At 47.8% G+C, this 72089-nt stretch overlaps 1 protein-coding gene across 1 annotated transcript; it reads left to right on the top strand.

Annotated features, from left to right (window-relative positions):
- Positions 1-51916: 51916 nt before the first annotated feature.
- MAF (MAF bZIP transcription factor) lies at positions 51917-58660 on the top strand. The gene is given in 3 exon segments (XM_067719422.1): positions 51917-54234; positions 58440-58494; positions 58497-58660. Coding segments are annotated over 3 exon segments (1227 nt in total). The 5' UTR covers positions 51917-53101; the 3' UTR covers positions 58536-58660.
- Positions 58661-72089: the final 13429 nt, after the last annotated feature.

The following is a 72089-nucleotide window of genomic DNA, read 5'->3' as shown; positions in this document are numbered from 1 at the left end:
CTGTTTACGCAGTGTGCTAATTGCAGTTATAGGACCCACCCCTAGCCGTTGCTCAGCTTCTGTCCAGTTTTCCCTCAGGAGCTTCCTTGGTAGCAGCCCTATTTGTGGATTTTCCTCTCAGCCCCCAACAATGAGCGTAAATGGGAAATATGGTGCAGCCGACGCTGAGTGGCTGTGGCTTCTGGACAGCAGGGATGCTGTCCACACGGAGTGGGTCTGTCCGGAGTCAGAATGACCTTCTTTCGGGACAGGGTCTGAGGCTCAGCATCACCAGAGTTTTCCCTACAGAGCTTCTGGGAGCCTTGGTTTGGGGTCACCTTCACGTTGTCATGGGGAGTGGCTACATTAGTCACCGGTGGGTCTCACGTTTATTCTAAAATTAGCAGCAGGAATGATATAGCTTCCCTTAAGTAGCTGTTCATAGCTTGATGAAATGCTCCCGTCACTGCATAGAAGTCAGGGTCGGCCAGACACTTGCTGTGCGTGGGCTGTGACCATCGCCTTGAGGGTATATACAGTTGGAACTTGCTCCCTGGCTCTTCTCATTCAACCTTCTCCGCCCTTTATCACGCCTTTAGCCCCTCAAGCTCCCAGGCAGATCCCGTTTTATCCATTTCCGGTGACTGCCCTAACAATTGCCTCAAACTCAGTGGCTCAAAACAACACACACTCATTCTCTTACAGTTCCGGGAGTCAGAATTCCAGCAAGGGTCTCACTAGGCTACAGACACGGTGCCGGCAGGGCTGCGTTCCTCGGAAGCTCTAGGGGAGAATCTATGTCTTGGCCTTTCCAGCTTCTAGAAGCTGCCCACCTGCTTGATTCCTGGCCCCTTCCTCCGTCTTCACCTCTCCGTCTTCAAAGCCAGCAGTGGCAAGTCTAGCCCTTCTTACATCACATCACCTCTTTTGCTTTCCCTTGCACTTTTAAGAACACCCTTCTAATCCGGGACACTCTCCCTATCTTAAAATCAGCTAATTAGCAGCCTTAATTCCACCTGCAACTTTAATTACCCTTTGCTGTGTAATCTCACATATTCACAGATTCTGGGGAGTAGGACATCTTCGGGGGCCATTATCTACCTACCACACTTTGCGTTCTGACGGTCTGTATCTCATCGCCTCCAATTGGCGGTTACACAACTAGCCTTGCAGGTAGCATCCTGTGTGATCATCTTGGATTTGGGGACTTACCTGCTCACAGATAGAACACACTCATGACACATGCACACACCCCATCCATCCCAGCCTCCTGGGATGGACCAGAACTAGAATTCAGGCTCTGTGAGGACGATCTGAGGCTGTATTCTGAGCGCTTAGTGCATTGGCGTATCAGAAACACTCAAATAATTCTTGAACAAAATCAGTCGGAAGAGTAAGTCCCGACCCAGGAAAGGTGTAACAATAACGCCTGGGCCCTGGGGTCAGATACAGGGCTCACTTCTTGCCTAGGTACTTAAGAGTCTGTGACTCTCTCAGGGAACCTCAGTGACCCCATCTCTAAAGTGAGGACACAGTCCCCCGTCTAACCAGGCTGCTGCAAGGATGTGAGTGTATTTAGTAGATGGCCTGGACTGTAAAAACTCTCAAAGAGCGGAGGCCAACGCTGTCTTCCTCACCCCAGCAGTTACCGTCTCGGACAGGAACACGGTCACGGAGGTGAACAAGCGCCTCCAACGTTAGAGGTGCCATGGGGGAAAGATGCTCGCACTCCTAGTTGGGAGACAGAGTAGGAAATGGTCAGTTTCCACGGCCACATCAAGGAGGCTTCGCAGACGTGCTAACACTTGAGCTGAATCAGAACCCATGAGGAGGTGTCAGAAAGGTGGGAGCGGGGAGAGGTATTCCAGGAGAGGGCACAGCACGTGCAGAGGTCCAGAGGCCTGGAGCAACCTGGCCTGTTCAGAGAGCTGCAGGTGGTTTCACAGGATTAGAGTCAGGGGAGCAATGGGGGGCGGGGAGGGCACCAGCACGGCAGGCAGTGGGGCTGGAACAGAGGGTAGGAGAGCTTGCGAGCAGGCAGGCTCTGTGTGCTGTGTTAGGTTCTGACGTCTTGAGCTGGCCGTGGATAGGCTGGCACTCATACACTCCCTGTCTGCAGTCTGTGCTTTCTCTCTCACTCATTCACACGAAGGGACACGTACATCAGACACACATAAAGTGGGTACGCCAAAAATACACACATGTGGGCCACGCATACCCACTGGCTGCACGCACAGTACACACACTGGGATGACAGGTACATTCGAGGCCAACACCTTGTGGACCTACAGACTCGTAGCCCACGCACACACAGAGGACACGAACCCCCAAAATGCATCACTGACCATGTGGCCCAACGCACACACACTCGTGTATAGCCACACATACACACTGGCCACACACACCCAGGGCCCTCAACACACCGGCACACGAAGAAAGCGTGCACTTCCTGCCCGTGTGTCCACGCAGAACACGGGCCTTGCATAGCCTCCCACACACTTATTAAATATGTCTACTCTCAAAATAAACACATACTGAACGCAGACCCACACTGTTTCAACACACACACACGCATCTTGACCACGCACACACAGACCCTCATTTCTTTCTGGAATGCGTCTGGGTTCCAAGGCAGGCACTTGTCTGGCCTGAGGGAGGCTCTGATTATTCTCCTAGCCCCGGCAGGCAGAGCGACTCCAAGACGTCTTTCAGATTTACACGGTTTATACGCACCTCTCTCCCCCGGAGTGATGGGCGGGGCAGAAAACGAGCACTCGCGGGACCCCAGCACCCAGCTCCCATCTCAGCACCGGCCCCAGCCCCCTGAACACTCCGCAGCTTGTGACAGCAGGGCAGCACCCAAAAGCATTGCTGGGTCTTTTGCAAGAGTTCCCCATGTGCGACTCACCGCCTGGCCCTCCCCTCCAAGCTCAGCTGGTAGCAGGCTAGGGAGCGGGGACAGAGCCCAGCAGCTCCCAGCACTGCGGGTACCCTCATCAGCCGTCTCCCTGGGGACCCGTTTGGGTGATGAGCCCAGCCCACTCTCGAGCTCTGCAGTGCGGAGTCCCAACTCAACATCTGCCGGGTCTGTCGGGAGCCAGTCAGGCCCAGCTCCCTCCTCTGCCTGCGCGCCTCTGCGAGTCGGGTTCCAATGAGCTGGAACCTCGTGCTTTCGCCTGATGTTCTGACAAGTTATTTCCTGGTGGTGGCCAAGATGGAGCTGTGACCTCCATCCGGGTTAATGTGCGGAAGACACACCACGTGCCTGCCACCCTGTCTCAGTTCACTTGCCCTCCTCCGAGGAGCTAACAAACAAGGTCACGCCTCGCCTTGGGTGCACGGCCTCCTCCTTGGAGACCATTCCGCGCCCTCAGTCAGAGCGGGCCTCAGCAGATGGAGCCCGAGCCTCTGCTCTTTGTTAGAGAAGGAAAGCAATGGCGACGTCAGTGCAGGCTCGCGGAGGGATGTCAGTGATGGAAGGCAGATGTTATCCGTGGCCCCCGCCCGCCTAGGAAGTTTAGTGTGAATTAGTCCCAAATCCGAGCTCCACGGATTGTCAAGAATCCAGGGTTGTGCTCACATCTGCTGTGAATTCCGCCGACAGTCATGTCCTCATATTTCTCCCGATTCCTGAGCTCACAAGCACCTGCACGTGGCTTCCGATTCCTCCCTCATGGAGCTGAACAAGACGCCCGCGTTTTAAAGGGATTTCCCGAATAAATGCACTCATCGGAAGCCTTTTGAGCCTAGTGGCTTTACCAAAAGGGCAGTGATCACAGGAAGGGGGACATCCGGGCAGCATGTGTCCCACTCCTACTTCCTCATCGTCCTCTTCCATCCCTCTCTGCAGTAACACACAAGTCCAGCCCTGTCTCCATCCGTGTGCTCGTGTTCAGGCCCAGAAAGATCAGTTCCCATCGTCACCTATCCCCAAAGAGACCTTTTCAAATATTCTTCTCTCCTGAGAGTGGGTGTCTGCCCATAAGAAATTCTCACGACAGCTGTCAAGGAGATCCAGTGTCCCCACAGCACTGCATGATGAAGCTGTGTGTTCAGAAGAGAAATTCCTCAGCAAAGGTGAATAAACGGCACAAAAGTGAGCCCGCACAGTGAGGGCACTTTCAGTATTAGAGAGAAGCCTGACGGCTCCCCAGCCGGAAAGAGTGAGATTACTGGAGTTTGGGTGTCCAGTCTGACTCTCGTTTCCCCAAGCAATGGTGAGACAGCTAAAATCTGAGTCAGAAGCCAGCATCCCTGATGGGGCCCCAAGAAAGATCTCTCCAGCCAGGGTCGAGGTCTTTGTTCCAGGCTGACAACAAAGGCCTGAACTCCAAATACCCACCCACCCCCCAGCCCCCAAGTCACTGTGGTTTCTCCAGGCCCAGGGGGAAGAGGGGGCCGGAGCAGGTTACAGTCCTCCTCCAAAGAGTTGACTCGGGGCCATTCAGACACAGGAGGGTTTCCTTTCAACAAAGTCTGTTTGTTTCCCCCAAGAGCCCTGGGGACTCTGTGCCAAGACAGAATGACTCACTGGCTCACAGGCCTTGCCTCGCTCTGGGAGACGCTCAGCCGGGGCACTTCTCCCCGCAGACCAGGCTCCAGGTCCCCCTGGGCTCTACGGCGTTAGCTTGGGTAGAAACGCTGCCAAAGGAGGGTTCCACGCACGAGCCTTCAGGCCTCACCCTAGCGTGGGATGCCCCTGTCCAGGTGTGCCGGCTCCCTCCAGGAGTTCAGACAGTACCACTTCACACAGGAGTCTGATCTCCCTCCAGGAGCCCCTCCACTGGAAATCTCTGAAAGTGATGTCTGAGCTTACGCGCCAAAGCATGGAGCCTCACGCCACATGGTTTGAAGAACGTCCTTTTCAGTATGTTAGGAGCTTCCAGAAAAGTTTTGTTGATGAGAGAAATCTCCTTCTTTGGATCAGTCAGGGTCAGTCACAGACACTAGTAAGATCTCTTCATGGGCGCAAAGCTGGATACAGTTTCACCTAGTTGGCCTGATTGAGATTCGGTTGAAGCCATCCTCTATTAAATGAAGACTTGCTACCGGACCCACATGATCGTTGTAAGAACTGAAAGAGGAAAGAGTAACTCCTGTGGCAGGATGGCTACTCCAGGCCAAGCAAGGCAATGGACTGAGTCCATTACAAACACCATCTGACCTCATCGCCATCGTCCATCACAGGGCTCCCGGAAGTGCCGGCGTCTTCATACCCATTTTGAGGAAACTGATGCCTGGAGAGATTAAGTAGCCCAAGTTCACACAGTTAATAAACATCAGATTACTCACCAAATGAGTAGGGCAATAGTAGATGCAAAAGGAGAGTGCTCAGCCACCTTAGAGACCCAAAAATGTCTTAGTGGTTTGTAGGTACTTTAGAAGCTCGTGTATTAATTAGCAGTGGGTATACTAATTATAAAGCTAGCTTATTCGTTAAACACGGTTTCCATAGGTCCCCGACCATATTATTCCCCAGGCAAGTTCTTTCCTAAAACAAAAAGTTATAAACCTACAGGTGATCTTGATTGGTTTTTCTCATGCTTCCTCCCAGTAAGGGAGATGTCACTTATTCATTCAACAAATACTTATCTCCTTTGGGCCATGCATTCTCTTGGGGCTAGAAATAAAATTGGTGACCAAAAGGGACATGAATTTGCAGTCTGGGGCAGGTTTATTGACCTCAGCACTGCTGACGGTTGGAACCAAGTCATTCTTTGTTGGGGGAGTCCACCCTGTGCCTTTGAAAGACGTTTAACAGCATCCTTGACGTTGACCCACTAGATGTCATAGCAACCCCCAGCTGTGGCAACTAAAAATGTGTCTAGACATCACCAAATGTTCTCCAGGAGCCTAATCTCCCCGCTCAAGAACCAGTGTTCCACAGAGGAACGGAGTCATTCATCAAACTAATAGCTATCAGCCCGGGGGTTCAGGTGATCAGCCCTAAACCCGATTTTCTGGGTACAGATAACCTGTGAGTAGAGGTGCAGGTCCTGGTGGAGCTAGCCAGGAAAAGCAATTGTAGGGCAAGGGAGACAGGCTTTGGAAACATCTCAGAGGCAGAGGCAACAACACGACCCAAGGCATGAGGGGAAATGGGGTCCCGATTTGGAGTCTGCGTTGTTCAACGATCAGATCAGAATTGTGGATGAAGACGAAAGCAGCACGATTCCGTGTGCAGTTGACACAATGCAGGGAGAAGCGACAGACTCTGTATTCCAGAAGGCTTAGACAAGCTAGAACCTTGTGCCAAAATTAGGATGCGCTAATAGGAACACAAGGCAAACTCCTGCATAATGGTTCAAAAATGCCAGCCATTCAAACAGGGGAAACCTGGCTGAAAGGCAGAGATATGAGAAGGCTTTGGAGATGAGCCGTTTTCACGCTCAGTCGTGCCTCAGAATACCCTGGCAGGCTTATTAAAGCACTGCTTGCTGGGTCCCACCCCCAGTGTCTGTGATTCAGGAGGTCTTGGGTGAAGCCAGAGAATTCGCATTTCAAACTAGTTTCCCAAGTGGTGCTGCCTCTGCTGGGCCAAGGATTAACCTTTGAGAATTACTGGTGGAGCCTCGGTTCCCAAAGATGTTAATAACGTTGGGGTCAAATTAATAGAAACCTGGTGTCTCGTTGTAAGAGCAGGTGAGAGCTTCGGTGCTCAGACTACAGCTGGTGAGCCAGAAAGAACACCGAGCCCCTTATTTGAAGGGGAACTGGAAGGTTCCAAAGAAAAGCGAGGAAACTAGGTTATATGAAAAATGGGTGAAGGACGTGGGGTGTTTGGCGCAGAAAAGAGAAGTTATGGGAAGAATCTAGGAGCTGCTTCAAATAGCTGAGGGGCAGTGCTGTGAATATGGTTAGGATTCATTTTGTATCCCCCAGGGTCAAGCACATTAGTTCAAGATAAGGAAAACCAGGGTGGGAGTGTCAGGTTCAATGTAAAGCAGAACCTTGGAACAGTTATAGCTCTCGTGCAACACTATCCCGTGGAAATAGAATGTGAGCCATATATGTACTTTAAAACTGTCCAGCAGCCATAATGTAACAAGTAAAAAAGTTAAAAAAAAAAACAGGTGAAATTAATTTTAATAATACTTTTAATTTAACCTACTATTTCCCAAATAGTTTCACTTTGACATGTCATCAGTATAAACATTATTAATGAGATACGTTGCGTTCTTTGGTTTGCAGTGCGTTTTCTGAATCTAGGCTGTGCCTTACACTTGAAGCACATTGGACCAGCCAGACGTCCAGCCAGAAATGTGGCACATGTGGCTTAGGGCTCCCGTACTGGACAGTCAAGCTCTAGTGACTCATGAATCCGTCACCACCAAGTGAATGATTCCTAATTTTAATCAGTTGCTCTGCCCCATTACTGTCTTTTGGCTTTAATGACATTCATATCCCATGTGTAAATTCCTATTTTAAATTCAAATGAACTCATTATAAAGTTTTTAAATGTGTTTTGAGAATTTCATAGCATGCTTTAAGTTATCTGGAAGCAGCCTGGGGCACCCTAAATAGAGATGGTATCAGGACTCTTGCTTATAAGTGACAGGAGACTCAATTCAACCCAGCTTAAGAACATACCAAAATGATTTCTCAGCTCACATTTTGAGAAGTCCAGTGGTGACACTGGCTTCTGGCATGGCTAGATCCAGATACAGCAATCGTGTCACCAGCAACTTGATTTTATGGCCCCAAATTCACTTACTTCTGTGTTGCCTTCATTCTTTGCCTGGATCCCCTGGAGGTAGAAATACGGCCTGAGAAATTCCAGTCTTAAATCATCCTTACAGCGAGCATTCCCTGTGGAATAAGCTTCTCTTTTCAAATAGCTCTAAAAAGCCCTAGATTTGAGGCTTATTGACTTGGATTGGAAGTGTACCACTTATCCCAGAATCCAGCATTGTGGATTTGGTCAGGGCTGTCGCCTCCAGAGCCAGGACCCTAGGGAATCAGCCCCATGTAAACCGCAAGAATGGGCACGGGGGATGGGATCCCCAGAGGAAAGGGAAGGGTTCGACAAACACAAATATCAGATGTCCACATGAGGGGGGCCTTAATGATAGAGGCCGATGGATCACTTTGTCCTGGGTTGTGAAAATTGCCTTTGGAGAAGGTCCACTTTCTCTTTACTATAAGGCACTGCTTGGAATTTCATAGGTGAGGAGCTCAATTGAAGACACGAATCTTGAGTGCTTGGGCCCAGGCATCATGAGTCTTGCTTTGCTTTTTTTTTTTTTTTTTTTTTTTTGCGGTACGCGGGCCTCTCACTGTTGTGGCCTCTCCCGTTGCGGAGCACAGGCTCAGGACGCGCAGGCTCAGCGGCCATGGCTCACGGGCCCAGCCGCTCGGCGGCATGTGGGATCCTCCCGGACCGGGTCACGAACCCGCGTCCCCTGCATCGGCAGGCGGACTCTCACCCACTGCGCCACCAGGGAAGCCCTTGCTTTGCTTTTGACCAGTCTACTTTAAGAAGTCTTGTCCCATGCGGCTGAATTTAGGTGACAGACTAAGACTGGAATGAGGCGTAGAAAGTTTAAAGAATAAATCTAAATGTATGCGCTGCTGGGAAATTTAGAAGAGTGGAACCTGACTCAACTAGGTGATAGTCTGTTCTCCTTCCCTCCCCCAGTGACTTTTCAACCAAATGGCGACTGATCTCTGGGGTCAAAGATGTGAAGATCTTACAAAACTCAAAGTCTAACCTCTTCAGATCCCCAGACATCCGGATCCCAAACAGGGTGTGCGTTTCGTCTGAATACCTGCAGCGCTCGCTCACAGGCATTCTTTATTGGTGCCACTAATTTCCTCCCATTGGAGTTGTTTCCCCAAAGCCATGTACTTCCTCTGCTCCTGTGTACCTAGTTCCCAAATCCAGCCAGCAACTTAGACAGGTCCATGGCTGATTCCTGAAATCTTTCCATATGCGAGTTTCAGAAACAACAGAGAATTTCAAAAATGTATCAAGCCAAAGGACTTTTAGAGACAGAGTATCTTTTGTTATATAAAATAGAATTCTTTATCTCAAACTAAGGTTTATTTAGAAGTAGCAATGGCCAGAAAATATTAGTAACAATGTGGCGATTTCCACCCCCCCCAAATACCAAAACTTTCCTTGTCCAATTTGTGGGTAGGCGTATTCATCCTTCCAGGGTCTCCAAAACACTGTGGACTCTTCTCTGAAGAATTCTCCATGCACTGCTTCGTTCTACCACTTCACCTGAGTCACTGCACTGACGAGAGGCTCTGAGGCAATGTGGCTTAAGGGACTTAGACTGTCCTGGATTCAAATCTCAGCTCTGTTGTTTCTTAACCGTGTATCCAGAAAGTTCTTAAATTTGTCTGGGTCTCAGTTTCTTCATCTACTAAAAAACCCCGAAAATCTTGTCTTGCTGAGTTGCTTTTAAACAAACATGAACTAATGTATGTAAATTGCTCGGTGCCTAGGCCGTCAATGAAGAGTAACATTACAATTATTATTACTGCACTGTGGTTACTTGTTTATAAGTCAGTCTTTCCCATTAGACAGTGGCATCCTCTAGGGCAGGGACTGTGTCTTATTAAACTTTATGTCTCAATCCAGAATATATAACATGTTTGTTAAAATAATAACACGGGTAAAAAACGGCGGCATACAGATGAAGAAAGAAAAGTCAGTGTACAGTCAGTCTCTAGGGGACCATGGCCCTAGAACAATAATATTATACCATACCAAACCCTTTCCTTTTCAGTTGAATGTTTAGACCCTCTTAGACCGAACCACATGTTTCTGAAGAAACAGTGCCCGTGGTCACGTGGGCAATATCATATGATTCAGACTGATTAAGAGCTAAGAGCCTTGAGTTAAATTTCAGTGTCTTTCAAATGTCACCATACGATTAATTGTATTAAACATCTTCCTCATCTACCTCTTTCGAACCACAGTGACCAGCAGGGACTTAAAATCAAAATAACAGTGTTTGTAAATTGAAAATGCCTGCTTGCAAATCAGGTTGTAAGTATCCCAGACCTTGAAACCCCAAAGTTTGATTTCGGAATTCAGCCACCAACTCCTTTAGAACTAGAAAGGCTGCCTGTGTTTTTTCAACTTAAAAACAGACACATGTTCGTCCCGTTAGAGTCAACTGCGTAACATCATTCCAGGTATCTTTAAACCTAAAAATCCAAGTCAGGGAGTCATGAAAGGCAGTGGGCACCAAAATCATTTCTCAGCCCAATTGACTCAGAAGCAGTGTGGCTGGGCAAACTCCCTTCTAGAAAGTGTCCCTTATTTGGATTTGAAAATCCCTTCAGTTCATGCTGTTAATCTCGTCCTAACCGTATTTTATAAATACAAAAACCTGGTTCAATGGTCCCACTGAGACCACATTTCCCAATAATGAGGGAAATGGCATTTACAGGAAGGTCTGAAACTTTCCTCAGTAGCCTGCAATTTCGTAAGTCCCGTATGAAGCCTCCATGTGGGCGTGACTAATGGATCCACCTAATTAAATTTTTACAGCATTCCAGGGCTGGAGTGTCAAATGTTTGCTTCCAGCTTGTCTCCTTGTAACACTGTCAAATAAGCCTCCCATCCCATCCCCCTCCCACACACACCTTTTTTTAGGGTCTGTAGGCTGCATTCCAATGTCATGCGAAATCAGAATTTGGTTGGTGAGGATGAAGAGATGGTTTGCCAAATAGATTTTGCAAGCCAACCTACCTTCACCTATTCAGAGAGGTTAGAAGGATAAAAGGGGGGGAAAAGAAGAACCAAAAAAACGCCCAGCTGAGGTAGGATTCTATATGGGAAGTTGAGAAAGTCACTTTCAGTGGGTAAGAAGACCATGACTGTTGTGATAAATCCTCACTCCGAAAGACTGCACCGTGCGTTTAGCAAGATGGAATTTTAACTTTGAAAATGTACTTAAATTCAGTCGATTCTATGGACTTCAGGACAGAGGGGTTTGTTGTGTCTAATCTGCAGCACATGGTTTCTTGTTCTTGTTGTGTAATTGGTCTGAAAGAAAAGCATGCGATTAGACCATTTGCTTATCTCCTAACTGGAGGGTGAGGGCTCATCACAAGGTGGGTAGATAATTTGAGGACGTATCTGGAGATGCTCAGCCAGAAGCAGAAGTAGAATCTGATTTCGGTGCCGAACGCATGTCAGACTCATGATAGGATGCTGTGGGTTCGAGACAGTGTGCTTCCCCAGAGGAATCACAGAGCCTGTTGGAGGCACCTTCCTGGAGATAGATGCTTAGGATGGACACATGTCAGTCGATCCCTGAGAGCTCTCCAAACCAGAGAGTCCCCAAGTATGGTCCATGTCATCTACATCGGAACCAACTACGGAGCTTGTTAAAATGCAAGTTCTCGAACCCCAACCCAAACCTTCTGAGTCAGGATCTGGAAGTGGAGACAGGGACTCTGCATGCCAAAGAGCTCCCGGGGAAGCCCCACCAGCCGAAAGTTGGAGATCTTTGCTCTGGAGCTGTGGGGAAGATTGTAACTCACACCAAGAGGGGCTGGAGGTCACACGTGATAAACAAGGCATGGATTAACTGAGGCCAGTGGAGACCCTTCCCAGGGAACCAGGTCATCAGCACCAGGAAAGGGTTGTTTGCATCCAGCCAGAAGATCCCTGTGGACACACGGAGGCTCACCTTACCCCGCAAAGAACCCAAGGTGATTCTTCCAGCCCAAGGTCTTCAGGAATCAGTCCTAGTGGGGAACCTCCATCTGAAGTCTTCTACTCTGTCTTCCCCAAGTCGCCCACCCCCTACACGTGTACTCAGAAATACGCTTGCATAGACACTCAGATGAGTTCACCTTGACGTACGCATACAGACCCACGTTTGCAAACAGACGTGTGTGTGCATATGAATTGTGCCCATACAGCTGCACACACATGCCTGAGCATGGACATACATGTCCATCTCCATAGCTGCTGGCCCACATGTCCTAACAGAGAGATGCTACAGCTCAGCTCTTGCTGAGGCAAACTAACCTCCCTTCAAAATCGTTTCCTTTCTAATTCATCTTAGGAAAATCACTAACCACAAGCAATTCCGAAAACCATCTCTCTCCAAGAGCTCCATCCTAACGTGGAAACCAGCCACTAACTCCATGGCAAATGGTTGGCGGGAGTGAGAGTAAGTTGAGGTTGTCAGAAGTTTATGATGCAACCGAGCAGGACTCCTTGGCGGCCGTTCCTCCTGGCCCCTCATCCTGGGATGAACTCAGCGCCATATTGGCCAAGTAACTAGAACAGTAGGGTAGACTCGATAGGGCTTTGGAATCAAGTGGCCGCACAAAAGTGGCTTTGGCTAACGTCAGCTGTGTCAGCCTGGGCAAGCCTTGAGCTCCTGTTCTATAAGCTAGAAGTTTATGAAGGTTAAATGCGGCCATGTGTGAAAGCCCCTAGCCCAGGGGCCAGGGACACCCAGTAATAGGAGGTGATTGATCAGGGATTGGCCTGGCAGAGTGCCTACATTCCGTAGACTTCAGATTCTAAAAACTCTCACTTTGAGTCTTGGCTCTTCCACCTATTGGTTGGAGATTCTGTGCAAGTGTCTTAACCTCTCTGAATGTCAGCTTCCTTGTCAGGATGGAAACAACACCTCCAAACAACACAGAAACAACACCAAACTCACAGAGCCATTGGAAGAATCCTGTCAATGGGTCCTAAGAGCTTAGCCCGTGCTCGGAAGGGTGACTGCTTAGAAAGAGATGGTTATTGCTGCGCTTTTTTCTTCTTCTTCTTCTATAAAAAGAATAGCCCATGAGAAGGAAGGATAGAGGTAGCTATTTCCCCCTTAGGGGAAAACTCTAGACAGGAAACTGGACTGGGGCAAGGAACGTGCAGCTGTTGGAGAAGAATGCATTGCCTGTAACACGGGTCACTGAATGATCTTGCAGAACAAGCTCACCGTGGCTTCCTGCGTCCCCTGGGCTGAAGGAAGCCTCCCCTTGCCTGTGTTCAGTGTTTGGATCAAACTCCCCCCAAAAGGGAAGGGATTCTCCACTTGAGCTGAGGGCAGTTCTTTCTGAAGGGTTTTGCTTTTTTAGGCAGGGAACCAACAGCCTTTTGAATCTGGTGAAATAGTTTCCATAGCCTTTAGACGTGATAAGGCTCGTTACTTCTTAACCGTGTATCCTTGAGTAAGTGGATTCATCTCTCTGAATCTATTTCTTCATTTAAAAAAAATCGGTAGGGCTTCCCTGGTGGCGCAGTGGTTGAGAATCTGCCTGCCAATGCAGGGGACACAGGTTCGAGCCCTGGTCTGGGAGGATCCCACATGCCGCGGAGCAGCTAAGCCCGTGAGCCACAACTACTGAGCCTGCGCGTCTGGAGCCTGTGCTCCGCGACAAGAGAGGCCGTGATAGTGAGAGGCCCACGCACCGTGATGAAGAGTGGCCCCTCCTTGCCACAACTAGAGAAAGCCCTTGCACAGAAACGAAGACCCAACACAGCAAAAATTAATTAATTAATTAATAAACTCCTACCCCCAATATCCAAAAAAAAAAAAAAAACCTTAAAAAAAAAATCGGTAAAGTAATGCCTCTCCGCAGGGTTTTCATGTAAACGAACACTCAGTGCCATATCGAGTGCACAGTTAACTATTGTGATGATGGAGAAAAGAGGGCCTCCAAGGGAGGTGGTCTTTGCCTCTCTTCATCCTTCTCATCCCTGGGCAGAGCCAGGAGGTGACCTCAAGTTTAACTCTGGGCTCCTCGTGGGTGGAGGACATATTAGCCGATTGGATACTAAGGGTGGTTGGGAAATGAGGGCCTTAAAGAATTTCTGATGCCTCAAAAAGTTAAACACAGAATTACCATATGACCCGGCAATTCTATTTCCAGATATACAGCCCAAAGAACTGAAAACAGGTCTTCTAATAAATACTTGCACATGAATATTCATAGAGCACTATTTACGACAGCCAGAAGGTGGAAGACACCCAAAGTCCATCGATGGATGAATAAATAAAATGTGACAAATGTGGTCTATCCATAAAATGGAATAGCATGCAGCCATGAAAAGGAATGAAGTGCTGACACAGGCTATAGCATGGGTGCACCTCAAAAACTTTTCACTTAAGTGAAAGAGGCCAGACACAGAAGGTCACATATCGTAGGATTCCATTTATATGAAATCTTTAGAATGAGTGAATCCATGAAGTCAGGAAGCACATCAGTGCTTTGCAGGGACTTAGGAGAGAGTCAGATGAGGAGTGGCCGCTTGATGGGCGCAGGGTTTCTTCGGGGGGACGGAAATGTTCTGGAACTAGATAGAGTTGACGGCCACACAGCCTCGTGAAGGTTCAAACTGCCACCGAACGGTACCTTGATAAATGGTTACTTTTAGGTTATATCAATTTTACCTCAATAAAATAAAAAAAAATCTCCCTCTACCAGTGTGTGGGTGTCTTGATGCCAGACTGGAGAAAACAGACGAAAAAGGAGGGGGCGATGGCTGAAGCACTGATTAAAAGTGTGCACTTTGAGGGCAGAGCAGTCTCCTAAATCTCTTTAACGGAGAGAAGGAAGGCAAGAGCTACGTATGTGGGAAACAGCAGTTCAACAGATAAACAGCGACGCAAGAGACGCCAGCCATTGGCTTCTCAGGAAGGGTCGGCAGCTCGGGTTTTTTTTTTTTAAGTCAGTCGACACGTGAAGTGTGCAAACACCGCTGTGGATTCTTTTGTTCCCGCCGCCCCCCGCCCCCGACCCCCTCCATCAGCTTGCTCCGCTTGGCACGCGGCCTATTTTCCGAACAGCAGCTGCGTACAGTTGAATAGTAAATCAAACACCCTAAAAACCCGTTGTTTTAAAACAATGTCTCAGATTTCCCAGATATTTCATTTCTCTTTTCCTTCCCCCAAACCCTTGCCTCAGACAGCAGTGGGAATCAGCTCATTCAGGTACGAGCCTCTCTCCTGTTTGCCGGGGACTCACGAGTTGCTTCCCACTGCGAAGTGTTTTCGGGGCAGAATTTACAGGCAGAGTATATTTCAGGCTGATCCTGTATGCTGTTAGGAAATCTGTTGTCAACAAATGCTCTTGCGCGGGAAGGGACTGGGTGGCTAAGGTTTTCTGGGGACACATATCCCCAGGATGAGCCCCAAGATTTTAAGGATTTCGGCACCATGAGGTCCCCCAGCCCCTCGGTTCTTGGGAGCCATCCTACAGAAAGCCCATCCTGGCAGCCCCCAGCGAAGGCTATGCCGGTTCCCAACTCACTGTCTGGGGTGGGGAGAAGTCTCCTAGGGAAAGCGTCATGTGGCTGTGGGGAGGGCTTTTCCCCAGGGGGCAGTGCCGGGCTTCCTGGCAGACCCCACCGCCATGCCCCGCGTACGCACACACTCACAAGCCCTGGCCCCGCGGGTGCTGGCTCAGCCTCCAGCTTCACTTAAGTCAGGGTTTCTCAGCCTCAACACTGTTGGCACCTGGGTCAGATCATTCTTTGTCGGGGGAGTTGTTGAAGCTCAGAAAGGTCAGACGGCTCATCAAAGTCAGATGGCTGTTAAGTCACAGAGTTGATCAGGTATTCACTCAGCAAACATTTTATACCACCTATCGTGTAGTGAGCTTTATTACAGGCACTGCCGGCCAGCAAATATTTATTGAACATCTATAAGATGTCAATATTATAGATACACGAAAGAGCAAGGCATGCCTTCTCATTGTGGAGGAGACAGAAAATAAACATGTGTACGATGTTCAGCATCATCGTTGGCCTCTACTAGATTCTAGTAGCATCCCCTGTCGGGACGACCAGAAATTGCTCCAGACGTTGTCACTTGTCGCCCGGGGAAGGGGGAGGGCAAGATCGTCCCCTGCTGAAAACCACTGACATAGAGGGAATTTAAGAAAACAACCTTAAAGTGAGGTGGAGCGATCTAAGTTAAAGTAGAAATCTGTCTGTCCAGAGAGAAACAAATGTATTCCAGAGATGACCTCCCTTGGGAAGGAATATTCAGAGATGAGAGCTACCCCGGGGCTGTGACAGAGCCAGCCCTGCTGAGAAGGACGGCAGCATTTCCGTCAGTGATTGGACCAGCCGGTTTCTCTGCAATTTGCCGTATTGAACCACTGGTTTATTGTCAGTGTCCCCCATTAAACAGTAACATCTGTGAGACCAGGGACTTTGTCCCGCTAGGTAAGTGTACGATCCCCAGAACCTAGAACCGTGCCAGACACCAATGCCAGGGGGCCAACGACAGAATGAAGAAATCCAGATGATCTGCTTGTGAGACTTCGGTGACTTCTCCTCCTCTCTTTCTGACCCTCTCTCATTCCTCCCCGCTCTGTCTTCTGGCCTTTTTTCTCCCCCTCGGTACCAAAACGTACACGTGCACACGTGCTCAAGGTCAAAAGCAGATACACTCATCCTCCCACAAACAGACGCACATACCCACCAACACACCAGCAGGAAGTTAGAAGGAAAGACCAGAACACATCCTTGACTCAGTGTTCTGAGGAAATCAACCAGCCCAGACCCAACAGCAGATTATACTGGAAATCAGCTGGCCTGTGAGCCTCTTGGCAGTTGTCGATCTGTCACAACTGGAGGGCTCGATGCCCTCACCACGAGGTCACCAGAAGTTCTGTGTTCAGGTCGAGAAACTGTGTGACCCTTTGTGTTCGGAGTAACACACTTTACCGTCACACTTACGGTGAAAAATAACGTGAAAAGGCCGCCCCCCACCCGTGCCACCAAAATAAATAAATCAATAAATCACACACACACACACACACCAGCTCTGTGGTTATGAAGCCCATATAAAGTGGTTCCAGTCTCTTGGCAAGACTGCTAAAGGCTGGCAGGGCCGGCAGAGAGGCAGTTCAGAAAACATAATCTTCTATTTACCCAGATAAATATGATACTGGCTACATGAATATGAAGGCACTCTGTTAAACACTTTATATGCTGTACTGCACCCAAAAGGCCATAACTGCCTTTCGATTAAGGACAGTGATTGGGAAAGAGCAAACCAGGCAAATAAATAAATTATATGTATTTATTTATTTTTAACATGCTTTGCCAGACAGGCCACAAGGCCTCTCTCAGGTAACACACACCTGGCAACCTAAACTAAAAAGGGACCTCTTGATAGGAAAGAACTGAGCTCCCCTTCCCTCTCCTCCTGGGCTGTGGCTGAACATCTGTCCGTCTGCCGTGCTGGGTGACACAGAGGAAGTTTAGATCCAGTGGCCGCTGTGCTGGATCAAAGCATCCACCTCCTTTTCCAAAATCTGTGCAGAAGGACTGTTACAAATTAGGAAGCAGTCTTGTAGATGCATAGATTCAAACCCCAAACTGTATTTGAGTTAAGAACCAGGATATTCATGGAATACAGAGCGTGAGTCTGAGAAATGAGTTTAGAATCCTTCCCAAATGCCAGCAGATCTCCTGTGACCAGGAGTATTAAGGTGTCCCCTGGACTGGCACAGGCTCTGAGGGAACCCCTCTTAATTTTTACAGGTTCCTTTGCTCTTTGCATTCCCCCCAATAGCATGTATTGAGCATTATGTAAGTGTCAGCTTGTTCTAAACACTTTATGTGACAGTAATGTTATCCAGAATGCAATGAGGTACTATTGTTATCCATGTTTTACAAATAAATAATTACGACCTAGGGAGTTTAGGTAAATCTCCCAAGTTAACACAGCCGGTAACTGGTGACAAGGGGATTTGAATCCAGGTCATCTTCCATCAAAGCCAACACTCTTTAAACTACAGCTGTGTATTTTACTAGATATACCCTTTCTACCGAGGGCGCTCCCAACCCCTCCATGGCTTCAGTCATCATCTCTGTGACAGCCATCAAGAATATTTCAATTTCCATACCAGCTCCAGTCCATTGGTAATGGCTGCCTGAATCATGGTGCTTAAGCAGCCAGGCTCAATGGGAAAAAAAAAAAAAATCTGCAATTGATTAGTGATGCCTGTTCTGGGTGCAGAAGGGGCAGTTTGTGGCACACATGCTACCCATTTGCATGTTCAGTTTCCATTGCCAACGAATACTTTATCTTCTGAACTCCAAAGCCAGATTTTCAACTGCCACTGAGCTATCCCACTGGGATATCCTACTGACATCTCAGACTCCCCAAATCTGGCCTCTTCTCTCATGATCCCCAATGAGGTTTAAAGAATATTCACCCAGATTTCAAGCTGGAAACCTGAGAGCTGAGCTGAGCTCTTCTCTCTCCTCCATTCCGTACTCTAATCAATCGTGCATCTTTTCCATTCTGCTTGTCAAAAATCGTGAAGGTTTCCTGTGAGCTATCACTCACACTCCTTGAGTCTAGGATAGGCCTCCGTTTACACTATTGCAAAAACCAGCTAACCAGTGTTCCTGCCTCCAGATCTGCCAATTCACTGCCAACTATTCTTTCTGAAGCATGAATCTGGATATATATTTCCCTTGCCCAGTACCTTTGTGGCTCCCCTAAGGTCCAGACCCTGCAGCTGGCACATGAGACCCTTTACCATGAGTTCTTATTCTAACTGTTCAGATACCTCCCTTGCCCCTCGATGAGTCATCCCGTCACATGCTACCTGTGCTTCAGCAGCCACCCTGCTCTACCATCCCATCATCATTCATGCCCGTGTGTCCTTGCACAAACTGTTTCTCCCACTAAGCATATCCTGCACAATGTAGTGATCCTTTACAGAGACCTCCAGGCCCTGGCTTGGCAGGAGCCAGCCATCACAGATCACACCCTCAGCTCTAAGAAGCGTTGTCTGGAGGAGCCAGTGTGGCTATAACAAGCCCATCCCCAGAGGGGCTGGGCCTTACCCTGGCCTGTCCTTTCCCGAGTCTCCTTCAAAGCAGCAGCTGTTAGGATGGGGTTTACAGCCTATACATCCATAAACAAAGGTATCCTTCAGAGAGTGTACCCATGGACGCTGGATGGTGAGACCCATGACCCTGAGTTATCCCAACAGTGTCCCCAGGCACCTGGGCTGATGGGTTTTTGCACCAGCTTACACTTTACCATTTCGGGGCACACAACTCACACCAGCCTCATGGCACTTGGCATTGATACAAAAATGCAACCTCCTTGAGGGCAGGGGCCAGTCCGAAACATCTTTACCCTCCTGTTATACCTGGACTTGGAATCTGTTACAAGGCAGGCAGTCAAGAAATGGCCGTCCATGGACTTAGTGGAGTGAACCAGAAAATAGATGAACCTGTCTCAGCGTTGTCCCTTATTAGCTGGGGGATCTTGATTTAATTTTGTAGCCTCTCTACTTCCGTTTCTTCAGCCACAGAACCGGGATAATAGTAGTGCCGTATTTAGGGGTTCTTCAGACTTCATTATCAGCGAGTAGCGGATGGGTGGGTGGATGGATGGATGGATGGGAAGATGAATATTCCTGTTGCTGAACAGTGGATTAACAGATAAATGAGTTATTTAATAGATTCACTTAATACACGTTTAGTTAAAGAGAAGTGAGTGCCAAAAGCCACCACCAGTCACACACTAAATAAAGTGACCCAGACACAAATGGTCCCTCAGGAAACAATCAAATGACAGTAACCTCTGCAGGCCTAGGGGTGGCGTGGAGGTTCCCTCTGGGCACTCTTTTCACCAGATACCCTTCCCACGAAGAAAGGGGCAGGGAAGGGGGGAGGGGAGGGGGGAGAGATGAAGGAAGGGACAGGATGGTAAAAGTGCACACACGCGCACACGCTCAGAGGAAGGACTTAAAGCCGAGCCCTCCTGTCGCTTCACCCTCAGCCTCTGCCCTTACCCGAGCCTCCCCGGGAACAGTCTACGGGTCCGAGGCTTTCTTTTGCAGAAGAAGGTGGTGCAGACAGGATCTTGAGCTCCCAGTCGCCCTGCTTTTAAGTTGATCTGTCAGCTCGGTAGCGCTTGTGTGTGAAGGCAAGCAGGTGGAGAGAGACACAGAAGAGGACATCTCTGAATGCTTCTTCTCTAACCTATTAGAGGTCACCCCTCACCTGCCTCGGATCGCTCACCTGTGGCTACAAAGCCTAACCCACTCTGAGAACCCAGATTCTCCTGTTGGGAGCTTTACGGACCCCCAGGACTTCTCTGGCCCCTCCCGGCTCGGCCGTATCAGCTGAGTAATCTCCCTGAGCGTTCTGACACACAGCTGCAAGAGATGAAAACTGTACTGTTGATAGCTGAAACTTTGGATAAGATTACATGGTTTTGAATATCTTGATGACATATTTGTCTGAAAAGTCTTTTAGAGGACAGCCTAATATAAATGCGCGGAAATGTTTCTAATGACTAGCGTTTGTCTACAGACTTCGTTGGAGAAATTAGCATTCATGTGTCTCTGGATGTCATTTGCATTTGTATGTGGGGACCAACTTTTGAATAATCATCTCTTCCAGCCCAGAAGTGTTAACTATTTACTCCGAACACAGGCTGGTTTCCTTCTCAGGCTATCCGGCTGGGTCTGTGTTGTCCAGAAATAGGTAATGTTGTAAAGGACATACATCCCGTGGCTCCAAGACCACTGGAACCTTCCAAGGAGTCGTCAGGTACCATTTGCCCTAGCAAATATTTACTTGCTCTGCTCTGTTCTGGCCTCACCCACCCCACTGTTTTAATCACCTCCCCTCATCCCAGCCAACCTTGGTTCTTGCTACGAGCTCCAGACCTCCTAGGTTGAAGGCTGAGACCTATCTGGTCGCAAGTATACTTGGGATTCTCCCCAGGACAACACAGATTCCACTGAAACTCCACAGAAAGGAGCTAGCGTGTGCAGGCAGCGTGGGTCCCATTCCCTTCTGTGGTTTCATAGGTCCTTTGGCTGAAGTCCAGGGTAATTTTCCTGGTCCAGTTTTGCTTTAAGTAGAAGGAGAAGACAAGGTCTGGATAAAGCCAAGCAGAGCTAAGTGCTCACAAGGCTCTGATCTGCTCTGGGATGTCCAGGAAGAAAATTAACCTCTGTAGGCATCAGTTTTTTCATCCGTAATGTGAGGAGGTAATTCTACCAACTACCCAGAGTTAAAAAGACAAGAGTTGATCGTGCATCTAAAGTCCCAGGACTGGGCACACGGTAGACACCCAGTAAATGTTCCTTTCCTGCCCTGTCGCCTCAGTATTTCCTAGCACACCGTCAGCAGCAGCGGTAAGGCTCCTAAGGGCAACTTTAGCAAACAGCAAAAAATGATGCGCTGGTTTCGGCGTGAGATTCATTCGGGAGAGTGTCGCAGAGGGCGCGTTCGTTTGGGGACAGCTGGACAGCTTGGGAGTCACTCTCTTTGTGAGCTCTGGGTCTCCAGTACAATCTCCCTGCGCACGTTCGTTCTCCGAGGTCTTACCCGTCTGTGTCAGAAGTGACTCCGGACTGCTCTGCCTGAGAGGGTTGCTCTGGAGGCAAGAGGCCCAGCGTCAGGTGAGGCCCCCGCGTGGCTCTGCTTTGGGACCTAGCGCCTTGCACAAAGTAGGTGCTTCCTGAACGCCGGGTAAGTGAACTGGTGTGAGTTCATCAATCTCGGCAGCGCCATGCTGTCTCCTCCTAGAATGTGGAGCAGGAATACTGGTGGACTACGTTCCAAGAGATAAGCATCTCTAACAGTAAATGAACAGCAGCAACAATTGTAACATTTCTGGAGCCCTCGGTCCAGGCCAGACTTCGTGCTGTGTGCTGTATGGTGCCGTCTGGTTTTGACACACAACAGGCCACCAGCCGTCAGCTGTCGTCTCCCATCCCAGTGGGAACTTGGATGCAGAATGGGAAGAGGTGTTTGCTGTTTCTTCCGCTCAGCCTGCCCCTTCTCTGTTTTGAGGTAAAGCACAAGTAGCTCATTTCAGACATCACCCTCTCTTAGAAATATCCCCCAAACCCCCAGGTTTGGGGGGAACTGTGCTCCCAAATATGGCCGCGTGCAACCTTCTAGAGACTCGGAGAGCTGGAAGATGAAAGATGATGGTAACCCTATATGTAATTACAAATGGCAGCTCTATCAGACTGGAAGTGAGCAAATGAAGTCCAACAAAGTTCAGCTTTTTCCACAATAACGACTGATTTGTGTTTTCAGTTGCTGTCAATAGAAACAACCTTGGGGTGGAGGGGTGGGCAGAGCTGCTTTGCTGATACCCGGAGCCCGTGCCCTGCCTGTGATTCGACTTGGCACCGGTCCTGGGGCGTCCCAGCTTCCTTATCACAGGACGTGTTACTCCCATCCTAAGCTCAGGCTTGCTTACCTGTCTGTCCACTGCCTGGAAACCTCCGGGAGGACAGGCGCTGGTGTTGAGATGAAGAGGGTCAAGGAATGTCTGCAGAATGAATGAACGTGTTCCTCTGCAGTGTCCTCTCAACCCGCTGGTGTGTCCCAACCGGCAAACGACTGTTCTGGGGTCTTGCTCTGTGTCTCTCTGTCTCCCTCCCTCTGTGTCTCTCTCTGACTCTGTCTCCGTTTCTCTCTGTCTCTGTCTTTGTCTTTTTCTCTCTGTCTCTCTTTGTCTTTGTTTCTCTGTCTCTCTCTCTCTCTCTCTCAGGATGATGCTGACAAGGAGGGAGGGAGGGAGCACTGAAACCTGATTTGTAAGAATTATTCGATCTGTTTCCATCTTTCTGTTGGGCCTCACATGAACACCCCGACAAGTTCTCTGCCGCCATGTTAATGTTCCGGGCGATGCTCTCTGGCGGCCCACATCTCATGCCAGAGACAACGCCTGCTCCCAAAGAATCCCAGGCCACGTCCCACCCTTCCTGTGTCTGCAAAGGCACATTGGGAGAGGCAGAGCTGATCTTCCTTGAAGCCTGGGTTGCTGAGGGTTTTTTTCTTGGACACTGTGCCTTGAGGACATTTTTATGTACCTCTTGCCAAACCTGAAACTTGATGTTGGGATTGTTGGTGATCCTCTGAGAGTCAGAAGTGGCAGCAGAACACACCTGGCCACTCCCAAAAGCACATTTCCCAAGCACCAGAAAACTACACCTTGTCCTCAGGGTAGGATCAGCTCGGCAGAATGGCCCAGAATCTTGCAGCATCACTTTTCATTGTTATCCTGAAAGAAACAAATTAACCTGCAGATGTGGCTACTGTAGCCTCTCTTTTGACTGAGCTGATTGGTCCACTGGTGCAAACACATCCTTAAATGAATGTACACATCATGTATTCATAGATAATTGATGTGTATGTATACTTTCCCCTTTCTTTTGTCACTAGCCATTTGTTTTTAATTTATCCGTTGGTTGGTTTATTTACTTATTTATTTTTGGCTGTGTTGGGTCTTCGTTGCTGCGTGGGCTTCCTCTAGTTGTGGTGAGCGGGGGCTGCTCTTTGTTGCAGTGCGCAGGTTTCTCATTGCAGTGGCTTCTCTTGTTGCAGAGCACAGGCTCTAGGCACGCGGGCTTCAGTACTTGTGGCTCGCGGGCTCTAGAGAGCAGGCTCAGTAGTTGTGGCACACGGGCTTAGTTGCTCCGTGGCATGTGGGATCTTCCCAGACCAGGGCTCGAACCCGTGTCCCCTGCATTGGCAGGCGGATTCTTAACCTCTGCGCCGCCAGGGAAGTCCGCCATTTGTTTTAAATATCTACTGACTGCCAATCACATGGTTCCTCCTCACACTATTATTTGAGACGTGGACTGATTTAAAGAAGAATATTTAAGTATCTCCCTCCGACACACCATTGATTCCACCCACATCCCTTAAGGAGATGTATATTCCTACAGTTTCGATCACATACTTTATTGATGAAAAGGATACAGTGACAAAACTGGCACTGTGTTTTCGTCCCCAGAGTGTAACTCTCTGGGGGATTTTTTTTGTTTGTTTTTGTTTTTGTTTTGCTGTATGCGGGCCTCTCACCGCTGTGGCCTCTCCCGTTGCGGAGCACAGGCTCCGGACGCGCAGGCTCAGCGGCCATGGCTCACGGGCCCAGCCGCTCCGCAGCATGTGGGATCTTCCCGGACCGGGGCACGAACCTGTGTCCCCTGCATCAGCAGGCGGACTCTCAACCACTGCGCCACCAGGGAAGCCCTCTGGGAGATTTTTGAGAGGAAACACCAGGGAGGCTATTTCTAACCTTCTGTCACGAAATTTAGAGCATGGGCTGAGTAGTGAGGAGGGGTGATCAGTGAGGCGCTGAGTATAAAGGTAGAGAACACCATGGCAAAGGGGCCGACGTGTGAACCCCATCTTCACGTGCTCCATGGAAGCCTCTGGAACATTCACTGGTGGGGGTAATTGTAACAACACAAAGGACTGGGGGAAGGGTGTTAACAGCCTCTTTGCCCTCATTCAACTTTGTGTCTCTGTTGGGCTCTGCCTCCACCCAGCCCCACCCCCGCCAGGTCCATTCTCTGCTTCTCCCCACTCAGCTCTGGGCTCTGGGAGACAGATCAGTGTGGGTGGGCTCGCCAAGCCCTCTGGCTTCCAGCTGGGTCAGGCCTCTGGTAACACTGCAGGGCGGTGGGGTGAGCTCCTGCCTCCCAACCTGCAGGATCACTCGTGCCCTTGACTGAAGGTTACAGCTCTAGAGTCGGAGTCAGGCTGCCCTGTCTAGTCACCCACCTCTCTCTCTCTCTCTCTCCCCCTATCTGTCTCTTTCTCCCTTTCTCTCCATCTCTTTCTCTCTCTCCTCCCCTCTTCCCTGAGTCTTGGAACGATGCACCCTTTCCTTACCCTTTCAGGCAGCAAGAGGTGGTCCTGGCTCCCTGAAGGTGGAAACCCCAGGAAATGATACTTTGCCTTAAGGCTTTTCTATATCCTGTGTTCCTGTGCTCTGTAAACATTCCCTTTATTAAAACTACTCTTGGTTCCCCAGGCCCACTCCTTCTCACTAGGACCCAAGAGACACAAAGTTGTGGATCAGATAGCATCACATGGGTGTGCTTCTCCCAGGTGCCCCAAGGTCCACCCGGAGTAGAGCCTCCTTTGTCTCTCTCCTCCTCTCCCCCGGATGCAGTCAGGGTTCTCTACAGAAGAACGTGAATGACCTTCACCCTTTTCCCAGGAGAGACCAAGCTGGGGTCCTGTGTACCTCAACAGGCCCTTACTGCCTTCGCCAGCCCACCCCACAAACTCTGGACCCCTGAATCAGAGCTGAGCTATGCGAAAGGGCAGAGCACGGACCAAAGTCAGAGGGCCTCTGCTCTTTTCCTGCCCTGTGACTTTGGGTTATACACATGCCTCCTCCTTGGGGATGATGTGACATTTCATCAAGTCAAGCCATGAATAATCTTGTAGCTGAGAAAGGCCATGTGACTCATTTCTCATACATAAAATATAAACATTCCAATGGTACCATCAATTTCCCTTTTGTTTTTACCACCTTGCAATGCAAACATGATGGCTAGCACTTCAGCAGCTACCTTGGGAAGACGAGGTGATAGCAAGAGGGGAAAGATGAGAATGGCAGAGATGGTGAGATGGTGACCTTAATATTAGTAAGCCACTGAACTAATGCTAGCAATCGGCTACCTCCACAACTGTGTGGGGTGTGTGTGTGTGTGTGTGTGTGTGTGTGTGTGTGTGTGAGAGAGAGAGAGAGAGAGAGAGAGAGAGAAAGAGAGAGAGAAAGAGAGAGAGAGAGAGAAAGGGAGAGAGAGAGAGAGAGAAAGGGAGAGAGAGAGAGAGAGAGAGAGAGAGAACATTAATCCTTCTTTGTTTAAGCCCCCTCTTAATTAATTTTTCTGTTGTTTGCAGCCAAAGGCATTCCTGTCTGATATAGTGAATAATGTGTCAATAAAATAAAATCACTTCTCCTTCTCCAACACCCCATTGGCTTTTTACATTGAAATCTGTGTAGTGTAGATTTTTTGAGTTAGAGGGTTAATCTGTTTAACCCCCTTTCACCCTCTTTTCAGCAGCTCCTGTAGCCCCTTGAGAGCAGATGCCACACTGACATTTACATCCCTAACGATCAACACCACAGTTTCCGTGTAACTGGCATTCGATTAAAGACGGGCTTCAGAAGGTCCACGGAGGATAGTACAGTAGCTACCATTTATTGAAGGACTAATACATGCAAAGCATTTTCCAGTTCTCATTTCAGACACATCATATCTCTATTGAGCAAGTCTTTTTACCCTCATTTTACAGATGAAAATCCTGACGCTCAGAGAGTTTTCGTCATTTGGCCAAGATCCTGACGCTTATAAATGACACAGAGAAAATGTGAAGCCCCAGTCTCCCAGCTCCCCTGTAGACATCTTCCCTGTGAGACAAACGATTCAGAGTGTAGAAACCACCCCCGGGGACTTTTTCTCATTTTAGCATCTGAAGACACCAACACACCCAGCCAGGTGCCGACCTGCATTGAAGCAGGCTCTGCATTAAACCTTCAAAGAGTCTAGAATTCGATCCCCGGAGGGTTCAGAGGATGCTGGTTTTGGGCTATTGAGAAAGTGCCCCTTTCCACTCTCTCATTTGCATGCTGGATGTCTACTGAAAGTTGCTATGGTGATCCGTTTGACCAGAAGTTTCCGCTGAATCATCCCAACACATATGAAAGCAGAGATGTGGTTTGGGGACCCAGAGCCCCGTCGCCGGGGGAAACGTCTCCATCTTTCACTTGTGACTCACTCGTGGTCACGCGTAGGCCCAGCTGGGACGAAAGCGAGACCTCTGGGACAGGTGTCGCTCCCTGGAGACATTTGCACAGCAGGGCACGCTGCAGTCGCCTCTGGGGACCCGAAGACTGGAGAAGGAGAGGTGGGAGCCGGCACCTGAGCCACGCCCTGCTCTGCAGGGTCGTTCCGGGGCTCAGGTCTTCTAAGCAAATGTCTCGGTCTGGAGACCCCTAACAGCAGAGGCTGCAGTAGGCACGTGGGTTCAGGTAGTCTATCTGAGAGCTGATGTGAGGAAGCAGAAGGGAAGGGGATTCTAAGCCAGCGTGAAGGGAGAGCCTTACCAGTGTGCTATCTGGGTGCTGCCGTGGGCGCTGCCCTGCTTTAGGATCTGTTTCTAGAGTAACTGGTGACAGAACGCAGAGACGATGGAGCACGGGACTCCATGTTCAGGTCTCCTGTGTTCAGGTCTCCTCTCTGCTCAGCGCGGTCCTGGTTGTAGGCCTTGATTTCCCTATGCACAGAAATGTAGAAAAGAATACCTCGTGTGGCTTAAAAAGAAATCACGTACACGGTGGGACCTGGTGCAGGGCCTAGCCTGTGGCATATCTTCAGTCAGCTTTGCTTTCTCTCCTTCTCTTCACCAGAGCTTCAGCTAAGTGATACCGCTGCTCTTGGCTGAGAACCAGGCGTAGGAGCTTGTGGACAAACAGTTAATTTAAAAAATGTATAGATATGGGACTTCTCTGGCGGCACAGTGGTTAAGAGTCCGCCTGCCAGTGCAGGGGACACGGGTTTGAGCCCTGACCCTGGAAGGTCCCACATGCCACGAAGCAACTAAGCCCGTGCGCCAAGACTACTGAGCCTGCGCTCTAGAGCCCGCGAGCCACAACTACTGAGCCCTCGTGCCACAACTACTGAAGACTGCGCGCCTAGAGCCCGTGCTCCGCAACAAGAGAAGCCACCACAATGAGAAGCCCACGCACCGCAACGAAGAGTAGCCCCCGCTCGCCGCAACTAGAGAAAGCCCGCACGCAGCAGCAAAGAGCCAACACAGCCAAAAATAAAATTAATTAATTAATTTTAAAAATACATATATAGATAGAAAGAGATCTAAACATAGCTCTCAAAAATTGCCCTTTATTTTGAAGTAAACGTTATTTGACATTTGATCTTCTTTTGAATTATGTCCTGTGTAACTAGATGAACATGGATATCTTTAGAGACAGACAATGTACATGCATAGAGGAAGTGGTGCCTATTCCCTTTTTTTTTTTTGGCTACTTGGAGACATTTAAAGAATGCTGCTGGTTGGGGTGCAGGGGGCTGTGTGGAACAGAATGTGGAAAAGTTGTCAAAGGAAAAACTCCAGGGCAGTCTGTTGGAGTGCATTAAAGGAGAGAGATTGCCGTTCAAATGGAGGCTGAGCTTTAAAAATTATGTAACACATTACATTAGCAACATGTTACATTTCTGTGTGGAAAGACAGGTACAACTTTTCTAGAAAATACTTTGTCATATCAGCACCCTAAAATACGTATACCTTTTAGCCTGCATATTAGTCAGGGTTCTTCAGAGAAACAGACCCGATAGGATATGTATATATTTCCTGTTGGATAACTATCTATCAATCAATCAATCAGTCAGATAACCTGCAAGCTGGAAACCCAGTAAAACTACTGGTGTCATTGAGTCTGAGTCCAGAGGCCTGAGAACCCAGGGAGCCGACTGTGTAGATCCCAGTCTACAGGGATCTGGGACCCCTTTTTTTTTTTTTTAATTTTTTAAAAAAATTTGTTTATTTTATTTATTTATTTTTGGCTGCATTAGGTCTTCATTGCAGTGCGCGGGCTCGGGCAGTGAGACAGGAAAAAAAAAAGGGGCTGGAGGAGCAGGGGTGAGGGAGGTGAAGCCCTCCTTCCTCTACCTTTGTTCCACTCAGGCCCTCAACGGAGTCACCGATGCCCGCCCACACTGGGGAGGGCGTCCACTTTACTGAGTCCGCAGGTTCAAATGCTGAGCTCATCCAGAAATATCCTCACACCCAGAAATAATGTTTCATCTGGGCACCCCGCGGTCAGCCAAGTGACACATGAAATTGACCATCACAGCCTGGTAACCCCAGTTTTTTCTCTCTGTCTTACAGAGATTATCAGCTATTCAGAAATGTACAAGGGTAGAGATCAAAGCAGTATGTATATTACTGAAAAATTGGAAAGTATTTGAAAGTCCCGCAATAAGTGAAGTAAATTCTTTTATGATCATGTGATTAAGTGCTATGTGGGCAGTAAAGACACTCTTGCCAAGAGTCCTCAGTGATCAGGGAAAGCGTTGATGGTAGATTATGAAGTGAAAAGTTGGTTAATAAAGAGTCCATCTGATTCCAATTCTGTTAAACATACCCTTTCGTCATACAATTGCCTATCTGTGTATATATTTTTGTATACTCATTACCCAAAGAATAACTTAGGGGAAACACTATTAACAACCACTGTTTCTAAGTGGTTCTCTTCCCTTTATTCTTGCTCCTTTTTGTACTTTCCAGAGTTTCCATAAGGAGGAGAAAACACTGGCATAATCAAAGAAGGAAACGATAGCTGTGATTTCTGAAGATGCTGAAGAAGTCAAACGTTAGATTCCTGCTCCTTTTGCTTCGGCTCCATTTCTCTTCAGAATACAGCCGGATCTGCCCCCGGAAGGTGAGGGTCAGGTGAGCTGCAGGGCCACAGGGGTCAGGACACTGTGCTTTGATGTGTGGCCTCCGCCCCCCAGGACAGAACAGTGTGGAAGGCAGCCATCAGAGGACAGCGTGGAGGGTTGGTTAGTCTCCCCAGGACTCAGGGGTGTGACACATTACAGTGCCTGCTGTCGCCTTGGACCTCTGGGGGTGCGTCCTTGACCGTGCAAAGAGGATGAAAACTAGAAGCTCCCCGCATCCTAACCTCCTGACCGGCTGTGTTTTCTCTCCTTTGATGGTACCTCCATTTCCACACCCCTCCCCCTTTCTCTATGGCCCCCACCTGTGTCGTCCAGCCGGTTCCCGGCCCACCGGTCTGCTTCCACTCACACCAACATCTCGTGTCCCTCACTGACAATGCCAGAGGGTCACAGAGAGAGAGTGACCACGATTCCACCCACCGCAGAGATTTGTGAGACCCACAAAAACATCAGAATTGTAGTCAGGAGACCGTGTGGTTTGAATCTCTCTCTCTCGCCTTGCCAAGCTGTGTGGGCTTGAAAAGGTATCTTCACTTCTCTGAATTTTAGTTTCTTCACCTGTAAGCAGCCTGCCGCCTAATCGTGAGAATGACGTGAGTCTATTAGCCTCAGTAATCACGAGAGCTGCACAACAAAGACCTCAAGCTTCGCGACTTGAAACAGCGCCCACGTATGATATCACGGTTCTGTTGGTCCGAAGTCTGAGTGGGCTGAGGCAGGTTCTCTGCGGAGGGGCTCATACAAGGCCACAGTCAAGATGCCGGCTATGCTGAGCTCTTAATTGGAGGCCCTGGGGGAGAATCTCCTTTCAAGCTCATCCAGATTGTTGGCAGAATTAATTTCTCTGTAGCTGTGGGGCTGAGGTCCCCATGGCTTTTGTCAGCTGGGAGCCACTCTCTGTTGCTGGGGAGCACCCACCTTCCTTGTCACATGCTCCCCCCACACCCGAAAGCTTCAAGCCAGCGACAGCCGGCCCAGTCCTCCTTGGGCTTTGAACCTCTCCGACTTCCCCTTCTGCTTCCAGCTGGAGAAAACCCTCTGCTTTCAAAAGACTCGTGGAGATTGGAGACAATGGTGCGTGTAAATCGCTTAGAACGGTGCCTGGCATTTAGTAGATCAAGGTTGACTTCAGGACGAATACAGCCCAGGATACCTAGAAGGTTCTGAATCGGCTTTGATGGAATAAATGAGTGCATGAATGGATGCAGGAATGAATGAGCAAATGGGAAAAAAAAAAATTAGCTGTGAAGTTGAGTTCCTATTTTGGAGGGCGGAGGCAGTCAGCGAGGGACATCTCCAACAGCGAGGGGACCTTCTGATATGAATTCCATCAATCCACCCAAAGTGAGGATTCAATTAATACAGCTACTAAATAAGGTTTCGTCCTGCAGCGTGAGAGTACCTGGGGTGCGTCGTCTGAGCCCGGCTTCTCTGCTCAGAAAGCATCCCCCTCCGAGGCCCCAGGAAGTCTCACTGGCAATTACAGCCGAAGGAGCAAAATTCTGTCTCTAGGCACTTCCCCCTTCAGCTTCAAATTGCTCTTGGGATCGTTATGTTTCTCCCACACGGGCTCTGCGCTAGGTGCCCAACTCACTTCCTGCCGCAGGAGGGGCAAGGACGTGGATTCTGGATCTGGCCAGAGGGCGTCTGGGGATTCTACCCTTAAAGTCTCAAATCCTTGTCATTTTAGCGGTCATCGGAATTACTGAATCATTACATCAGGCACCTCCAACACCTGTGAAACAACTCAGGTACCAAAGAGAAACAGAGCGAAGATGAAACCTGGTGTCCGATGGGCAGCAGTGCACTTGGTAAACTTACAAGCACCCCTGGCTTCCAGACCTCCTCCAAAGGGCTTTTATAGCTTCCTGAAAATGCTTTAGCACTGGGTTTTAATTAAACATTTAATCTGCATCATGCAAATTTATTGCTTCTACCAGGGGGAAAAAGATGAATCTTGTTATTTGGACATCTCCAGCTAAGAACACTCATATTTTCCCGGGGGTTACTAATGGAGCCCCCAGCTGCGTCCAAGTTTGAACAGCACTGCAGGAGCCGGGGAACATCCTGGTCTGCAAAGTCACCGGCTCAGAGCAATTGTGTTCATTTCAGCTTCTCAGACTCAGTCCTAATACTAAGGATGTAGGGAGATGCAAGCTGTTGAAATTAACACGAAGCATTTAAAATGGACCCCTTTGTCATAGGGTCTCCTTCTGTGTTCATCTCTTCCCCCTTCCCATCACTCCAAAGTTCTGATCTCTGAAAAGGATGATCCAAACTACCCGGAAAAATACTTTGAGGAAATGCCTCGGTGTACGAGATCGTACTGTCTGCCTGACCCAGGAGGGTTAGGGTCCCACTGAGTTGGTATTTATTGACCAGAATTTTGGAAGAATGAGGAATCTGGCGTATCAAATATTCTCATTTACTGCAGATCAAGCACAAACTCTTTTGATTTCCAACCTTGTTGTGCAGATTTCTTCCAAATTCATATAGGCCTCCTGTCCTGCCTTATTCAAGGGGAATTGGCTAAAACTCTTTGGTAAGGAGGGGTTGGAAATACCCTTGGCTGGTCTCAGCTCCAGTATTCATTGAACAAGACAATAGCCGTAGAGTCGTGGTTCTCGACTGGATGAGTTTTTCCCCCAAGGGACCTTGGCCATGGCTGGAGATAGTTTTGGTTGTTACAGCTGGGGAGGTTTGGGGGGCAGGAGTTGCTACTGGCATCCAGTGCCTGGAAGCTAGGGATGCAGAAACGTCCTACACCACACAGGATAACCTCCTCCACAAAGAATTATCCATCCCCAAATATCAATAGTGCTGAGGTCGAGAAGCCCTGATATAGAGGCTAAATAAAAGGTTTGTAATACAGGCTGATATATTCGATGGTCATCTAGAAGGAAAGATTTAAAACAAACACACAAACAAAAAGCCTTTGATACGAGAATCCAGTGGGGAGTCTGCCATCAACCAGCTGTGTGGCCTTGAGCAAGTTAATACATTGAATACACTGAATTCGATTTATTTACTCCTTCATTTGGGCAGCTTTGTGAAGAATGGCACGTTCTAATCTAAGCAGAGGAAACAAAATAAATGGTATGTGCAAAGGCTCAAGGCGGGAGAAAGCCAGTGTCCAAGGGAGGCCAGAGTGACTGGAGAATCATCAGCAAGAGGGAAGGAAATGCAGGGGAGATGCTTCTGGACCTGCTGGCCCAGAGCTGTGCTTTTATTCTGGGTGTCACGACCCAGCTGATGCTTTAATATCAGCTGACTGGACAGGACCTTGTCTCTCTGCTTCCCTATACAGGCTCTAAAAGTGTCTGTTGGGTGAGAGACTCTGCTCCCTGCTGCTGTGGTGAGGAGACCTGACCAGAGGGAGGGGACAACACTGGGGGCAGAGAGACCACTCAACAGGCCACTATGTGGTCCCACAAAAAAGAAAACAGCGGGGCAGTTCCTCACACAGTTAACGTTGTGCCACCATGTGACCTAGCAATTCCACTCATAGATATGGACCCAGGAGAAAGGACGACATACGTCCACCCAACACCTTGTACACAACTGCTCACAGCAGTGTTATTCGCAGTGGCCAAAGGGTGGAAACAACCCAAAGGTCCATCAGCTGATGGATGAAGCAACAGAATGTGGTGTATCCGTACAACGGAATAGTACTCAGCCATAAAAAGGAATGAAGTACCCACATACGCTACAACGTAGATGAACTGTGAAAACATTAAGGTAAGTAAAAGAAGTCAGACACACAGGACCACATTTTGTATGATTCTGTTTATATGAAATGTCCAGAAGTGGCAAGTCTATAGAGACAGAAAGGAGATGGGTGGTCACTGGGGAGAAGGGGGAATGGAAAGTAATAATAGGTACAGGTTTGGGGGGGGGTGATGAAAATGCTCTGGAATTAGATGGGGGTGGGGTTGCACAAACTTGGATACTAATGGTATTTGCGGGGAGGGAAAACCAGCAACGGAGGCTGGCTGCCTGCTTTCTCTGTTGCAGCTGCTGCCGCTGCTCTGATCTCTTCCTTACGGGGTCACATTCAATAACTACATGACAGTTTTCCCCACATCTACCTCTTTCTTCTTATTGGAGTGTAAGCTGCGGGGGAGGAAGTGCTTTGAGGAAGGGAATTTGCTTTTTCAGAGGAATCAGAAAACTTTCTTCTTGGTGACCTTTCCACCCTTCATTGCCAGAAGAGTTTGACCTCTGACCCCAGGGATGCTGGGGGAACAGGCTCCGGACAATAGAGCATTACAAATGCAGTGGGTTTTTCATGGACAAGATGTAGTACATTTTAGTGCAGATGGCGTTCCCCAGGTAGTAGTCAATGTACAGAGAGAGAATGATGGTGCTTCCTTTACTTAGAAACTTATCTTAGCCTTTCCTACACAAATAAGTGTCATTTCTGGTAAAGTCAAAAAGAGAAAGAACATTCTTTTGTGCTGATGAGAAATGAAGATAGAAAAAAAAAAAAAGCACGACTCAGGAACACAAAACTCATGGACATTAGGCATCAAGTTCTCATGTCATTTTGGGAGGAAGGGTGAGTTTCAATCTGGTTTTAATTATGCTGACAGATAACAAACACCCTTCTGTCCTCACAGGAGTGTTCAAGGCTGGGGCAGGAGGCGACTTTCCTCATCGGACCCTGAGACAAGGAGATGCCCTCTGGCCCCAGAGGCCCCCCAAGAAAGACAGTCGCTGATGTTCAGAGCAGTAGCTAATTTCCAACGTTATTGACTTTTCATTCATGTAATGAAGCACATGCCTTTGGAGTTAAGAAGGGGATGAAGGTAAGATTCCATCCCTGCCCTCAAAGAGCTCACAGGTATATGGAGATAAAGACAGTCAATGATAAACTGTAGAAGTAGTATTCAAAGGGTGATATGAGAAGCATCCATTGATTGGGAGGTGGGTACACGATGTGGATTACCAAGGTGAGCGCATCGTCGAGATGCAGCCGGCCTTTTATAGGGGCCCCGATAAGCCATGCACTGGGGGTACTGGGAAGAGAAATAAGGGACTTGGGTCATTATTTTCTTGTCTTTCGTTCGAACGTCATTTAAGGTCTGCACTAGAATCGAAGGACCTGGGTTGCTCTCCTGGGATTTCTCAAGGCTTAGGTTAGACCTCCAGTCCCATCTTTCAAAGGCCAAGTGGTTTGGCGGCTCCATTCCCTCAACCAGGCAGCCCCCGCCCCTCCGGCGGCCCTGGCTTCCCATCAGGGGAGACAGACAGGAGGCGGGTCTCGATCCCCAGGCTCCCACCCCTCCCCACACGCCGTGCGCCCTCCCTCCCGCGCCTGCCCGCCGGCACGGTCATCCTGGCTGCTTGTGTGGAAGGCTGTTCACCACACACTGCTCTGAGCCCTGGCTCCTTGCCCCGCAAGGCTCCCCTGCAGCCCCCTGGGGACTCGGCACCCGCGGAGGCTCCGCTGCCCAGGCCGCTGCCCTCACACACCACACGTCCTCCTTTCCCAGGCCCTGCTGCCCTCCCCTCCTTGGCTGGTGGCCCATCATGGCTGACCGACAGCGGGTCTGTGACTTTCTTCCTTCCTTCCCGGGCACAGACAGGGTGGAGCCGTCGGGGGGAGAAGCCGGGCTGTGGTCTCCCTCTGCATCCCCAGGGCCCCTCCCAGCTTCCTGGTTGCTGGGCTCACAGGCGCAGAAGGAGCTGGCGAGCCATCCCATCTGAAAAACCAGCTTGCTACCAGCAAACGGAACAAATGTAATGCGGAAGTCACCAGGAGAGTAACCAGGGGACCCTGCGGACTGTGTCATCTCCACGGAGTGGCTTTGCCCGGTCCTCTCAGACTCCAAGCCAATTAGAGCCTGGCTAATTAGTTCTGGGCACTGAACAGCATTTGTGGGGGAAAGGTCACTTTGGTATACGATTTTCTTTCTCTCTAAGCCACAGAACTTCCTCCAAGGAGCAGGCACTCACCTCCGGTTCTCAGAAGCAGAAGAAGCCAAGTCACACGTTTCTATGAATTCTCTCAGAAAGCCGATGATTAGTAATAATAGCAGTAGCCGTGTCTATTGATTGAGCACAGGTGCCAGACTCTTCACACATCTCGCCTGTAAGGGAGCCTCCCAGAGATGTGGGCAGCTCCCTTCATAGCTAAGTCAACAACGTCTCAGCAAGGACAGTGAAGAGAAGCAAGGTCGTCTCTTGCAGAGCACGGGCCGGAAGTCCGGAGGGTCAAGGTCGTGCCCCGGCCCCAGCCGACCCAACGTGGCTTGGGCAAGACTCGTCTGCCAGTGGACATTCCAAAGCACTGTACCAAAGAGTTATTAGCTGCAGCGAGAAGGCACACGCTGGTGGATGATTTGATTGAAATGAAGTGTCTGTACAATGCGAGTGGTACCCCCAGCAGATATACTGACACCTCCCAGTGCCTCCCAAGTTGGAAATCAGGAGGAAACCAGTTTCCGGCTGCTGCGTGCCAGGCACCGTGTGGCGTTACTGCCACACGCTTTGACACAGAAACAGCTTTGAAAAATGTGGGTGCACATATAGACGCGTAGACGTCTAAGACATACTCCTGCGTGCCTCTGATGTAGCTGTGACATTTTACGGAGAAGAGACTCCCCTAAACATCTTATCCAGACAGGTTAGTTAACACAAGGTATAAGTACTGACTCCCTAGAGCAATGAGAAAAGCCCTGCCTCTGAGTGTGTCGTCAGTAATTATTCCCCAACCCTGTAAGTTGTGCAAGGGTATGTGGCCTTGACGACATCAGACCACAGCACGGTGCCCTGACTCGACTGTGCCTGAAGACAACATAAGCACAGTTGTAAGCCCAGGCTTTGTTTCTTCTTGCAGCTTCTCTCTCTTCATTTGTTTAGTGTGTGTTTTCTCTTCCCAGCTTCTGTTGCGTAACATCAGAATCTGTGCCAAACCTCTGTAGACAAGGATTTGGCAATAGGGGTGCTTGCAGTGAGACTCTGTCACTGTATTTGGAAAAATTAGGTGACCAGCCAGTTGGATTTTGTTTCTAATAGCTGGGAAAGACCATCACAGTGCAGAATGATGGGAGTGTTCATTCACCGGCACCAGTGAGCTCTAAACTGGGTTCAACGAGACACGCCTTTAAGCCTTCAAGGGCATATTCCATTCCATCCAAATCCATTGGTTCTCACAGAACCACAGGAAACCAGTGAGAATGACCCAGTCAAGGTGCCCTTCTGTCTGTGAGATGTGTCCCGTCACGATGAAGCTTCAGGAAGCCTCAGCAAAGTTGTTCAGGAGAAATTTTCTACTTCCCCAGGTGAAAGGGAATAATCACAGGGAATTCCATATGAAGTAGATTCCCCTAGAGAGATGAACAGATAGATGCCAATGAGGGAAAAAATAATATATTTTTTTCATTTCCCTGAGATTTTCATTTCTGGAAAACCAAAACACAAAATATACTAAGTGCCGGGGGCACCAGGGGCCTATCCACAGCAAGGGTTTACCTTTCTGTCAGATTTTCCAGTTTTCTTACTTAAAGCAGGAGGGTAATAACACCGGTTCCTTTTGTCACCAAGAAGCTGTCCTACGTGTATTCTGAGGGGCTGATGTTATGTCTAAGAGGCAAAGATGCGTTTGTGCCTAGAAGGTGCCTCAAAGAAGTTCAAAAAGCTACTGCTTTGGGCTTCCCTGGTGATGCAGTAGCTGAGAGTCCGCCTGCCGATGCAGGGGACACGGGTTCATGCCCCGGTCCGGGAAGATCCCACATGCCGCAGAGCGGCTGGGCGTGTGAGCCATGGCCGCTGAGCCTGCGCGTCTGGAGCCTGTGCTCCGCAACGGGAGAGGCCACAACAGTGAGAGGCCCGCGTACCGCAAAAAAAAAAAAAAAAAAAAGCTACTGCTTCCATGGCCTTTCCCATGTCCCCTGGAGCTACTAAAAGAAATTTGCACTCTGTACATGAAAATGGGTGGATGGACGCATGGATGGACAGGCGGATGGGTGGATGGATAAATGGACAGGCAGATGAAATGATATATGGCTAGGGATGAGTAACAGGATTTGTTATCCCTCTGTCTACCCGACTAACACAAAATCTGACACAGGACGAGCTTTCCATGAGTAAAGACCTGATACTTAAGGATTTCAATGAGGGTCAACCGGTCACTCCCTTTCAGGACTTGGGCTGGGGGAAAACTCAGAGTCATCTTACATACGTTGGTATTTGTTCATTCATCAAAACCTAGGGATTCAGACTTGTCATTGGTGTCTTCATGCGTCAGTGATGCACGTGAGTAGGTCCTTGGGGTAATTTGAGGATCCCTGCTCCTCCAAGACAGTTTCCAAAAATCCTAAGAGTAGTAGGATGAAAAGCAAGAGTGGGCTAGAGACCAATTAAAGAAAACTTGCCTTCTTCCAGATCTGTCATGAGAAAGTCTGAAGAAAAATCCCAACACTCTTGCTGACGACCTCCAGTTCCTTGCTCAAGGCACTGTCCCCATCAGGGGAGATGTCCCCATGGCCTGAATCACCACGAGTCCATTTTCAAGTGCATTAACCTCAGAGCCCCCATATTCATGGAAAGATGATGCAAAAGGAATAACATTAGGACCAAAAAATAAAAGTCAGGTGTACATGTTTCATTTTGCAGTGAAATCTACCCTTCCCTTAATGCAGGTTTCTGTTTGAATCACCCGAGGGGACGGTATTTTAAGGCCGCATGATGCCAGAGTTACCACTGAGATCTCCACAGTCCTCTCTAGAGGAAAAGTTCCCTTAAGATCGTACGTTGTTAGTGCTTCGTGCCTGGAGATGTTTTCTCTCCCTCTTGGCCAGACCCTTTCTAGACAGTATTCTGAGTCTCCTCCTCTCTTACTGTGGTAGAATTTGAGTCTCTTCTGCAAGCTTTCACGTAGGAGCACCTAGAAGTTAGGTGCTGGTATGAGTTAGCCTGAACCAGGACGCAGAGGTGAAACATAAGACCCTTGGATCAAGATGCTCTCAGCATCGTGAGGAGAATAGAGAGTAAACAGGCAATTACAAAAGTCTAGCAGGAGAGACCCTTGTGATGCATCCTGACCATGTTGGGGCGATCCTACAAATCTACGCGTGTAATAAAATTGCATTTTATTCCTTTCAGCTCCATGTGGGTCTGCAATTGCCTCAAATTTTCAAGAAGTCAAATATATATGGATAATTACAGTGCACAGTCCCAAAGGCCGTGCTGGCATTGGAGCATAGAGTGGACACATACCGTCTCACTGTGATTAGGAGAAGCAACCAGAGAAGGTCTCCCAAGGCAGGGGACCTCATCACAGGTAAATGGGAGGATGTGGGAAAGGCCATGCAGTGTAGACACTGGCCCGTGCCTCCCCCACAAGCTGGCGCTCCCACCAGCCTACTGCTGCCTCTCTGGGTTTGTGCCACTGCTTTTAGACCTAACAGAATGTCTGCTTTAATCTGCAGCAGTCTCCCCTTCTGCCCTTCTCTTTTACAGGTCATTCACTTGTCAGAGAAGCTGGAGCCTTTGTCTTAGAGAATTACCCATGTTCTGGATTTGAATGGTTCCTTCTTCGTGGGGTCTGGATCATTTCTCTATCCACTGTTATCTCCTGGTAGTGGTCATTTATCATCACCATCATCATCATCGCCATCATCATCATCACCATCACCACATTGTGCCACATCGTGCCAGCATTGTTGGAAGGGTGAGAATGTAGGCAAGCGAGTGCTACTTCTAGAAGTCTAACTCCCCTGTCGTGTACCTTTAAACCAAGCCTTTCTTCCCTGCGACTAGAACACGGACCACGACCTCATGTTGGTGCTCAAGTCTGGGGAGTGATTCCCGTACAGAGACAATGCACGGACTTGTGCAATGGCCAAGGAAGGCCGGCCCTGCAGCTGCATTCAGAGCAGGGAGTTTCTGGAAACAGACCTTTCTGACGGTAAGTTCCAATAAAGCTGGTGGGTGTTATATTAGTGACTAGGTTCTTAGTCACCTCAAGGGAACTGAGATCAGATGACACCAGGACGGTAGAGGGAGGTGAGGTATTCGCAATTTGGGCTGCAGATGTGAACATCATTTCACGGGCATTTTCATAATCGTTCTTATGCTTCGATTAAATGCATCACATGCTACTGGCCTACAAGCTGGGAGGCAGGGGCTGAAGTGAGGAAATCCAAGGTTATTTATTTGCCTTAAAACCTATGCTCTGAGAAGCCAGGAGAGGGGATATACCTCATCTTTAAAACACAAAATCTTCACTTCTCAGCTCAACCTGTGCACTTTAGCACTCAAAAACAACCCACAGACAGACCAGTGCATAATCGTGTGTAGCAAACACCAATTCGGGGATAGTAACAGAGATTTCCAAAATGTCAAAGGCACTTTTATAGAAGGAGGGAAAAAGATTAAGTACAAAAGCCTTGTACCATTTGCCTTTGACCCTTAACTCGTTTTCCACCTGCCTGTAAAACAGACTTCCTGGGGTCTTTTCCACCTGAAGGGTCCAATAAGACAGTCTTAGGGACACACAGGGTCAGCCTGACATCTCTAAACACCCACTACCAGTGGAAGCCAGAGGGCTATAGGTCTAGAAATTTCAGCTCACCTGATCTTTCCTCAAACTTTCTTCTTTTGATTATTTGTTCTTCTTGGGTGACCGAAACAAACATAGGAATGTAATAATAATGATGTTACCAAGGCAGAAACAAGGTTCTCAGATCAAAGGATTCTCGCTGTACTCATAGAATGACTCATTTGGTCAGCTGGTCAACACTTATCCAGTACCCGTGATGCTCCATGCTGGTGATAGGTGTTCTCGGGACGGATACAAAAATGGACCACTTCCTTGGGAATTCCCTGGCGGTCCAGTGGTTAGGATTCTGAGCTTTCATTGCCGAGGGCCCAGGTTCAATCCCCGGTTGGGGAACTAAGATCCCACAAGCCGAGAGGCACAACCAAAAAAAAAGGACCACCTCCCAGTGCCTTTCCTGATATGATATATGATATGATTTTACATACAACGCTATATTATATTATATAATACTATACTAACTTATGTGATACTATGCTATACCACATTACATTATATAGTATCTTACAGTAGCTGTTATTTGTCTATGTGTTTCTGGTATACCTCCCTCTCACAATAGATAATAAGATGGTTGGAGCATGAACTTTGCCGCCATGCTGGATTCATACCTTGTACCCCTCACCGGCTGAGAGACCTTGGAAAGTCTCCCTCACGTTTCCGTACCTTAGCTTCCTTCTCAGCTACATGGAAATAGCAGCACGTATCTCTGACGGCCGTCGTGAAGAGCGAGTGAGCTAAAGCCAAGGGCAGGGCCCGGGTGAGTAGCATGTTCGTTCTGGCTGTCGGTCATGTTGTCGTTTGGTGAGGGGCCCCATGCTGCGGAGGACAGCTCCTCCGTCACACTCCGTGATTTCCCGTGTCCCTGCCCGTCCAACCCCTGTGGCAAAGGGATGAAGTATGCTCACTGACTCAGACTCAGACTCACTTCCCGCGTCCCTGCCCACCCCATTTCTGAGTCTAATCTGAGTCAGTCAGCATATTTCATCCCTTTGCCGCAGGGGTTGGATCGGGGTGGGCGGATAGCCAGTCACGTGAGCCAGACCACTTCGACCCCAGCCATGACTTCCATGTGCCCGACTGGGGACTCAGCCCGACTCCCATTGGACCTGCTGGAGCTGGAGCTGCTCCCACAGGGAGCCCTGGCCTGGAGTCCAGGCACAAGAGGGGTGAGGAAGCCGGTGCCAAGGACATCGTGTGGCTCCTGCCTGCAACCAGCTCCGTTCCTGCACCTTTGGGGCACGTGGGCCCAGAAGGTCCCTTTCCCCTTAATTCAGTTTAGGTCCCAGTGTTTTCACCTGCAACACCAAGAGGGCCAATAGTTGGCGCCCCAGCATGTGCTGAAGACCAGGACTGGAGGAGCACGTAAAGGACTCAGAGCTCACACGGCGAGGAAGTAGCAAAAGCCCGCCTTGAACCCGGTTCTGCCCAACCACTCCACCATGAGCTCCCAGAGCTCCAGAAGGCTCCGGAAGGGAGGTCAAGATGCACCTGTGGGGATCCACAAAGAAAAGGCGGGAGTCGGAGACGGCTTCTGGAAGCAGCGGCAATTGCATTAACGACCAACCTTTACTAAATGCTTATCAGAAGCCAGTCCCCGCGGTCAGAGCTCCATGGAGCCTCGCGCCAGAGCTGCGCCTGGGGGATGAGCACGATTTGGGCATGTGGAAATGGGGGCAGGCGGGCTTTCGTATTTGAAGATGACGAAAGAGTGTCCGTGTCCCTCGAAGCCCTGGGGAGGCAGCTGTGACTCCAGGCTGGAATGGGGCCTGCTTCGGTGGCGGCGGCAGCCAGCGCTGGAATACGGGTGGCACACCTTGGTACACCGGCGTATTTAATCACTTCCCTCCGTTCATCCCGAATTCCATCCCAGCAAGACTTGCTGATTTCCACCTCAGTTCCAGGGCCCGCACATCTCCACCATGTTTCCACCCACTTCCTGCTCGGGAAGACGCAGGCCGATTAGGGAACAAGATAAGCGTCCTGGTAACGGAGGGATGCGCCACTGGACGAGTGAGAGGTGAGTGTGGGGACTGCCCTGCTGCAACACGGCAGCCACCTGGGACACTTGGCAGGACGTTTCGTGTGCCTTAGCACTTCAGAAAGCAAGGCTAGGAACCGGAATGTTCGTGTAGTCACTGTCATTGAATAAATATGTGTTGAGCACCTACTGTGTGCGGAGCACTGCAGTAGGCGAAGAAGCTGGAGGGATGAGAGCTGTCGTCCTGGCTTCAGGACACTCACAGGGCAGGTGGGGCATTCACGTGGCACCATGAGGGCTCAGAGGCAGTGAGCACAGGGACCGGACACCTAGCCCACCTTGGGGCTAGTGGACTGGCACAAGGACTCAGGTAAGGCTTTTAAGAGGAAACCCAAGACCTGAAGAAGGATCAGAATTAGCCAGGAGATAGGACAGAGGGAAGATGGCGGGGGGGGGGGGGGGGGGGGGGCAGGGCATGGAGTTCCAGGTGGGCGAAATTATACAAAGTCTCAGGAGAAAGGGAAAGAAAGAGGAACTCTGCCAGGTTTGGGGCTGACTACAGCTTGAAGGCAGGAGCAGAAAAGACAGAAGGGAAAACGTTTCCTGAGACCCTGGAATGCACGAGGCGTCATAGATGGAAACGGTGTGCGTAGGACGTCAGCACGGCCTTTGGCACATACTAGGAGATCAGTTCTTTTGAGCACTCACCAGGGGACTGGCTGACATATGCCAGGCACTGGGTACCCATGCTCATCGTGGTGACAAAAACTCTCTCCACCTTTGACCTGGGGGAGACTGAGGCCCAGAGGCTGGGTCAAACAACTTGCCCAGGTCTCACACCTGGGATGAAGCAGGATTCAGACCCCACGTCGGCCTGCTGCCAAAGGGCAGCATCTCCTGGCTCAGCAACCCTCAGAAATCCATGCTTTACCTTCTCACTGCTCGGCCACTAAAGGCTCTGAACATCGTTGACCTAAAAGCCCAGCATCGTCTGGCCTGGAGATGCAGGAGGCTTTGGCCCTCCCATTCTGCCCCACCTCACTGGCTCTGTCATTTTGACCTCAACGATATCGTGACCTTGTCATTGAGACCCACCAGTGCTTTACAGCATCACAGCATGTCAGCCCTGTCTGTGCATATGGGTATCTGGGCCATGCTTACTTAGCCCGTATTCAGCCTCAAAGGGCCGAGAACATTCCCTCCGTGCAATTCAGATTTGTTTTTTAACGTCTTCGTGCAGTCCAGCCCATTTTCAGCTTGAAAAATGAGCTGGAGAAGACAGGGAAGCTTTGCTGAGGTCAGAGGGTGAATCAGCAGCCTGTCTCCATGCCGACCCACCTTTCCCAACCGGCCAGCGCCCACATCACTCAGCCCCGATTAGCAGCTCCTCACAGAGCCTGGAGGCCACAGTCGGTGACGCTCGCCTGGAGAGTCCCCATCACTCCCCCGGAGCCCCGGTGACGATCCCCGGCCGAGTCTCCTGCAGCAGCCGGCACCACGTTCTCAGGCAGGACAGAGACCCCAGAGAGCAGGTCATAAATACCCACCGGCTCCTTCCTGCTTTCATGCCCAGCTTCCTCTGCAAGGCGGTGAGATGGGAACCAAGAAGGGCAGATTCTGCGAAAGCCCGCACATTGAGATCCTTTCAAGAGAGACCGGGGGGGACCAGTTGCAGCTCAAAGGTGGACACTGGCAACTCTGAACTCTTCTGTTCAAGAAAACGCCTTGCCATTGTAAAGCAATTATACTCCAATAAAGATGTTTAAAAAAAAAAAAAAAAGAGAAAATGCCTTGGAGCCTCCCGGCTTCAAAACTGGCATCGGGAAATGGCAGGAGAGGTGGTGATCGAAACAAAAAAAACCAGGGGGGAAGGAATGGATCGCTAAGAGGCTTTCATACACACACAGAGTTCTTCTGCTTAGTTTTTCTACGTTACATCTATTTTTTATTAGTCTCTGAGGTCCCAGCTTTGGACAACTACTATATTTTGACAGGGCGAAGGTTTACAAAGATCAGGGCAGGTGAAACTACAAACAGTTGTCTAAGTCATCTGCCATCTACGACAGAGAGCTCTGTCTATACCAAAAACAATGTAATTTTAGAATTGATCAGAAGGGTGGGTATAGGACATCCAGATGGGGTAAGTTAGTTTAAAATTATTCCAATTACCAAATAGGCCAACTCCTTTTTTTTTCCAGCTTTATTGGGATATAATTGACAAATATAAATTGTATATATTTCAGGTGCACAATGTAATGTTTTGGTATACGTATACATTGTGAAATAATTACCACAATCAAGCTAGTTAAAATATCCATTACGTCACATAGTTACTATCTTCTTTGTGTGTGTGTCTGTGTGTGTGTGTCTGTGTGTTAAGAGCACTTAAGATCTACCCTCTTAGCAAATTACAGTACTCAATATACAACACAGTATTGGTCACTACGGCCAACATGCTGTAGAACAGATCTCCAGAATTTATTCATCCTGCATAACTGACACTTTGTACCCTTTGATCAGCTTCTCCCCATTTTCCTCCATCCTTTAATCCCTCATAACCACCATCCTAATCTCTGATTTTGTGAGTGTGACCTTTTAAGTTTCTACATATAAGTGAGATCATACAGTATTTGTCTTTCTGTGTCTGGCTTATTTCACTTAGTATAATGTCCTCCAGATTCATCCATGTTGTCACAAATTTCAGGGTCTCTTTCTTTTCTAAGGCCGAATAATATTCCATTGTATATGTATACCAGATTATCTTTATCCAGTCACCTGTGGATGGGCACTTAGGCGGTTTCCATATCCTGACTATTATAAATAATGCTGTGATAAATATGGGAGTCCAGCTATCTCTTTGAGATACTGATTTCATTTCCCTTGGACATATACCCATAAGTGGAATTGCTGGACCATATGGTAGTCCTATTTTTAATTTTTTTGAGAAACCTCCATACAGTTTTCCACAGTGGCTGCACCAACTGACATTCTTGCTAACAGTGCACAAGCGTTCCCTTTTTTTGCCACATCTCCACCAACCCTTGTTATCTTTTGTCTTTTCGGTAATAGCCATCCTAACACGTGTGAGGCTTTCTCATTGTGGCTTTGACTTGCATTTCCCTGTTGATTTGGTGATGTTCTAGGCCCATTTAATTTTAAATGTCCACTAGGGGACTCAAATAATCCAGCGGGTCATTTTGTGTAATGGGGGGACTGGGAGGGGCCGTCTCTACTGGGTTGCTGAGGGGCTTGGTCCCTTGCAATGCCGTCATCAGCAGATCAGGGGGAGGGTCAGAAGTGCAGAGGTCCCCAGCCATTTATACAGCTGCCCTGTGGCCTCATGTGGTGAAAGCCACTTCACAGGCACAATCTCTGATCCTGCCCACCTCCCATTTTGCAGGTGAGGGGCCTGCTTCTGAGAGGTTAAGCGCCTCAGTTTCATTTGCAGCTGGTGCAAAGGTGGCAAGTGAATTAAAACTAGTCGATGTCACATCCTAGATTCAAAGAGATTTAGGCAGCAGGGAACAGTCTTGATCGAATGAGATGGACCCTAGGGGGATCGTTGTATGTTTCCGTGCTTGGGTTCAAAAAGGTTAGCCCACAAACAGAAGATAGGGGAAATACGAGGAGAAAAGGCCTGGGGCCGTGCTCGATGAGTCCCTGGTGTTATGTGTCTGCCGGAGAGGTCGGGAAATTGTGGTCTAGCATGGGGAGCAGACAGGCTGCAGCTCAAGGAGGCAGAGGGTGGGGCTACAGCCTGGGGATCTGGGTTCAGCTCTGGAACCTGAACCCTCAGGTGGGGGCAGCGACCTCGAGGCAGGGGCGCTTGAAATGCAGGCATATGTGGAAATGCTAAAGGCACTGACTATGTCTAGAAATGAAAAGGAAAGGCACGGAGAGGGTGTCATAGTGGTTGTCTTCTACTCCTCAGAGCCCGCAAAGGATGTAAGGATGTCGCCTTCTGAGTGTATAAAATCAAGACTCACGTAGAGAAGAAGGGATATGACTTGATAGTAGACAAACAGACAAACAAACAAACAGCTTTCCTGACAGTAGCAGGACTGTGTGAAGATAGAAGGTAAAATAGGGAGGTAGTGAGCACCCAATCACTGGAGGTAATCAAGTACATGCTGTCAGGACCACACACGGACTTGTGTGGGTGCTACGTGCTTTGGTTTCCATGGACTCCTTCCACAAGAAAACTTAATTAAATTTTATGGCTTTGTTTGTATACTGACAGAGTCCATGCTAGATGATTTTCATTTCTTTAACTCTGATTTTAGAAGAAATGAAAATGTTTTCCTGGGCCCCTCTCCGAAGTGAATTCTGCCAAAGAACAGAGGAGTGCCCCAAGCTGCTTTTTGAGATGGTTAGGGTGCGTGTGTTGCCAGGAGCATGGCGTGAAGCATGGCGTGCCTGCTACGATTCCATTCTGTAAGGAGTGTCCACCCGGACCCCGACTGTCATAGATGGTCACACCTGAGACCACGATTAGGGGACCAGAGTGGAGGTGAGGCATTGTGGTTCTCTTGTTTGATGTCCTCCCATTTCTGTCTTGTTCAAATGTTTATATTTAACCAAGAGCATGGATCGCTGTTTATAAAATGACAAAATAAGAATACTGGCAAAAGGTCTATACGTTGGACTTTCATTTTTATTGGGGGTTAGGGGCGGGGATGTTTCACTCAGTTCTCTGTTCAGCCAGCAACACTGCCATGATGGATAACGCCGTGAGGGTGTCACTGGGCGAGTTTGGTGTTTTCAGTGCACAGAACAACACGTGAGAAGGTTCAGCAAAACCCATGGTGCAACCGAGAACAAAGACATAACACAGGCCCCAAGGGATCTCTTCCCTCAGGTCCAGCCAAACAAACTGAGAGACACACAGATTCAGAAATCATCTGCATCAGCAGACGCTTGCAGTCAGCGCACATGTATTTAAGTTTGGTTTGTGTTTTCTAGAACTCCAGGTTCCAGCTCCCAGGTCGAGTGGCTGCTAAATGCCTCTGGAACAGGACCTAGGAGTCACCCCAGACCCAGGGGGAGGAAGGAGAGTGACCAAAACTCTACAGAGGCAGCACTACCACCAGCCTGTCCCCTGGGTTCCCCTGCACAGAAGACACATCCTGAACAGACACTGTCCCAGTATCAGGTTCGTTTCTTTATTCCTGCCTTTTTAAAAAACATCAGTTCTGATTTCAGCACAGTAAATCTTTGAAGGGTTGAATGCTTTCGAGACAAGTTCCCTGCGTGGTACAGCTGTGAGTAGAATCAAAAAGGGTAACCATGGAATGGTGAATTGCAAGTGGTTCCTAATTGAAGGAAAAGAAAAAGCTAGGGAGATGTCCATGGCCTGAAAAAAGGAAAGAAGGAAAAAAGAAACCAACAAGCGTGGAAATCTGTTGATTTGGAATGGCGAGAGTAGGGAAGAGGCCCCATCATTTTGGATCTCCATCTGGTGCCTAAACCCCAAAGAAGTCCTTTCGTTCAAATGCCGGTGTGTGCACAGAGCTATTATCAATCACGTCCTGTCTGCCAGGCCACACTGGGTGTCTGTCGGGTGAGGGAGGGAGGAAAGCTGGAGGAAATCTGGGAGGCTGTCCCGGGAATTCTCACTTGAGAAAACATCTGGCTTTTCCACATCTCTGGCGCAAAACAAACAAGAATTTTATTAAATGCTGTGTATCGTGTTCTAAATCGTGTTCTAAGGGAGAACTCTTCGGGAGCCTGACACAGACAAGCAGGCAAAACAAACAAGACCCCCGACGCGGGCGCTTGCTACCGGGGCCCTTCACAAAGGCACAGGCGACGGGTTGTGGGGTTGTTTCCAGAATCCACTTTCCAGTAAACAATGTAAACAGTGTATGAAGACCCCAGACCCTTCTTCTGCCCTCGTCCCGCTGCCCACCCGCACCAGGCCTATACCCGCATCGAAATGATAACCCCCCAAAGAAACCTCCAGATGCCACTTGTCTACTTTTCGCCCTCTCCTCGCGATTACTCCCCTCCTCTGATGGCCTGCCTTCCCCGGAACCAAACGTGAGCCGTTCCCTAGCTGCACTGGAAAATCAGAATTTACTGTACATATGTTTGTGTTCCACTTAATGAAAAAAAAACCTATATTTTAAGATAAACTTTGTTAGTAATTCATGAGGTAAGTGACTATTTATGCTAATCAGGCAGAAATATATTCTCAGGCATAATGCATTACATAAATTTGAATGTAAAATGTTCAATTATGAAGTAAATACAGGTAATGCAAATAATAAATTACCTCTAATAAAAATTATAGAAGATGTGTCTTCAAAGAGAGAGCGGCTTTAACTTACAACTGTGAATTGCTTAAAGAGAAAAGAATTAATAAATGCTGATTTACTCTGATGATTATTTAGCACATAATTCACCTATTCATAACGACTCCCAGTAATCAGACTGTTGTCTCACATTCTCCAATATGAGGCAAGACTGTTTCCTCAGCAATTTTACCCTTATCAGATTATCTCGTCTGATTCGATTAATTTTCGTCCATGAATCTGCTAACAGTGATTTCTGACTTACTTGCCCTGCTCACTAAAGACTGCTGAAAGGATTTTTCTCTAACACTACAGCTAGGAACAACACTCCATGCCTTATCATTCAGTTCCTCTGAACAACTCTTTTCTCAAATCGATTTAGTTGGTTTCAGAGTGAAACTCAGTGGACACTGGTTAGTTCTGCACCATAAAATCAGCTCCTGGATAAAAAGAGTTCAGACACTACCCATGATGCCTCTTGTTCTTTTTAGATTATATGTGTCTGATTCCAACATGATATACCTGAGTTGCTGTAACTCACAATCAGGAAAACTATATTATCTTTCACTTTTAATCATTATAATTTGGACGTAAACAGGGTTTAAAATAGGTTTTTTTGCAAAAAGTTATTATGTATGTACTGACATGAAACCAAAATTGTGTTTTTGATGTTACGGTTTCACAATCTCCTACGTGATCCGACCCATGCCCTCCTCCCTCCCGCAAATTCTTCTATAAAGATTCACTGCTTTCAGGAACCTGAATGCTACTGGTTTGAACTGGTCAATAATGACAAATGCATGGTTTCTAAATTACTCTGTATTGTTCTACAGAGATTACTAGAGTATATATAGCAAGGGAGTATTAAGCAGTAAGAAGACACAGTTCATATTGTATTTGGATTAGATTGGCTTGGAGCGAAGTGAAACAAACAACGTTAGCAAAGAAATCTAAAGAAATGTGGCCTGCTATAATTGTAGAGACTCAAAAGCCTCAATAGTACTAATTAAAATGAGAGCGCTCAATTGTTACAAGGGAAATGCCACTAACAGAAGACTGTAAATGTTTAGACACCCCTGTGAATCACCAAATAATAAAGGAAAAGGACAAAAATGAGAATTAAGTTATAAGCTTGAGGGCACTGCTGCTCCACGTCTAAAAAATAATTCGGATCCTCCTTTTTTTTTTTTTTCTCCAAGAGAAAATGGGAGACTATAAAAGATTCTGCAATGAGAGAAAAAAAAAAAGATATCCTGCCTGGTTTGACAGCAGTGTACAAAAATAAACCATGAAAATGTGCAGATAATAATACATTTATCTGACCAAACATGGGTATTTAATATCTAGAAATGACACATAATTGCAACAGTTAGGTGCATGGCCATGAATCTATATCTCATGGTCTTCCTCATTGGTGAACTTTGTTTATAAATGTTGTTTTATTTATAAGTGTAGCAGTTTCAGTGTTCCTGACCAAAAAATACTTTCATGAAAGGCAGGGATCGTATCTCACAGCTTTTACCAAAACTGTGATGCAAAAGGATTAAAGAAACAAATTCTCGTAAAAACTGAATTACTTCTTCCTAAGCATGCTGAAATTCATACTTTACATGCAAAATAGAAACTTCAGACATTTGTGGCTAGTGACTTTAAAAAGGCTTAGAAAAGTATTGCTATAGACAATGCTAATGACACGATATGTTTATGTAATTTAAGCAGTAAATTTTCCTCTGAATACATAAGCTGTAATCCCTTAACTTCATTACTAGGTGAAATACTGTTTGAGAGGAGGAAAGCAAAGGAATTCTGTTAGGTTGCATAAATATTGACATAATCTTCACTCTCTCTTCCCCAAACTGGTAATAGACATACCTCATTCCATCCCGACAAAGTACTCCCATAAAACCAAAACTACCCATATAAACAGCTTCTCTGCAGTGATGATGAAAAGAAAAAGTGCTTTTCTAGAAAACAGCAACAGTGCTGTCCTTTTAGGGTAACGATGTGCCTACAAACGTTTTGGGGAATCTCTCGTTAGGGATTCCAGGGGGTTTGCTGAAACCCAAGGCTGCCAGCATGAGAGAAATTAACACAAGTCTAATCTGGTGTATGAAGCCAATGAGTGACACCTAAGGTCTCGTTATGAATAGTAAAGTATGCTGTCCGGTGGGTGAGAGCATTCTGAAGTGCAGTGTTCAAGAAGCTGGCTTAATATATGACTAAGTGTCAGAAGTCAGGTTTTCTGAGAATTACTTTTCAGATAAACAACTTTATAGCACTGCACTTAATCTTACTTACTAGAGACATCTCATTTATCACTGAATTACAAGTAACTTTAATTCTATTGATATTGCCATAAAGCCCGTCGAAAATCCATCCTGGCACTTTGAAAGGGTTTGGGGCCCTGTTTGTTACATGGGATTCTCTTGCATAAGCCTCTCAGCTGTAGTTAACACTTGGAAGGCTCCTGGGTCCCCTGGCCTCTGTATTCACAGTCAAGGGGGATGGTAGAGAAAAATGATTCTCGCACCTGCCAGCACTGCCTTCAGCCCCTTTCCTAACAAAGTCGGGTTCTCCCACTGCAGTCAAACTAACTTTCTGTGCCTCTTTTCTCCTCCCACCTAGGGAAACCAGCTTCTTTTCATTTCATCAACAAAACTGGACACGGATCAATTTCAACTGACCTTTGCCGAAAGGTGGCGCTGTTGAGGTAAAAACCAAGTCGGTCCAACAATAGTTTTCACTCTTCGATCGTTTTGCAGGCTTTTCAGAATTTTTTTTTTTTTTTGAATGCACCGTCCTAGCGTCCCCCCCGTCCCATAAAATAAGATAAATATGATTAACACCAAATGCATTTCATTAATTGGAGGAATCAACAGTCCAACATCCAAGCGGGCGGGCTGGTCTTCCAAACGCTGGGTCGGCTTCACGCACTCTGCTTCCCCCCAAGTCAATCTCGGCTTCTCCATCTGGTCTATCGCTTTAAAATCTTAGAAACAGAGTTGTTGGTTCTTTTTTCTTTTCTTTCTCTTTCCTTCCTTTTTCTTTTTTGCATAAGCTTTAGAAGGATCGGTCTAGAAAACTGAATAGTCATTAGCATCCGCGACCCCGAGGGGGAGATGCAGCCCCCTACTCCACCCCACCCCCACTCTAGGTTTCCGGGCCCGTCCGAGAAACCGCCGTTTAAAATTTAACCCTTCGAGGGGAGCTGGTGAAGGCTGGGTGTTTGTTTTTTTTGTACCCCTTGTTCCACGCCACGATCAAGTCTGAAATAATTAAGTGAAACGTAAAAGTGCAAAGGGCGCGCGGGACCCTGATAAACAGGAGTCAGATTTCATAAGGGTGTGTGTGTGGGGGGGGGGGAGAGAAATGAATCTCAAAGGCCAAACTCGAGCCAGAGTCGGAAGCCGGAGGGTGAGCCGGGCTGACCTGACTCCGAGCTTTCCCGGAGTTAATTCGCGGAGGAGTTCGCTCCCCCCGCAAGGGCACGCGACGCCAGCGGGCAACCAGCTCCCGCGCGGAATGGCTCCCGAACAACTTAGTTCACCTCCTTTAAAAGAGGGTGATAAAGCGCGCTTTCTCTTTCCGCCGACTCCAGACCGCCCCAGCAGGCGCGCGGCGGGGCGACGTCCTCCGCGCCGTCTGGACCCCTGCACACCCGCGCGCGGCCACCGGGAAGAGGGACAAAGAGTTTGGGCCAAGTTTGAGCTCCGGGCACTGCCAGGCTCGGGGGAAGGAAGGTTCCCCCGGGCGGACACCTGAGTGCCAAAGGTGGAGCAAGGAGAAAAAGCTACCCGGTGAATTCACGACCCTGGGGATGGTGGTCGGCGGGGTGTGGTGGGGGGCGGGGGGCGGCGGCCAATCCCGGCCGAGCGAGTGGCGGGCGAGCTGGGGCTCCGGAAGGCAGGCCTTTCTCGCTCCGAAGTAAAGCCAACCGTCCTGCCGGTCCACCCGGGTTTCCGCAGTCCCCCTGGAAAACTCCTTCCCCTCTTGCACCAAACTTTGCGCCGGGCTTTGCAACCTCCCGAGGAGGCTGCGGCACAGGAAGGGTTAAGACTGCCAGTCCCAGCTGACAGTCAGCTGATTGGGCCCTGATTGACAGCTCGGAAAAGTTTCCTTGTTTCTATATTATGCTAATTGCGGTCGCTCTCGCCGCCTCCCATTGGTCCGGAGTACCAGTCAATTTCCCTTTTGGGCCTGACGTCACAAGTGCTATAAAACTCAGCAATTGCTTTAAACTCTTCTTGCTGGATCAGAGGCTTTAAAATCTTTTTTTCATCTTCGAGCTGTAGCTCGGGCTGCTCGTCGGCTCGGCCTCTCCCCTTTTGCTCTCCGCCTCGCCTTTCCCCAGGACTTCGCTATTTCGCTTTAAAAAAAAAAAAGGCAAGAAAGAACTCCGCTCCCCCCTCCCTTTCCTCCAGCCCGGCTGCACCTCTGTCTTGCACTTGGCACGGAGGGAGGAAGACCGCGAGGTTGAGAGAGAGAGAGAGAGGAAAGGAAAAAAAAAAAAAAAAAGCCAGGCAGAAGAGGAGGCGAGAAGCATGAAGTGTTAACTCCCCTGTGCCAAGGCCCGCGCCGCCCGGACAGCGGCCCGCCGCGCCTCCAGCCCCGAGCGGCCGCCGCGCGCGCCCCGCCTGCAGCCCGGGCCGGCGAGGCGAGCACTCCTTATGCAAAACGCGCAGCGGAGCGGCGAGCGGGGGACGCCGCGCACCCAGCCGGGCTCTTCTGGCTTCGCCGTCGCCGCCGCCACCGCAGCCCGCAGAGGACCTTCCCGAGCCTGAAGCCGCCGGCTCGGCGCGCTAGGAGGCGAGCAGGCGAGGAGGGGCCGGGGCGAGCGAGCAAGCACATTGGCGTGAGCAGGGGGGAGGGAGGGCGGGCGCGGGGGGCGCGGGCAGGGCGGGGGGTGTGTGTGCGCGCTCGGAGGTTTCGGGCCAGCCACCGCCGCGCGAGCTAGAAGCGCCCCAGCCCGGCAAGCTGGCTCACCCGCTGGCCACCCAGCACAGCCCGCTGGCCCCTCTCCTGCAGCCCATCTGGCGGAGCGGCGGCGGCGGCGGCGGCGGCAGGAGAATGGCATCAGAACTGGCAATGAGCAACTCCGACCTGCCCACCAGTCCCCTGGCCATGGAATATGTTAATGACTTCGATCTGATGAAGTTTGAAGTGAAAAAGGAACCGGTGGAGACCGACCGCATCATCAGCCAGTGTGGCCGTCTCATCGCCGGGGGCTCGCTGTCCTCCACCCCCATGAGCACGCCGTGCAGCTCGGTGCCCCCTTCCCCCAGCTTCTCGGCGCCCAGCCCGGGCTCGGGCAGCGAGCAGAAGGCGCACCTGGAAGACTACTACTGGATGACCGGCTACCCGCAGCAGCTGAACCCCGAGGCGCTGGGCTTCAGCCCCGAGGACGCGGTCGAGGCGCTCATCAGCAACAGCCACCAGCTCCAGGGCGGCTTCGATGGCTACGCGCGCGGGGCGCAGCAGCTGGCCTCGGCGGCCGGGGCCGGCGCCGGCGCCTCCCTGGGCGGCAGCGGCGAGGAGATGGGCCCCGCCGCCGCCGTGGTGTCCGCCGTGATCGCCGCGGCCGCCGCGCAGAGCGGCGCGGGCCCGCACTACCACCACCACCACCACCACCACGCCGCCGGCCACCACCATCACCCGACGGCCGGCGCGCCCGGCGCCGCGGGCAGCGCGTCCGCCTCGGCCGGTGGCGCGGGCGGCTCGGGCGGCGGCGGCCCGGCCAGCGCCGGGGGCGGCGGCGGCGGAGGCGGCGGCGGCGGCGGCGGCGGCGGCGGCGGGGGCGCGGCGGGGGCGGGGGGCGCCCTGCACCCGCACCACGCCGCCGGCGGCCTGCACTTCGACGACCGCTTCTCCGACGAGCAGCTGGTGACCATGTCGGTGCGCGAGCTGAACCGGCAGCTGCGCGGGGTCAGCAAGGAGGAGGTGATCCGGCTGAAGCAGAAGAGGCGGACCCTGAAAAACCGCGGCTATGCCCAGTCCTGCCGCTTCAAGAGGGTGCAGCAGAGGCACGTCCTGGAGTCCGAGAAGAACCAGCTGCTGCAGCAGGTCGACCACCTCAAGCAGGAGATCTCCAGGCTGGTGCGCGAGAGGGACGCGTACAAGGAGAAATACGAGAAGCTGGTGAGCAGCGGCTTCCGAGAAAACGGCTCGAGCAGCGACAACCCGTCCTCTCCCGAGTTTTTCATGTGAGTCTGACACGCGATCCCAGCTAGCCACCTTGATAAGTGCTCCGTGGGGGTCCGACTCGGGTGTGGGCTTGCCACTTCCAGAGCCTTACTCGCCACCGCCTCGCCCCCTCCCCTCCCGAGCTTGCCCCCCCCCAGTTGCCCCCTGCGCGCACGCACACGCACACACACACACACACACACACACACAACACACACCGTGCTCCGAGTTGGTGGTGGTGGCGACGGCTGTTTTGAAGTCGGGGAGGGGCAGGTTGTCTGGCTCATGCATTGCCAATCTGAAATTCTCCATAACTCGCTAGCTTGTTTGTTTTTTCTTTTTTTTTAACACTCCCCCCCCCCAACGTGCTCAATGTTCAGCGATCTCGGCAGAGTTCCTCATGCTCACCTTTGAAGCCTGCATCATTCACATATTTTTTTCTTCTTCAGTTCATGAGCTGGTGTTCATTTTCTGTGTGTGTGTGTTTGTATTGTTTGGATTTTTTTTTTTAATTAGAGTTTTTGGAGCTTGCTGTGTTACCTCCTTTTTTTTCCTCCCCACACTCCACCCTCACTCCCTCTCCACCCATCTCCTCTGAGATAAAAGAAAAAAAAGAAAAAAAAAAGCTAAGTTTTTTTTTTTCTCCTCCTGAGTTCTTCGTATGAGATTGAGCTTGCAAAGGAAAAAAAAAAAATGTGAAATGTTATACACTTGCAGCGTGCTGAGTTCCATCGGGTTTTTTTGAGCATTGTTATGCTAAAATAGAGGGGAAAAATCCTCGTGAACCTGCCACAATCAAGCCTGCATCAACCTTCTGGGTGTGACTCGTGAGTTTTGGTCCTTATGATGCCAAATCTGAGAGTTTAGTCTGCCATTTAAAAAACTCATTCTCATCTCATGCATTACGATGCTTGCTACTTTGTCTTAGCAACAATGAACTATAACTGTTTCAAAGACTTTATGGAAAAGAGACATTATATTAATAAAAAAAAAAGCCTGCATGCTGGACATGTATGGTATAATTATTTTTTTCTTTTTTTTTTTTTCCTTTTGGCTTGGAAATGGACGTTCGAAGACTTATGGCATTGGCATTCATACTTTTGTTTTATTGCCTCATGAGTTTTTTGAGTTCAGAACAAAAAAAAGTGCAACCGTAGAGCCTTCTTCCCATGAAAGTTTGCATCTGCTCCAAAACTGCTTTGAGTTACTCAGAACTTCAGCCTCCCATTGTAAATGCACTGAAGGGATTCCTTGTTAAAGATGCCAGAATGGGTTAAAAAAATTAACACGGCCAACAGTAAAGAACTCTTAATGCTTTCTTTTTAATAAGAATGACTGCCCCACTGGGGGGACTAAAATTGTGCTGTTGCCGAAAGCAGTCTAAAATTTATTTTTTAAAAACAGAAATCTGCCCCGTTATTTTTTTTGGTTTGTTTTCTTTTTCTTTTTCCTTTTTTTTTTTTTTTTTTTTTTTGGCTTTTGGTCATTGTCAAATGTGGAATGCTATGGGTTTCTAGTATATAATTTAATTCTAGTTTTTATAATCTGTTAGCCCAGTTAAAATGTATGCTACAGATAAAGGAATGTTATAGATAAATTTGAAAGAGTTAGGTCTGTTTAGCTGTAGATTTTTTAAAAGATTGATGCACTAAATTGTTTACTGTTGTGATGTTAAGGGGGGTAGAGTTTGCAAGGGGACTGTTTAAAAAAAAGTAGCTTATACAGCATGTGCTTGCAACTTAAATATAAGTTGGGTATGTGTAGTCTTTGCTATACCACTGACTGTATTGAAAACCAAAGTATTAAAAGGGGAAGCACCCCTGTTTATATCTGTAGGGGTATTTTACATTCAAAATGTATGTGTTTTTTTTTCAAAATTAAAGTATTTGGGACTGAATTGCACTAAGATATAACCTGCAAGCATATAATACAAAAAAAATTTGCAAAACTGTTTAGAACGCTAATAAATTGATGCAGTTATAAAAATGGCATTACTGCACAGTTTTAAGATGATGCAGATTTTTTTACAGTTGTATTGTGGTGCAGAACTGGATTTTCTGTAACTTAAAAAAAAATCCACAGTTTTAAAGGCAATAATCAGTAAATGTTATTTTCAGGGACTGACATCCTGTCTTTAAAAACAAAATGAAAAGTAAATCTTACCACAATAAATATAAAAAAATCTTGTCAGTTACTTTTCTTTTACATATTTTGCTGTGCAAAATTGTTTTATATCTTGAGTTACTAACTAACCACGCGTGATGTTCCTATGTGCTTTTCTTTCATTTTCAATTCTGGTTATATCAAGAGAAAGAATAATCTACAATAATAAACTGCATTTTTTTTTTTGATTCTGTACTCAGTTTCTTAGTGTACAGTTTAACTGGGCCCAACACTGCGTTAGAAGTGTAAAAGGCATCCTTTTCTCCAGAGGAAAGATTAATGGAGAAGTAATGAGGCAATAATTCAGAGTGAAACATAGGCTGTTTTGTGAGGTGGAAGGCCAGTCCCTTCCAATAATTAGTAATATTTAATATAAATGTAAATTACAATCTCTCAAAATCCCCCTCCCCCAGAGTTTTCAGTTTTCAAATAAGTAGAGACATCATTGCCCTGGTGGAAACAAACAAACAAAAATCCCAACCAGAGAGCAGGGCCTTCTCAGCCTCGCCCTGAGCTTCTCATCCCACCACACAGCCATCTAGAGGGAAACGAGCCCGGCAGAGAAGGCATTGGCAGAGGTGGCTTGGGCACATATGCATTCAATGGTAAAGATAAACAATTCTTGCCTTTTGGCTCAAATTGATTATTTTTCCTTCTTCCCTTACATGCCATGATTTTCTTGTTAGCAAGGCCTGACAGGATTTCACATCAACACTTCGGACAAATTACAGTTGTTTGTTTGTTCCTTAACTTTGAAGGTCATTCGTCTTAAATAGGAAAAAGAAAAATCCACCTCTCACAGAAGTCCAAGTACGTATCTGGGTGTAAGCTGTTATTAAATCCTATTTCCCTGTGAATATTTAGCTGAGGGCTTCTCCACGTAGATGAGCTGGTAATGATTTCAGAGCACCTTGGCTCCTGGAATACAAGCAGAAAATAACGCCTGGTTGGAATAAAGGCTGTGCTTGGATTTATCGGCCTTTACCCCAACACAGGCTACGTGTGCGGGCTCACTTAAAAGATCCCTTGGAAAGTCTGGAGCTACCTTCACTAACAGCATTGACCTATTTTAAAATGACACAAATTCCTGCAACTAATGTTACAAATTCATGCAGTTTGCATCCTTCAGCAACCTCCCCTAGATGGCTAATAGAATGTTAGACAAAGCCAACACTGTTTTGAAAATATAGCCAAACACGGTGACTTTTGTTTTATTTTGTTTTCTGTTCTTCAAAAAATAATAATAACAATAATATTGCAACTCTGAACGAAGGCCTGATTTTGAGGAAAACAGGTTGTGCTTGGCGCTGATGAGCTCTGGCCGGTGTGTCAGCCTTCCTACCCTTTTTCACAGAACATGAAGACAGTGGATAGGGCCCCCGAATCCACACTTCATTTTGCTTTAACACAGGTCTTAATAGTAAACCTACCTCCATGTGCTTGAAGTTAGCTGTTCTTCTCTGTCTCAGAGTTCTTGTTTTGTTTTGTTTTGTTTTTTTGGTCCGATCCCAACGAGGAGATTTGCAGTCTCCCCCTGTAGAAGCAGAAATATCGCTTATACAGGAAGCCCAGCATCTGACACAAAATTTTAGGCAAACGTTTTCAAAATAACAGTGACCTGGATGGAGTGACTGCAGTTACCTCATGAGGAATAGCCACTTGCGAAAAAATACAGTGGTCCAACAATTAAGCATTTTGGTAGGCCCCTACAAGGCAGTTTAATATAATAAGCAGGTTTTTGCCCCAAATATGAAAACGCCAAATACACAGGTGCTGGCAAAAAAGTGAGGTTTTGGTGGCTGCCTTTAAGAGAAGGCTAACTCCTAATGAAAGGCACTTTCAGAAATAACCATTACTAAAAACTTTGAAATGTAATGAGAGTGGTGAACACAAATACATGCTTTTTTTTTTTTTTAAACAAAGAAATCCTGCCTGAGTGCCCTTACTACCAATAAGTCTCTACATTTTTTTTTTAATCATGTAAGGAAATCTAGCTTTCCCTTTACACTGCATTTGAGTCTTTGTCTAAATAGTGTTAAAATTCCTTTCATTCCAAATACAGAACTGAGCCCACTCACAGGTTGGAGCCGTCGGTGGGATACACCACATTTTGGAAGCCCCACAGCGTCATGTGCTTACCCGTGTGTTCACAAAATGAAATTTACGTGAGAACTGTATTTTTATTATTTTTATTACTATCTGCAGTCATGGAACACAGCCTACCCCTGACTTCTGTTTAGTTTCCTTTTTAAAAAAATAAATGTGTTAAGAGATGAAAGCTATTAAATGTATAAGCTCCCTGCTAATTAACTGTGCCTCCTGTCTGAGGATCATACAGACCCACAGAAAAGCACGCTGGTGTTTCTTACTTTACGATGCGCCAGAATGAATAGATGCGATTGTTTTCAACCTGTAATATTGGTTTTTAAAAAAAAAAAAATCCACTGAAATTTACAAGGTATGTGCGTTGATATGAAGGGAAGTGTCACAGAAGGTTAACAGCTAGCATTTTTAAAGCCTATGTAGACATGCACACTCTAAACAGTACTTTTTCACGCTTCGTTGTTTCTCCGGCAGATAATTTTACTAAGAAGAAAAATAAATAAATAATTGACCCCCCCTCCCCAAGCAGATGCCACGGGCAGAAGCTTTAACAGAGCCGAGCACCCTGCTTTTCTCTCGGGCCCTGGATAGTATTGTATTTTCAGTGATGTCAAACGTGGTCATTCATCAGACAGAGCCGTAAGTGAAACCAATGTTAGTTAAGTACACCCCCTCCGTGTGCTTTTTTTTTCCTCCCCCTTCTCTGCTCTCAGGCATCCACAAAGTCACCTGCCATGTTTTCTGTTTTTTCCAGAACTGTGTAATAATTTTTTACAGTGTATCCGACACATTAATAGATGGACCTCACATAGGCAGAGATTCTACTTCCTGATCTCAGTGAGGAAATGATGTGTAGATAATCATGTTTATCTGCCTTCATGCCATAACCACCTGGACTCTCAACAGAGGCCATTCCAACGCGAGATGCTCCATTTCTTACTGAACGCGGGATTCTAAGGCTCTGATCTTTTCCCCCTTATACCTTTACCCCGGTAGTTTTTATTCAGTAACGTTGATTCGAGATACTTCTGCTCTTAAGTAGGACGTCCCCTTGCCAAACCACCAGCTTTAAGGTTAAACACAGCGTACAGGGGGCAAATGGTAACCACGCTTGCAAACATGGGGCGCAGCTGTCTCAGTAGCCACATTCCCAGCGTGTCCTTGTCTGAAATGACTGAAGTGGCTTGTGACACATTCAGAGGTTCCCGAGTACAGTAGTTGGAAGGTTTTTGCTGTTGTCTTTGTTTTTGGTTCAGACCAACTTACTTCCGTATTCACCCTTGGCTTGATCAAATGTACTCCCCCGGTGTTCTAGGCCAATCAATGTATTTAAAAATCTGCTGGCCGCACAGGTATCTCAATTTTTTGCCTGTCGGTAGTTAAAGACTAACAGAGATAGGTTGGAAGACTGAGGTCCACGCGTGACAACCTTTAGCCGTCTGATTTCCGTGCCAGAAAAACACAGCCAAAGCTGCGGGGCTTACTTCTCGTATAAACATGGGATCAGAGAGGCTAGGAAGCCAGGTTCACCCGCTTTACACTGCTCGTCTGCGAGGCTCCCCACTGCGATTTACTTTCGTTTGATATATTTTTAAATTTTGTCCCTTTTCTTGAAGAAATGTCTTCATTCTTAGGGAAGAGATAACTACCGTGAGAGGCTATCCTTTTCACCACTTCTGATTATTACTCAGGAGGCTAGATGAATAATTTGGGGTCGGTGCCTTCCTTGTTGTCCAGAGTAAAATAAGAGAAACCTAGTTTGTTCTCACTCTGGGCCCATCCTAAATTTAAAAGATGTCCCAAGTCCAAGGCTGGGCAGACAGTAGCCATAAGGGAGAGGTGGTCCAGCCCTCCAGCCCACTGAATCAGGATGAGTTCGTTTGTTTTTGTATTTGTTTAAAAACAGAGCAGGAGCCTTCACCCACCTTCTGATAACACTGCTTTTCTCACTTTTGATATAAATCTTCAAAATCTAGACATCACACAGCCCCAGAAAAGGGAAATTCTCTCCAAGCCTGGCTCCACCACGGCTCTTGAACAAACCCAGCTCTGTCTGGCATTTTTTTTTTCTCCAGCGGGGGTAGGGGACAGGGTGAGAGAATTTCAGTCTCCCAGGCTGTCTCATGATTGCCGGGGCATAAAGAAGTACAGTCCTGCAACAATGTGGGAACATCTTTACCCTTTAGAGAGGGACAAAACAAAAAACAAAGCAAATCAGATTGCTTGGCACGAAGGCGTAGCAAAACCCCAGGCTCTCCATTCCTTTGTAGCATCTGTGGGAGGTGAGAAATGAGGCAAGCCAGAGCGAACGGTGACGCAGACTTCGAAGGCAAGAGTCGCCCAGTGTACACATTTGCACACAGGTGCAAACCAGGTTCAGCTGTCCGTTTCTTTCCTGTATGTTCACGTGTGTTTCTGTTTTGAAAATTTTAGAGATCGAACCCCAATTAAGAGCTCCGAGGAAATTGCAGATGTCTTAATTTGGGGGCATTTATAAATATTTCAATCTGTGATTTTGCAGTGGGGACATTGGAGACATTGGATGTGTTATGCCCATATTTCTGTGGTCACCGCAGTAGGTTTGATGGCATGGTGACCGTTTTTATTGCTTAAATTTGAAAGCCCTTTGTGTGTTTTCCCTAAGTTTGCCCAATATAACAAGGCCAATATAGAAAGAACACATCAACGGCACCCAGAAATCAGACCTTTCTATGAATGTGCATCAGAGTTGGACAGTTTTAAGAAATTCACAAAATGCATTTTCCACAGAGAGGCTATGATTGGAATGCACAGTTCTCTACCCAGATCGTAGTCATCTGCTAAGCATCTCTTCCCTGTTGAACACAATTCATTTGCTTTTCCTTTCTTTTTGTCAAGTAACAATTTTTTCTATAATTAGAACTCGGGATTGCAAAATCACATTCCTCCCTTCTCCACAGATTCTTGGATCTTTCGTTACGATTAGAAAGGGGCATTAATTCGAGAAGGGAGGATGAGGGAGGGGTGTCTGTGGAGCTTTGGGAGAGGAGGAGAGGAAGTAGAAATAGTTCTGTGCTCACCTCCCCACGCCCCCTTGGCCTCCACCCAGCCCAGGCCTGGGTGTGAGTTACACGCTGGGGATTGGGATTCTGAATTTATTCTAAATATTCTGATCACCAACCTTGAGTGTTTCCAAGCTAAGATGCCAAAGAATGGTTTTTCCTTGTGGTTGGTTCTTTCGGTTAGGAAATAGGAGAGGCCATGAAACCTTATAGAACTGGGAGAGGAGGCGTGGTAACCGCTCTTCTGAGAGACTCCCCAGAAAGGATGGTTGTGAAGGGAATCCTGGGCTGAGAACTCCGGTCAGCAGTGCCGAGTTCCCTTTTGCAACCAAAATCTGTCCTGGTTCTGCATGACTTCATCCACTTCTGGAAGCCTGTGGAAGTGGGTTTCTGGTCTCCTTTGGGGGATTTTCCAGAAGGAAAGCAGGCCTGAGGATCCCAGAAAAATAGGCAATCCCAAACTAGGCCCAGAGGAGCAGAGGGCAGGTAGCAGCTGGTGTGCAGGGGCTGGGGGGAGTATTACTAACAAGAGACGGACCTTGGCTTATGACCCCCAGTTGCCAGGGGTCAACTCTAGGTCATTCCTAGGGCCCTAGCTTCCCACCAGGCTAGATGTGTTTGCAGGGTGACTGACAGGCCTCTGGCAGACCCTGAAATCCCCGTGATCCCTAAAAGCAATAGAGATGTCCTTAGCTCCAGGGCTTTGGCCCCTTACCACCTGGTCCCTGTCCCATCCCAGTGTCCTCTCTATAATTTCTGGCACCTCTACCCCCCATGCCTAGTCACCAGGGCCATCAGAGAGACTCAGAAATCACTACCTTGTACCAGAAGGCAGTCACCTAAGCTGAGCCTTCGGACCCATTAAGTCACTTCTGGGGCAAGTCCAGTGCAGACAAAGGCAGGGATGCAGAGGAGAGCTGGGAAGTGGCTCTGGCATGTCTAAGGCCAGTGGGAGCTGCCCACGCCAAGGACTTTGAAGCCTGGAATGAAGGAGATGAAGGCGGGGAGGATGCTGAGGTCCCGTCTCCCAGTTTCCATGCATGCCCTCTCCCCACGCATGCCCTGCACCCTCCACCCCACCCGACCCCCTCCCGGTCTACATTTGTTCTGCGCGGCCCATTCACTCTGGGCATCACTGCCCTGGCCAGGTGCACTCCGCATCCTCAGGGTCCCCTGGCCACTGCACCAAGCGCAGAAGGACAGGAAGCAGGGCCCGCGCGGTCGGGTCCAGCGGCTGCCCGAGGCCAAGAGGAGTCCCCGCGTGCCTCAGGCCCTGGGCTGCGCCCCGGGGGACCAGCAGGCTCAGGACGCTAGCAAAGCAGCTCCCCTCCGAGATGCCCGCGCCCGTGCTGGGGCACCACCGGCGGCCACTCCCAGCAAGCCCCAGGGCCCCGCACCCACCCGGTGCCCGTGACCCAGCTGGGTACTTGGGTTTGTATTGGGATTTGGTTTAAGGTTTCCAAGAGGACTGCCCTGGCCACAGTGGAGCCCTTGGGGACATTGAAAATACCTGCTCTGCTGCGCTCTGGGGTGGGCGCATGGAAGGAGGGAGTGGGGTTCAGCCCTAAAAGGCTCCGCCTTTCACCTTGGGACACCCCCCATCCCACCTTCCAGCTGCCCCAGGAACCTTCTGCAAATAAGAGCATCAGCTCCAGATCATTTGATTTTTACTCTATTAATTTTCCGGCCCATTTCCAGATCTAGATTTTTTTTTTTTTTCCTGCTCTGGTTAGAGACAGTGAAGAGGCAAAAGAAAAAGAAGGAAATCTAGATAGACTGTTTTAAAATCTTTCTAGAAATCTCCATACAGTTGGGGTTTTCCTTGATAGAGTTTGACGTTTATTGCAGAGGAAAGCTACTCAGGAAAACTTTATTAGGATTTCACCCACAGCTCCAGCAAGAGGGGCTTGCTTGCATTCCCAGATTTAACACAGTTGCTGTCAGATCTCAGGCACTCAGAAACTGTCTAAAGAGGAGAAACTTGAAAACAACTAATTTCAGAAGGGAGACCTTCCATGTAGGATTTTATAGGGACCTTCAGTTTTTTGGATCCTTGAGTGTGAAGCAGTTAAGCATCATTGCACCTTCTTAAATAAATCCCCCCCCCCCGCTTTTTTCCTTTTTCTTTGCTTAAGGAAGGATTCATAAACGTGCAGATAAATATGTTGAAACGAAAGCAATGGTCTCAGCATCTGACGCACTTTTACACTGTCAGATTCTACTGAGATCTTTTTTCTTAGAATGGGGGAAACCGGCAGTCATCATTCTCAGATGAAATCTGTTAAAAGATGATAGTCGAGTCTGTTTTCAGGCAATGGATCCAACATCTTCTTTCATCTGCCATTTATCTATCTATCTAATCTATTTATGGAACTGTAACACATTGTAGGGGGTAGGCTATTAAAAGATAAATCTACCATTTCCACATTAGGACACAGACACGATCACACGACAGAGTTCTTTTCGGTCTACTCTATGTGTTGGCAGGCGGGAGCCAAACCTAGCCTGAATGGTCTGTCTTAGAATAATCATCTTCCCATAAAACCTTCGCTGGACTTGGCATGACTCAGAGCATCGCAGAGGTGCGTGCTGCCCATCTGTATGTTCTCAGGGTGCACTGTCCGTGTTAATTCCCTGCACTGTACCGGTAGTGAGACCTTTAAAATCTTCCTTGGAATATCACTGTACATTCCTATGCTATTTTAAAAGTACTATTTAATGGTTAGGTAAATAGATCCCAGTTTTCAAGGCTCTGTGCTAGCAGACGTCTGGCTTCGACTGCACCGCTGGGGTCAGGATGGAAAATCTCCTATCCTGCTCCGCTGTGAGACCCCTTTGCCCTCCACCACCCTTCCCCAGTGACTAGCCTGGGTGAAGGTGATGAGAACAGAAAATGGCAATGGCTTTTGGACCCTATTGAGGTGTGCAAACAGAATCTCTCTCTCCCCAGCTTTTGAGAGTAAATGCCTTGATAACAGGATGGGTTCCCCAGGTGGCCAGAGAATAGAGGTCATCTTGAGGAAAGGGACACCAATGATCTAAAAAGGACATCTACTTTATGAAATTTCAGGCAAGATTCCAAATACGCATTTAATGAGGTCCGATTCTTTTTCTCCAGAAATAACAGAGGCTATGAGTGAGCCGGTCAGGAAGGCAAAGGGGCATTTTGCAAAGTCTCCGTTCAATTATTGCTTTGTAATATTGTTCTAAAATTGAAAAATGCCTCACGAGTCTATGATCTCCTGTAAATATTCCTTGCAGAAGCTTAACATACGTTTGCACTGCCCCAAAGGAATTACAAAAATATTCCCTCCACAATCTCTTAAGCTTTTAAACTCTATTCACTAGCATTTCTAGAAGAATCTGATGTTCCTAAAGACTTTTTTTTTTAAGTGACCTTATATGGGAAGTTTTCTTGTTTTGTTTTGTTTGTTTGTTTGAGATTAGCCATTTGAAGTTGAAATGGAGAATAATTGATATCACAGATAACACTTCCAGGTTTTATAACTTCAGTATGTTTCTTGTTTCTTTTTTTTTTTTTTGGCATAGAAATAATTTATTTGGCAAAAGATTAGTGTATACTCTGACATGAAAGAGTATTTTGTGCCGTAATGTTTTAAAAGCATTTCTAACGTGAAATGTGGATGAAAGCTCATGATGTATTTGGGGCAGCTCTGACAGATATGAATACAAATTTGTTTATATGAGTATTTTAATGCATAGTCAGACCATTTAGATAAAGGGAACTGGGAAAATTATAGAGTTACGCTAAATGAAAATTTAAGTAAAAGGTTCTGTCAGTTACAGTGGCCTACAGATTTCAGTAGGTGTATGCGTTGTGTGTATTTTTTCACACCAATTGTAAAGTAATTCAAATAAAAGTGGGGCAGATTAAAGAAGAATAACTGAATCTCCACGTTGGAAAAAAAATTAGATTGACTTACTGGTTTATCACAGTTATTGTACCCAGATTGACTGTAACCATGTTGAATTTTTTAAATTAGATTTTAAATATATTTTGACAGTCTGAACTTGTAGAGTGTGGCTAACTAGGGGGAGAAATGACAGGTCTGCTTTGTTATTAAACTGCTGTCTGGAAAATATTGGACTCCGTACAGTAAATGATAATTATTTTGCCACTTACATTAGTATAGCTAATAGCAATAAGGGGTTTTTGAACCATAGAAAGCTAACTACTTTGAATTACTGTGCTTTGTTATTCACTGTGAAGCAAAAAGACGTTTTTTTTTCTAAAGCAATCTCATTTTCATATTACCGTTCTAAGCATTCTCTGCTACTAATTTAAACAGAGAGGAAGTTAACAAATAAAAGGGTGGTCTCTAAATGGTTCTATTTGTTAAGAGAACATCTGCAATTAAGGTCATCAGTACCAGCAGAAGAGACCAGGGCAATGGAAGAGGAGGGGGGAAGATGGAAGAGAAACAGGCCCTAGTAAAGAGCCAGGGTTTGGTTTGGGTTCCCTGGGGATGGGCAGTCTTTGAACACTTGAGAGACACCCATCAGAGACCATTCACATCCTCCTCCACCGTGAACCCAGGATCGCTTGGTTCTCTGAACTGAGGGCAGCTCTAAAGCTGCTCCAGGCTGCCAGGCCAGTGGGCATCACTGGCTCAACCCCCCGGGACCAGAGCAAGAGTGGAGAGGGGTCGTTGAAGAAGCATCCCACGCCATTCTCTTCCATGTGAACCCTTCCTCTGGCAGGGCTGAGACCAGGATGCCAAAGCAAATGCACCTAAATCACTCTTCTTTTGGTCTCATTCTGCCCTTTTCATAGGTAGTTAGGCTGCCTTGAACATACTGTCCTTCTAAAGCCCTCTTCATGGTTATTAATGACCCTTTGTTTATTTTAATATATTTACTAAATCAGGTACCCAAGGGAATCCTCTACATCAGTGATGTGAAAAATCCTGTTGCCTGAAGTCAAAGAGGTACATCTTGATTTCTGATTTGCATGTGCTTGTTTGAGTGCATTTTCCATGAGGGAGACAGCAAGCGAGCAAAGCGAGTGAGGAATGCTGATCGCTTTCGAGGCGCGAAGGTCTCCTGCTTTAGTGGTTTTAGCATTGGGGTTTCACATGTACGTAAATGGTGATACCAGATGCTGAAGTGAAGGATGCATTGTGTGTTGAGACGAGCATGCATGCATTTTTATATTGATTTCATGGCGTAGGTGTGGTGTACAGAGTACTAATCCAGTCCGAGTGGATCTCAGATCTTTCGCCTTAACTAGCGTGAGTCTGTTGACTCATCTTTATATTTGAATGTCAGACAATTTGCATTGTCCCCCTCCTGTGTCCAAATGTGAGTTTGGAGCCACTCCTCCCTTCAAATGTAGGCAGAGGGAGGCAGAAATGTGATTTTCACCTATGAAAAAAAATGAAATTAAGCTATTTAAATGGGTTTTCAATTACAGGGATCCCGGGGTGAATTTAATTATGAATCCTCTTCGTTTAGAGAGCTAGACCAACACTCTTACACCAATAATTACTTAGTGTTATCGTTTTATGTATTCCTGTTACGTCTTATTGGCTAATGGAATGAAGTTTGACTTTTTTTTTTTTTTTATTAAATTTGCTTGCTGAGAAATTTGCATGAAATACAGCTTTGGGTTTAAGTCCCACCGTCAAATTGCTACTGTTTAAGAAGGAGACACTTTAAGAATCCAGTGAATTGAGGGTGTCAGGAAACAGACCCGGATTTTTTCCTGCTCTTCTGATATGGTATCTGATTACTTACTTTTACACGTTATTATAAGGACAGGCTTTGAATAACTGGACTGTGAATATTTAACATGATTTCTTTCCTAGCCTTAAACAAAATTAACATTTTCTTTAATAGCTCTCATACATAGATTTTAACTAAGTGTACACCTTTGGGATTAATTTGTGTATCCTTGTGTATGCATGCCATACCGATACTTTATTCCTTTCTCTTTCTATTCCTTTCTTTTATCCCTGTCCTTATAATTGCAGTTTGAAAGCCATCTATTAAATATAATGATCCAGACACACCGGGCAGGTTTTGTTACACCGAAACCATCCATTTTGAGCAAAGAGTTAATGAACTTTTAAGGCAAGATTCACCCGGGTCTTGACCCCACCCCCCGTAATATTTCATATAAGGTTACTGGCGGGAGAGAAATCAAATTTCAGCTGTGAACATGATTGACAGGTGAGCGTGAGGAAGAGAAAGGCATTTGGCTAGATGGGGAATTTGGAGAGGAGGACAATTCCTCCAAGTTACTCTGTGGTATTAGGTATTATAAGCTGATATATGAAAAGTTCAATACTTGATACTCCTGGGAGAGTTACTTAGTTTATTTTCAGAAAGTCACTTTGGTTAAGAGATTTCAGTCCTGGAAGCCAAAAATGGGGAATCACTAGCTTTCTGCTGTCTTGCTGATTTCCACTATGTACAACTTTGTGGCTTATTTCTGGCAACTTTCTAGGCTAGAGTGTGAGAATTAAATCACAAGCCATTTGGGGAGGCATTTGATTATTTTATTTATTCTCAGAAACACAGTCTAGATTATATTCTGGTTCTTGGGCATATTACAGAATAGTCATCCTAAGTGGTATCACAAAAAGATCAAATTCTCCATTTTCCTAGCATCCCTTGATCCTAACATTTTCCAATAGTGCACGTTCCAGCTTAACATACGCAAATCTACCCAAGTGCATGATTTATCAAGGTTGTGCCTTCTAAGCAAAGTCTTCTAACATGACGATCAAGAGAGACAACAGTCCCACACTGCCGTTTGATGTCAGTTTCTCCATGGTAGCATCCCTGGGTCAGGTGTGATGTTAGCATCGTCACCATGGAAAGAAGTGATGGTGTTGCTTGACCCTAAGACAAAGAGTGGCTTTGGAATTCACCTTAGAGCCTGTCTCTTAGCGTGAACTGTCAAAAGGAGGTAACACAACTACTCATGGTTGGCACCAAAACTGAAAGCAGGCCTTTAATACATGCTCTTTCATCTTGTGTGTTGAAACACTAATTTCGGGAGATACTGGTGGACCTTAGCCTGCTGATGTGTATGCTCTACCCATTACAGATGTTCCTGACATTGGCTAAGACCCATCCGGATGCAACCGAGCCTTAACAGAGCTGCCTTGGGGCAGGGCAGGTCGGACACATATAACATAGGGGAGAGGCCTGTTGGTAGCTTTCCTGTCACCCGTGGGAGTTTCCTGATGGAACTTGTAAAAACAGCTCTTCCCGGGTTCTAAGTACCCGTCACTTTTTTTTTTTCCTAGTCTTAACAATTAGCTGAGTGGATATGTTTTATCCTGACTGTACCTATGCTGACGTGAATTCAAACCAATGTAAGGAAGGCTTTACTCTGTTCTGAACTGGGATATAAACAAAAAACACAGTAAAAGGACTCCGAAATCTTGTTTCTCCTTTGTATAACGTGTCCTCCCACGTTGCCAGGAATCACCCAGAAATAAAACGCAAGCATGGTTTCCCAATGTCCAGTGTCAATGTGGGTACCTGAGCCCAGCTATTTAATTCCAACATAAAATTAAAGATGTCATAACCATATTTCCTTTGCAGAGTCCATCAAAATATTTTAACAGAAATGGTGAATGAGGTGTTCTCAGGCAAAGGCCATGGGAAAACACAGACCGTAAGTTTTCGTCTCCTGGTGCCTCGGTTTGAAAAGCCCACGTGAGAACCGTGGCTTCACTGCAGACCCCTCAGGGCCTCTTGGTCCTCAGCTTTTAGAGTAACTGCCCCGTCCTGGAAGACAGCAAGGGGTAGGATGCTGTCTGGCACGCAGATCTGGAGAGCAGACCAATCCGTCACAGATGCCATGAGTATGCCTTAAGCACATTACATCACTGTATTTGTTGGCACTGAGAAAATAAGGGAAAATAATTCTGTTTAAAGCGTTTTATTACTGGGACTAACTTACCGAATTGTTTGTTGTTGTTGTTTGTTTAATCAGATTATGCTCCTGCCCAAGCCCCCCCCTCCCCCTTTCCATACAAGGCTGCCTAATGTCTTCCTTTCTGTGGACACCGGCCCACTAGTGAGCAGATTTAATCAATTAATTATAGCGGAGCAGGTACAGGGCAAGCGGCTCAATGAACTCACATTATTTCCAGTCAACGTTAGAATGCTATCAAAGGGGCTGCCGTAAAGAAAGGAACATTATGCATTTGGGAGCATTTGGGGGTGGGGGGAAGGAAGAAGGAATTTTTGCACGAGTATAGCACTCATTATTTAAAACAAAATGATGCTTCTGTAAAGAGCTTTCGTTCTAAAAGCACACATTCAGTCACCTGCCAAAATCTCAGATTTATTGCTGCCGTTCACAGATGCCAATGTTGAAACTCTCCTCGCCTGCCGCTTGCTGAGTCTTTCATTTCCTCGATCCAAAAATTACTGTAAAGTTGTTTAGTGTCTGCCTTTTTTTTTTTTTTTTTTTTGCTTTTCCTGGCACCTAATGAAATTATCAGCAATAAATGAGCTATGCAGAAGGGTTGGGTTTGCTTTTATTTATTTATTTTTTTTGGTCTTTTTTTTTTTTTTTTTGCCAGTATTTGGAAAATGCTGGGACAAGGGTAAGCCGGTGGTAATATTCGGACTGCCTCCCTTTCCAGCGTCTACAGGAAATAAAGCTATTAGCATTTATATAATTTCAGATGGGAACTAATACTGAGGGTGGGAGGGGTGGAGGAAGTTTCAGGTGTTGAGTGGGAAACAACACAGCCCTGACCTCCAGTATAAACTGCTGGAAGATATTACCACCTAATTAACAAACCAGGGGCGTATCCTACATCTTCATCCCTGGTGAGGTGAAAATGACAAAAAAGAGAGGAAGGGAGTTTGTTTCTTGCCATTCCCTCAGCAAGCAATCATCCTCTAATGACGGGTCATCCACATGGAGCAAGTGACGATTTCTTTTTAGTCCTTTGAGTCTATAGAAAAGCACAGTAACTTCATTTGCTGGCAGGTAGGCAGTAGAGGTGAGAATTGAATTGATCTGAAATTGACCCTGCGGTCACGCCTCCTTTAAATTGGGTTCTTCAGACAAAGTTTCTTTTCTTCTTCCTGGGCTCCTGCCAGCAGCCAAGCTGAGTCTTGAGTGGGGTGGGGTCGAGGTGCAATTATTTAAAGGGATTCTGACCTCAGGGTTGAACCCCCAACGCAAAGTTCCTCAGGATGGAGACCTTTTGTTACAGATGGTGCTTAATTAAAGGGCTTGAGTCCACCGCGATGGCGTGCCTCTGGTTTGCTTATACTTTAGAATGAGGTTCATTCCTGATGTACAAGAAATGGCGGAGGAAGCATCTCTTACTGGGCTGAAAGTTTTGAACGGAGAATAGAATTTTCTGTTTCCGCTTAAATTTCTCTTCCTTATTTAACCGCCCCCCCCCACCCCACCTCTTTCTGATGGAGCCATTAAAGGCCTTTCAATAAATCTTAGGGTGCACACGATACCTTTGACAGTGTTGGAAATCCTGCCTTGCTTTTCAGATGGCCAGGAGAGCCTGCTGGACAGGAGGCCTGGCCTCTCTCACCTCCCAGCGGCGAGGGTCGCCAAGAGAGATCAGAAATTCCTTGACTCATTTTGACCTTTTGGACCTCAGCTGAGAACCGCGGTCTCATTCTTTGCTCCAGTGGTTAGTGCCTCCTGGTAGTTCTGTCCTGATGCTCCATGGCTGTTTTGTTCATGTGATAGTCAGTTTTCCCAGCCATTTTCTTTTCTTTTCTTTTTCTTCTTCTCTTTTTCTCCTTTTAAAGCCCGGAAGCATTTCCTCACCACTGCGTAGTAGAAGCAAGGTGCACGTGCTTTAACAGGCGTGTTTGGAGATGTGAGCCCGAGTTCCCCCGTGCAGGGAAGGAGCCACAGTTTGGTATGAGGACAGGATTTCTGTAGACCTCGGGGCTGCCCCGCGGCCCAGGGCGGAGGGCCCCCAGCTGCGGTCCTCTCGGCTCCGGCAGCCTCTGGAGACTCAGCACGCATGCGCATGCGAGGCACCTTTCCCAGGAAGCCTGGCTTTCCCCCGTGCTCGGCGCTCTCCCGATCTAGTGGAGCCTCTGGAACCAGAACTCGCTGCTTTCAGCGTGTTCCCCAGCTTAGTTCTTGGTGATAAAACTGTTGGTAAAAATGGGAGGCGTTCAAAACACTCTAGTCTCCACGGGGAACCTGGTTAATTAGAATGTTACCTCTGTTGGCTCTGATGTTTGCTCACTTTGTAGCGTCCTGACAAGCCCTCGTGCGTGTAAAACGCCCGAAGGTCAGTGGAACAAAATAGCACGTGACTCGTGCGGTAAGCCCTCCCTACACGTTTGTGGGCGGATAATAGGCCCAGCTCCCAAACTCAGCTGAGAGGACTTGAGTTGGAGTGTGTTTGGGCCTTGCAGTCTGGTTCCTGCCCCGGAGCAGAGGGTTCCCTTGTCCGTCAGAGCTTGGAGCTTTCATGGCAGGGCGGAGACAGTCGCTCGGCTCCGGAGAGGAAAAAAAAAAAGTAAGGAAGGATTTCGTTTTATTCTTTTCGAGCCCGCTGATATTAGTAATGAAAACTTTTCCATCC

This window comes from Pseudorca crassidens, chromosome 20, assembly GCF_039906515.1.
Source record: "Pseudorca crassidens isolate mPseCra1 chromosome 20, mPseCra1.hap1, whole genome shotgun sequence".
NCBI lineage: Eukaryota > Metazoa > Chordata > Mammalia > Artiodactyla > Delphinidae > Pseudorca > Pseudorca crassidens.
The sequence above is the reverse complement of the archived record's forward strand: the minus strand, read 5'-3'. Positions and strand labels throughout refer to the sequence as shown.